At 39.9% G+C, this 71,478-nt stretch overlaps 5 protein-coding genes across 5 annotated transcripts in view; 1 reads left to right on the forward strand and 4 right to left on the reverse strand.

Annotated features, from left to right (window-relative positions):
• The first annotated feature begins 897 nt into the window (after positions 1 to 897).
• Positions 898 to 18,464, forward strand: eif3d (eukaryotic translation initiation factor 3, subunit D). Its single transcript, XM_033970698.2, has 16 exons — positions 898 to 1,007; positions 1,801 to 1,926; positions 2,642 to 2,687; positions 2,835 to 2,971; positions 3,228 to 3,313; positions 3,395 to 3,467; positions 5,570 to 5,691; positions 6,425 to 6,557; positions 7,215 to 7,362; positions 8,710 to 8,840; positions 9,163 to 9,248; positions 11,384 to 11,513; positions 12,142 to 12,284; positions 15,196 to 15,388; positions 17,030 to 17,123; positions 18,365 to 18,464. Exons 2-16 carry the CDS (start codon positions 1,804 to 1,806, stop codon positions 18,376 to 18,378), a joined length of 1,659 nt encoding a protein of 552 aa, XP_033826589.1. The 5' UTR covers positions 898 to 1,007; positions 1,801 to 1,803; the 3' UTR covers positions 18,379 to 18,464.
• Positions 18,465 to 21,236: 2,772 nt separating this feature from the next.
• LOC117374335 (amine sulfotransferase-like) lies at positions 21,237 to 27,955 on the reverse strand. The gene is made up of 6 exons (XM_033970418.2): positions 27,812 to 27,955; positions 24,355 to 24,560; positions 24,186 to 24,294; positions 23,672 to 23,766; positions 21,628 to 21,808; positions 21,237 to 21,505 (listed from the first exon to the last, which is right to left on the reverse strand). Exons 1-6 carry the CDS (start codon positions 27,948 to 27,950, stop codon positions 21,396 to 21,398), a joined length of 840 nt encoding a protein of 279 aa, XP_033826309.1. The 5' UTR covers positions 27,951 to 27,955; the 3' UTR covers positions 21,237 to 21,395.
• Positions 27,956 to 42,931: 14,976 nt separating this feature from the next.
• On the reverse strand, positions 42,932 to 48,494 carry LOC117374721 (amine sulfotransferase-like). The gene is made up of 6 exons (XM_033970910.2): positions 48,351 to 48,494; positions 45,316 to 45,521; positions 45,147 to 45,255; positions 44,633 to 44,727; positions 43,266 to 43,446; positions 42,932 to 43,143 (listed from the first exon to the last, which is right to left on the reverse strand). Exons 1-6 carry the CDS (start codon positions 48,487 to 48,489, stop codon positions 43,034 to 43,036), a joined length of 840 nt encoding a protein of 279 aa, XP_033826801.1. The 5' UTR covers positions 48,490 to 48,494; the 3' UTR covers positions 42,932 to 43,033.
• Positions 48,495 to 59,787: 11,293 nt separating this feature from the next.
• LOC117375216 (uncharacterized) lies at positions 59,788 to 67,751 on the reverse strand. Its single transcript, XM_033971488.2, has 6 exons — positions 67,610 to 67,751; positions 65,313 to 65,502; positions 63,945 to 64,345; positions 63,341 to 63,451; positions 62,667 to 63,157; positions 59,788 to 61,244 (listed from the first exon to the last, which is right to left on the reverse strand). The coding sequence occupies exons 1-6, from the start codon at positions 67,645 to 67,647 to the stop codon at positions 60,757 to 60,759; spliced, it is 1,719 nt and encodes a 572-aa protein (XP_033827379.1). The 5' UTR covers positions 67,648 to 67,751; the 3' UTR covers positions 59,788 to 60,756.
• A 2,826-nt stretch (positions 67,752 to 70,577) lies between these two features.
• Positions 70,578 to 71,478, reverse strand: part of LOC117375083 (apolipoprotein L3-like) — a 9,796-nt gene continuing 8,895 nt past the window's right edge. Inside the window, exon 4 of the mRNA XM_033971336.2 lies at positions 70,578 to 71,478. This exon is cut by the window's right edge and continues 72 nt beyond it. Coding sequence (XP_033827227.1) covers positions 70,704 to 71,478 — 775 coding nt within the window. The 3' untranslated portion in view covers positions 70,578 to 70,703.

The raw sequence follows: 71,478 nt of genomic DNA on the forward strand, positions 1-71,478 counted from the left end.
AAGATGTTTCGCTGCTCATCCAAGCCCCTTCTTCAGTTAAGGCTGAATGCAGGCGCATTTAGGCTGAAACTATAAACAATAGCTGTTTCCAGGTTCAGTGTAGTTAGCTCCTCTATTCAGACAGATATAAGGCAGTGCCCACCAGCAATCTGACCAGAACGGAAGAAGCAGCTTGGATAAGCAGTGAAACGTATTCACTTCTACAACTTTTTGTCCAGTTGACAGATTTAACTTTGTCTTTTACTATGGATCAGACCTGGATGACTAAGGGATTACACTGATATCGTTATTTATGTGTTGCTGTTCAATTTCTGCACAAAGAAGACAGTTTAAACACTGATTTCACAAAATAAAGATGTAATTTATTTTTATTTGTCTAAGTATAAAGTTTTGGACCTTGTTTACATCATGGTTGCTAGGTAACAGTTATGGAATTACCTCTATGCATTTCATGTCTGCTGCGTACGACAGAGTATAAGGGTAACTTAAATTAAAAAAAAAAAAATGCAGGCGCTACGAGAAAAAAGTCGTAATAACCAGGAAGTAAAATTATAAATTTCACAAAAATTGCAAAACTAGAAAAGACGAGGCAAGATTTTTAGTCTTTAGTCAGTTTTTTAGTCCTAATAGTTTTTATTTATTTATTTTACTTTTTTTGAATTAAGTTTTTGTTTTATTTTATTTGTATTTATTTATTTTATTGTGCGTGTACATTTTCATTAAAACACATATAAATTCAAGTATTTTTTAACAGACTTAGTACTGGATAAACAAAACGTATACTCTTGACAAAAATAATAATACAATATAGATACTGAAGGGAAATAAATAATAGTAAACAGGAAAAATAATTAAAAAACGTAATACATGTAAATACAATGAAGCGGAAGTACGTGTGGCTTAGCGGCATTACGTCACTTCCTTTCACACCGGCTCTCTGTCCGGGTTTTGCGCCGTGTCTGGACCACAGGAATAAAAACTCTTAAAAAGGCTTCACACAATTCAGGGTAAGACTCTACATCCTGTGCGATGAAAGAATAGATTGTACCCTCCTTTTATCCCGTATAAAACTGAAAGATCGCACGTTTGTTGTGGAAATATTCTCTCTGCCGCCCTGTTAGCTTAGCATCGTTAGCACGGCCACCTGGCAGCATGACTAGCATTGAGTCTTAGCCACTTTGCTAACAGCTGGATAAAATCATCAGAACAGTTACATTCTTTAGGCCACATCTTTATTCAGAGAAACTAATGGAGCAATAGTGATTAGGTTAGTTATAGTTAGCGTTTACTAACTATTAACGGTAACTATAACTAACTGCTAGTTTTCCTTTGGGTTTTACCATTTCCCTAAATTGCAGCCATTCATCAGGATTCAATTCATTCAAACGTGTTTCTTCATGCTATTGATGGCATCATATTGTGGTAGTGTTGAAGATTATGACAGATTATTATGCCACAATTTTTTTGCAGCTTTTGTTTGTGCCAAATGTTACAAATCCTGTTTCACGCAAAAATGATCTTATGAACTTTAAGTCATGTTATAATTTCGTCTCCTCAAAAACATACTTTACATCTCTACTTCACTGTAGTGATGTTTTTTTGGTTAGTGACAAAATTGTAAGCTTTTCTCTTACATAAACATTTAGGTCTGTGATGACTAGCTGATCATTGCATGTTACTGTAATGTGCTGCTGCTGAAGAGATCAGTGCTGCTTTTAGGCTGAGACTCTGTGCTGTATTCAAATCTATTTAACTTTCATTCATCTGTAGAGTTTCTTAACTTCCTTTGTAAATGTGCAGGCCATGGCGAAGTTCCACGCCCCTGTCATCCAGGACAACCCGTCCGGATGGGGTCCCTGTGCCGTCCCAGAAAAGTTCAAGGACATGCCCTACCAGCCCTTCAGCAAAGGAGATCGTCTGGGCAAGGTTTGTATCAGTTGAATTTTGGCATGTAAATACTAGATTGAACTTACTGAACTTAACTTCGACGACAGTAGCTCAGTGGGGTGTTTGTCCACTGATCCAAAGGTTGAAGGTTTGAATCCCATTCTTGACATAAACATCATTGCTTGAGTGGTCAAATCCACTGACTCAAATGTTGGTGGTGCGATTCCGGCTCTGAGATGAATGCTATTGTTGTGTCAAGACACTTAACCTATCGTGGTCCAAGTGTCTGTGTACACTGCAGTATGAATGTGTGTGTTAATGGGTGAGTGGTTCCTTGATATAAAGTCCTTTGAGTGCCTTGAAAGTGGAAACACGCTATAAAAAATGTGACCATTTACCAACTAATACTTCAATATATGTTAGGTGGAACAATAATTTTGTAGATGGCATCAATATTTATTGTGGGTATGTTTTCATTGTACTGGTTGAACTTTTTTTTTTTTTGCAGTATGATCAGATTTGAGCTGTAGAAAACTAAAATTATACAAACAAATTACTGAAGTGTTTCTGCTTTTTATTTATTGAAGCTCAATAAAACATTTGTTTATACATTTTGAATACTTTTTTTGTTTGGTTTCAAAATGATTGTTTATCATCTACATTGACTTCAGCAATATATCGCATACATTGAATTATCTGTAGAGGAATCACAGAAATCTCCATCTTGTTTACACTGTTGCTCTGTGTTGTTCAGGTGGCTGATTGGACTGGAGCGACCTATCAGGACAAGAGATACACAAGTGAGACACATGCATTTGTTCATAATTGTCTTCTTTAGTTTCTTCTTGCAAATTGAAAGCCATAGTAGTACTACAGTTGAAAGAATTAATACAGGAGCTTTGTAGAGTTGATTCTAAGCTTACAGATGTTATTGCTGTTGTGTTCAGATAAGTACTCCTCTCAGTTTGGAGGTGGGAGCCAGTACGCTTATTTCCATGAGGAAGATGAGACGAGCTTCCAGCTGGTGGACACTGCAAAGACGCAGAAAACAGCCTACCAGAGGAACCGCATGAGATTTGCCCAGGTAAGTTTTGTTTATATTTCTCACCTGGCCTAAAAATATCAGCAGAACTAATCAGCCATCAGGTGCTCTGTATTCTGCATCGGTCATGAAAAAAAGAAAAAATCATTGGTGAAGCTCTACATTGTAGTGTTCTCAATGCTGTCCAAATAAATAAATGGGCTATAATGTTAAAACACTAGTATATGTCTTTACATTTGTCTTTCCTGAGTTGTTAATCTGTCATTAAGTTAAACTATATAATGATTCATTTTCACAGAGAAACCTGCGTCGAGACAAGGACCGGAGGAACCTCACTCAGTTCAACATGCAGACGCTGCCCAAGAGCGCCAAGCAGAAGGAGAGGTGGGTATATCTGGAACACAAGGAATAGTGAAGATTTTCTATTTGAAGGTGGAAAGAAAAACAAATGTTGTGTCTGTTCAGGGATCGGATGCGGCTGCAGAAGAAGTTTCAGAAGCAGTTTGGTGTTCGTCAGAAATGGGACCAGAAATCCCAGGTATGTTTTGTGTACAAGTATCGAAAATCAGATGCTAATCGATACTTAAACAGTATCAACCATAATTGACTCATGTGAACTTTAAGTCATGTCCATATAATGTTGTGCCTCATCAAAAACATACCCGGGGTGGGTTTTGTTTCATTTGCGCGTGTTTGATTAACCCTTTATTATCTGTCTGTCGACATCTCCAAAGCTCAAAATGCTCTGTTCCACCTTGTGATGTCATGAAGCGGTAGCTTTCAATTTAACAGCTTCCTTTTACCTTTAGTTAAGTAGATTTGCAAATCCAGGAATGAAATTATCCAAATGATTCTAGTGAAGCTGTATGGAGTTTCAAACATGGACGAGCACTTCCTCTATTACCACATGACATCATGAGGTGAAACAGGGTGTTTTCAGTTTGAGAGAAGAACTTTGCTTAAATTGCAGGGTGTGTGTGTTAAACATGTGTGAATTAAACAAAACACAACTCCAGGTCTGTTTGTGATGAGGAAACATAACAAGAAAATTGCATAATATGTGCCCTTTAATTTAAAATCCCATTAACAACAAGAATTTGACCTTTCTTGAACAGTTTGAGAGTGATCTTGAACTTAATCAGTATAGAACCACATGCTAACTTAAAGAAAACACTCATGTTTTGTGCTAAAAATTATATTCTATTGTACAAATTTATTTTATTTTCATTGTGGTATAAAAATTGATATAAAGTAAGTCAAGTTTGAAATTTTAGTGGCATTTATTTTTCTGGTCCTCAAAAATGCTAATGCCAGTATTGGGTCGGTGATGACTAGCCCACTGCGCAAGCTGATCAGTGCATGTTATTATAATGTGCTGCTGGAGACATCAGTGCTGCTTTTTAGGCTGAGACCCTCTTAATATTTAAAATGCAACCTTTACACTAGTCTAGTCTACTCGAATTTATTTATAAAGCACATTTTAAAACAACCACAGCTGCCCAAATGCTGTACAAAGGCGATATAAAGTGCAGTCTCATAAAACAGGACTTACAAAAACACGATAAAACAATAAGTGTTCTGCTCAGTCTGTGTTAAAAGCCAATGCAAACAAAGGAATTTTCAACAAAGATAAAAAAAAAAAAAAAACTACACTAGAAAAAGGTTTGCTAATATCGTGATCTTACCTGACACATCAAAAATACTGTGTAGTGTAGAGACAATAATGTAAAGCTCTCATGTGTCACATTCTGTTGTTGTGTCCTTGAGCCAAACACTGCACCCACTTTGATTCTGCATATTACTCAGTGGTAGTTTGAATGAAAGGACATCTGGTGCAAAACTAAACCTCTGCAACGGTTTAATACTACATTTGCTTTTCAGGGATTTGTGAAATTGAGGGATTGTAATAAAGTAATTTCCCTTATGGGCCAATTAAAGCGACTGAACCAGATGATTATAAATTTACTTAATTTATTTATTTATTTTGAAAAAGTAGCTTTTTGGGGTGAAATTGAGACAGTCTGTCTGCCTGTAGATAATTATAAAGTGGTTTTATTGACTGCTACTGTTTAAAATGAAATTATAATGTTTTTCACATTTTTATGACATTCAAATTTAAAGGCTCTGTAGCAGATTTTTGCCAAGATCTTTTATTGCTATTTACTTATTAAAAGGACTAATGACATGACAAAAATGAATATATGAACATGTTACTATAATTAAAGGTCTCATATTATACTAGTTCTTCTGTCGAACTGAGAACACTTTGTTCCACCTTGTGATGTCATGTGGTAATACAGGAAGTGCTCCTCTGTTTTTAAACTCCCCACACCTTCACTAGAATCATTTGGATGATTTCAGCCCTGAAATTGCCAATCTACCGAATTTAAACTACCACAACATGACATCACAAGGTGGAACAGAGCATGTTAAGCTTCAGATATGTGGACAGCCTAATAATAAGGGGTTACTCAAACATGTGTGAATGAAACAAAGTACAGATCCAGGTCTGTTTTTGATGAGGTCAGCTTTAAGCCACGTTATAATGTTGTTACAAGAGTAATTTTTGTGTAATATAGAACCTTTCAATAGTTTAGTGTTAGACTGGGCTCACCTGTGTTCTTTGCACCCTCTGCTTAGGCTCAACTGAAGCCGCGGGACTCCTCTGTGGAGGTGAGGAGCGACTGGGAGGTCAAAGAGGAGATGGACTTCCCCCGACTGATGAAGATGAGATACATGGAGGTGGCTGACCCGGTGGACATGTGAGTCTCACTCCAGTGCTGGGATGTGACACTTTATTTCTATAGCACAGAGGACGTTTACAGTGGAAAGGGTGAGATGTGGTTGAAATCCCACTTGATGATTTAAAATGCAAAACTGAATCAGTTTCAACGTTTCCCCGAACATTATATTAGCAGAGTGCCCCGCCAAAAGTGCTCCCGCCCTGTCAATCACATTATGTAGCACTAATCATCTATCATCAAAATGAGCATCTTTACCAAATCCAGCAACATGACAGACAGATTAAGTTGGACTAGAGTTTGTAGATGAAAATAAAATGTATACTAATGCTCAGTGGAACTTTGTAATTAAACAAAATGCAAAGGTACTAGTTTAAATGAGTCTGTTAAAATCATCTGTTTGTCAGTTAAATAGAGGAGTGCACTGGGTTTTGAAACAGTGAGAGGAAGTGCTCCACTGTGTTTTTAAACTCCATACTCCTTCACTAGAATCATTTTGATAATTTCAGACCGGGAATTGCCAATCTCTATTGAACTAAAGGTAAAAGGAGCAGTTAAGTTGAAAACTACCACTACATGACATCATAAAGTGGAACAGAACATTTTAAACTTTGGAGATGTAGACAGACTAATAATAAAGGATTACTCAAACATGTGAATGAAACAAAACACAAAGCCCACAAGAATTTTATGTAATATAGGACCTTTTAAGCTGAATGTGTGAAGATAATAATTTTAATGTGGTTTTCTTCAGTGAGTGCTGTGGAGCTCTGGAGTACTACGACAAGGCGTTCGACCGAATCACGACTCGAAACGAGAAGCAGCTCAAAAGCATCAAGAGGATTTTCCACACGGTCACCACCACCGACGACCCCGTCATCCGCAAGGTCAGCATTTTTCACAAAATTATTATTATTTTAAAAGAAAGTTGAATGAGAATAAATGTCTATAATAGCTGAATAAAACCATAAATAACCCTGGCCATTTTGAATTTGTGCTACAGTACATTATAATATTTAAATGTTGCCTCACTTCCAGTTAAACCTTAATTATTACAAAAAAGAGAGAAAATGTGAAATTTGTCTTCACAGAATGCTCTCGTCCTCCAGTGACTCACTTAAGTCTCCACTTTATAAATAACGATGGTGAATATTTTCATACATTTGATGGTTCATTATCAGTTGAAGTTGATGTAATACAAAATGCTCTGACTAAACCACTGCTGCTTCTCATTTTCTTTTCAATTAAGATTTTGAGATGGTACATATAGTGCTGGGCAACAACAAAATGAATCCTGTTTTTTTGATCAGTTAATTATGTTGTCTCATTAAAACAAATATTATAAAATCCCCATTTCTTGAACAAAAACAAACACACTTTGAATAATTACCTATAAAAATGGCACTAAAGTTGAGCTCTAGTCCAATCCGCTGTGGACCACTCCAAAAAAACAAACCCAAAAACACCCAGTGACGATTATAAATGACTATCTCAATTACGACTAAGTTAATTGCACAGCCCTAAAGTTGTTCTTTATTTTGCAGCTGGCTAAGACTCAGGGCAACGTGTTTGCCACTGACGCCATCTTGGCCACTCTGATGTGCTGCACACGCTCAGTCAACTCCTGGGACATCATCGTCCAGAGAGTCGGAAACAAGCTGTTCTTTGACAAGAGGGACAACTCCGACTTTGGTGAGACTTGGGTTTATTAGAATATTATTTAGTATTAAACAATAATGTGTGTATATCAGTATTTTACATTGTGTTCATAGTAAACCTCAATATTGATCAAAAAGCGCTTAAAGGGGAGGTATTACACAAAATAGATTTCTTTTGGGGAGCTTTCTACCATGTTATACCGTTGTTTCCGCTTTAAAAACATGCCTGAAGTGGTTATAGATGTGATCCATGCATGTTTGAGTAATTTTGTGGGGCCTATTCTAATCCTCTTTAAGGTTAAGGGTGACATAGACTTAATGCTCAAAATGATACACTACAACTTCACAAACCTGACGTGATGTGCAGTAGTTTCATTAGTGGCATTCACGTGGATTAAATAGGAGTGTAACTGCATCACGAGTCTAAAATATGACCATATGTGTTGTGTAAGAGCTATGGTTTGTTCAGTATAAAACGTATTTTTTATTTTTATATGTTCTGCGGCCCCATCAAAACCGCCATTTTCTTTTGCTTGACCCTTACCATTCGCCACAGCTGTTGTCATCAAGTATTCATGCAAAATAACTAGTAAAATGGACAAGTTTATTACCAAAGAGCAGTCTCCCTCTGTCTCTCGTTTGTGCGGTGCCGTCTACCTCCAGCGATTAAATGACTAGTGTGAACCCTGCATGAATCTTTGATATATTCACAAGCACAGAGCGTTTGGATATAGGGGTTAGGTGAAGACAGACATTTTCATAGTGCTCAAGCCTCGATGGCAAGGCACTGCAGGATTACTCAATCAAAATACAATGGTAATGATCTCTCAACTCAACAGCTGGTTGGAAAATTACAGCCTATGCTTTTGTAGGCCTGTCTAAGTGCTTTCATAATCCATACATTTACATAAAACATAAACCATAATTGATGTTTATGGACGCGTTTGTGTATCTTTTCCCCTGGTATGCTAACAGTCCGTAACTGTTTTATGTGAAATTACCCACACTGTTTACATTACATTTATTTATTTACCCGCAATTACTTTTAGTTTCATTCACACATGTTTGAATAATCCTTTATTAGTCAGTTACCTTTTACCTTTTAGCGAGGGTGTATGTAGTTTAAAAACATAGTGGAGCAATTTCTGTATTACCACATGACATCACAAGGTGTTTTCCCTTTGAGAAAACTCCTAAATATGCAGTGTTTGTGTGTTTAACATGTGTGAATGAAACAAAACACAACTCCAGGTCTGTTTGTGATGAGGAAACAACATTATAACATAGAATATATCAGAAAATGCCGTAATATGAGCATTTTAATTTTGTTTTTAAATTCTTTTCCTTGTTCTCTCCTCCTTATTTTGTCCTGTTGTTCCAGACTTGCTGACTGTGAGCGAGACCGCCAATGAGCCGCCACAGGACGAGGGAAACTCCTTCAACTCTCCCCGAAACCTGGCCATGGAAGCGACCTACATCAACCACAACTTCAGCCAACAGTGTCTACGCATGGTCAGGAAACGAGCGTTAAAGGCCCATGTTACACTGTATTTTGAGCTATGTTATAATGTTGTTTCTTCATCACAGACAGACCTGGAGTTGTGTTTTGTTTCATTCCCATGTTTAGCACACAGACCCTGCATATTTAAAAGGCTGAGTTCTTTTCTCAAACAGAAAGCACTCTGTTCCACCTTCTGTGATAGACTAATGATAAAGGGTTATTGAAACAAAACACAACTCCAGGTCTATTTTTGAGGAGATAACATTATAACATGACTTAAAGACCCTGATTTTGAACATGCACCTTTTGAATCTCTTACTGTTTTTCTTTTAGGGAGGAGAACGCTACAAGTTTCCAAATTCTAATCCTTTTGTAGAAGAGGATATGGACAAGAGTGAGGTGGCATCTGTCGCATACAGGTGAACATATAGTATATCTGTAATTGTTACAAAAAACATGGCATGGTAATAAACATATGGGTCAGATCTGTGGTACAGCTCAATCCCGCTGTACTAGAGTGAGAAGAAGGGGTCCGTCTCCGAGCACGTTGACACACACATGCACTCACACACACACCCCCACCCACACACACACAGACACACACAGACACACACACAGGAGACTGAGGAGAGATGAACATGAGATTAGTCTTACTTTAAATCACTGTTGCTCCATGTTTTGCTTTGCCGTGTTGTTTTTTAGCAGAGAAGAAAAGCTAATGCGCTCACTACAGCCAGAGCCAAATCATTGTGACAGGCCTAATAAATGTCACATCCCATTTACAATGACACATATTGAAGCACAATATGCAGAGAAATTTTATGATAAACGAAAATGTTGAAACTACTTTAAACCATTGAGTTTAAAATCAGACTGTTTCAAAAGACATGAGCTGCAACAAATAAACAGCAAAATGTACTTTTAATTAGCCAGAGAAGTGACTTATTCAACCTTTTACAGCTCAAATTGTTTCGTCTTAGAACAAAAATCTCACCGGTTTTGCAAAGAAAATATTGACTGACTCGTTATAGTAATTAAAGTGACCTGCCCACCCTCTCCCCCAGTGAGTCAGATATCAGCATCGACACACCAAGGTGCCACAGGAAACATTGTGCTGTTTTACAAATGCCACAAACAGAAGAAAAACATATATATATAATAAATAAATAGTTCTCATTATTTAACCTTAAACAAGTTCCCTGTGCATGTCTTACGTAAGAAGTACTTCTCTGTTCCTGAAAATTAACTTCATAATTAAAGCATTTAAATGTGGCCTAAGGATGTTAAGTACTAAGGAATAATTTCAAAAGGACAAAAAAGACACAAAAAATACATTATTGAACTTGCAAACAGAACCTCTTAGTGAACATGACCTGGCCTCTAACTCAAGTGTTTATATTTTATTGTGCTGCATCAGAGACTAAAATGGAGCTGAATGATTTGGCAAAAATATTGACATGCATTTTTTCTTTTTTCAACAGTGGTGAGATGCGATTTACATTTTAATGACTGCATTTAGAGATCGACCGATATGGGTTTTTTGTTTTGTTTTTTCTTTTCATGGCCGATGCGGATTATTTATAATCCAGAGCGACCGATGTCTGATAAGATCTGCTGATGTTTTTGGGATGATTTTGATTATTTTCCTCAAATTAAGCGGTTTAAATTTAGTACAAATTGACCCACATCCCTTTTTTTTTTTTAGCACAAACCTATAAGGGAGTGGTGTATTTAGTCCAGTCGTCTCTTCCTAAAATAATGTTTTGTGTGTATGTTCTAGGCAGCAAATCAACCAAAACAAAATATCGGCCTGTGCTGGAGATTTAAGGCCGATAGCCGCTACGCTAAAGTCCAAATATCGGCCCCATGTATCGAGCTACCTCTAATCGCATTCTGTTTAAAGTTCACTTTTTTAAATTTATATTCAGTTCAAAGTGGGGATGGGCTGATACAGATATTTGACCTGATGCTGAGGCCAATAACCCATATTTGCTGATACATTATTTAGCTTTTAAGATAGATTTAGATTATATTTAATCACAAAATTACTTTCCACATCTGTAAAAATACCAGAATGTTTTTTATCTGGGCTATAAAATGTGATGTTGCTTCTTTGTGTAACAGCTCTATGTAACGCTCTATATTTTCATTGTTACTCATGAGTCTGTACAAAAAGAATCGATACCGGAACAGATATGTCATCCTTAATTCAAAGTTCATTTTTAAATTCAAGAATCACATTTCAGAACATGTTTGTGTAGATCTAAACTACAGGATTATAAATTTTTAAAATTTTTATTGCAGAATAAGACCGGATGATTTGATGTATTGAGAAATGATGGTACTTAAAAATTGCACTCTTTGCTAATCGTGTCCATTCAAATTTTAATTCCATCGTGATTAATCTTTCAGCCCTAGATTGAAATATGAACTTTTTTTTTTTTACCTTATTGTAATGTAAAATAAACCTCTGAGCACCCCTGAATGTAATTATCTATATGTAGGTTGTGTAAAAGGTGGTTGTAACTTCGGGGCTTCTTTCTCTCTTGTTCAGATACCGTCATTGGAAGCTGGGAGAGGACATTGATCTGATTGTTCGTTGTGAACACGATGGAGTGATGACAGGAGCCAACGGAGAGGTGTCCTTCATCAACATCAAGACCCTGAACGAGTGGGACTCCAGGGTAAGAACAGGCTGCTAAACGTCCAGGACTGGAAAAATCTGGAAACTGGATTATGTTATGCTATTTAGGACTGCAACAACTAACCAGAATATTAACCAGGATGTTCACATGATTGAGTGATATCAATACTGCTGGGTTTCAGTCAGATGAGATCACTGCATCCTATTGGCCAATCATATTTAATACAGATGACATCACATGCATGTAGATTTGTGTTGTTTAGTCACTGATGGTAATAATAATTTATATATATATATATATATATATATATATATATATATATATATATATATGTATATATATATGTATGTGTGTGTGTAAATTATATTATTATATATAAGAAGCCATGTCCCTACCTTTTACTGATGTTGTTTTGGCTTAAAGGTGCTGTACCTGCTTTTTACTGTCTTAGAAATGTGAAAAACTGAGCTAGTTTTGCCGTTATTGTAATGTTTACAACTACAGCATCCTAACTGTGCACTTCCTGATGATGATCTTGTGCCGAATAATGCTTTATAATTAGACGACACACAGCTTAATTTGACCTCAAGCTGTGGAGGAAAAATCATGTTCTTTAATGTGTCTGTATTGTTTTTTCTTTTAACACAAACCTGTAATATGTTTGCAGCATTGTAACGGGGTGGACTGGCGTCAGAAGCTGGACTCTCAGAGAGGAGCTGTTTTAGCCACTGAGCTGAAGAACAACAGCTACAAACTGGCCAGATGGACCTGCTGCGCTATGCTCGCCGGGTCAGAGTACCTCAAACTGGGGTGAGCACCACTCCCTGTGAACCGGGTTTATACATTGATTGGGTTATTTGTGGATTGTCTGTTACTGGGGTGTAGTGCTGTGGTCGACTGAATGCGTTCTTGGTCGACTAAAGACTCTCCTGTTGATTGATTTAGGCCAAAAACTCTGAAAACTATTCTATGTTGCTCACTAAAATTGCTCTCACAAGGTTACACCTGCAGGGGGAGCTCATGCAAAAACTACTATTTATGCAGAAAAAAGTACTAGTAAACAATATATTGATATAAAGACAGATTAAAGTTCTGAATCATGAGTTTAATATGCCTTTTTACAGATGAATACCAAAAATGTAAACTCTTCAGATCACTCACTTCTCCTTTTTGCTGTTGTTCCATAGAAATCCTTATAATCTACATAAAATAGTGAGTTCACTAATATAAATTTTCATCAACTAAGACTCCTAAAGTCCAACTGCTGTGCGTATTTAACCAAAGTGAGGCACTTCCATGTGTGTTCATGCCATAACAAGGACCTGAACCCCGCTCCAGATGCTGTGGTGTCCAGGAAAAATTGACACTTTGAAGATTCTTTTCAGAGTCTTCCCCGAACCACCGTAACGACCTCAATGAACTGATTGCCTTATGTTGGCAGCCTATGGTCAGTGACAGCGGTGAGATTTTCAAAAGTGTTGAAAATCAGACACTAATGGATAGACCTGTCACAATGAGAAATTTTAGAGCTCGATAATGGCTACAGAGAAATACTGTGATAAACGATAATATTGAAACTATTTATGCTGCTGACACAAAACAAGATAATCCCAGCAAACCAGTTTTGAAATAAACAGTATCATTAAAAGGCTGTAGGCACAATGAACCAATAATCAGCTGCAGAAGTGACTTATTCAACTCTCTGCAGCTCAAATCTTCAGTTATTACATAAAAATCACAAAATTCTCCCCAGTGTTGCAAAGAAAAACTTGTATTGAAACTAAATAATAATTTCAGCAAGTATCAATACTAAAACTCAAGATGAAACTGTTCAAAAGGTCAAATCTGATAGTTATGTTATGTGATTTGTTTATTTTGATAATCACTTTATCGACGTATCGTTCTATATATGAAGTTGGAACAATATTTTTGGCCTCAGTATTTATCCTGTGTACTTTTTCTTTGCAGTACTGGGACATAGTTGGTTATATTTTGTCTAATATGATAAAATTTAAGCCGCAAAAGGTGAAATAACTTGTATGACTCATTCCAGATGCAAACTAACGACTCTAAGTGTTTCATTCTGCTGTTTATTTACTGCCACTCATGATTTTTAACAACATTGTAGATTTAGAATAGTTTTTTTGGTTTAAATCTGCTCTTGGGTTTTTGTGTCAGTGGCATAAATTAGTTTCAATATTCAGCGATATATCAAACGCCAAAATATGTTATCGAGACAGGCCTAATGGAGTCTATTTTTTAGTAATGGAGTTTGAAATGTTAGCGTCGTGACAGCAGTAGACGGCAGTAGCAGGTAATGACCACATCTTCTCTGAGGCCGTCCCGTGAATGCAGCCAGTGCCAGCCGCCTCTGTTTTGCCAACCCATCTTTATAACGGGTTTGCTGCCAGCCTGAAGCACTGACCAAAAACCTCTTGGCAAATCTCTCCCATTTCCTTCTCCAATCACACTGGCTCATTAATTCCTCGGTTGTGAGCTGAAGTGTTGCTCATCTGACAGTCGCACAGTGCAGTCAGTATAACAATTAGCCTGGCAGCCAGACTGGAGCTTTCTGTGTGTTCTCTGTAGAGGATTCTCGGTCTGGTCACCGCTCTATCGTCCGCCTGTCATCAATCAGTAAGAGAGGGAAAAATCATGAGTACACGTGGCTGTTGAGGCTGAACGGTTTGGGAAAAGTATAGAATTGTGATTTTTCTGACGAGCTTTGGGATTCAAGATATTTATTTTTTTAATGGTGGGATTGTGTTCAAAGTTCACATTTTAAACGCATCCATGAGAATTTACAAAAAGACTGAAATGGAAACTGACAAATTAATACAAGAATCACATTTTAGAACAGTTTGTACAGATACAAATTTTAAGGTTAGCTTTTTTCCCCCCAAAATATTTCAGGTGGATCAGAATATTCAGTATATTGTTTGTATAGATAATTATTGTACGGCATTTCAAATATTGCAGCCTTTTCTAATTGCTTTTGTTCAAATTGCAATTAATCTTTCCTAACAGCTATTTACCTTGAAATATAAATCAATAATAATAATAATAAATCTTTACAGAGCACTTTTTAAAATCAAGGTTTACAAAGCAGAACAATACAATAATAACAATAATACAAATAAAACATTGTCTACTGTGAAGAAACAGAAAGAAACAATAAAGCAGACAGAGCAATTAACAAGATCATTAAAATTCAATAGTTTGCAGCTGATGTCATCATTCCCTGGGGGTGTGATGCTAACTGGAGGCATTGCTCTGTCTATACTTTTTTTTCTTTACACAATCTGACTATAAAGAACTGACTTAGCTGGAACTACAACAGACAAGGTGATTTGTGTTGTTAAATAAGTCTCTCACACATAACAGTACAGTTACAAGCTAGCTAGCGTTAGCCAACAGTTTTTCAGTTTGTCGCTCTCACATTTTTGTTGAAAATCAAACTCCTAAACCGGACCATGAAAATGTGCTGTTTAAATCCATTTTGTTTGTTTGGTTTTTTGGGGAGTTTTCAGACAATCTTCTAACTGTTTTGGTTGTTTTGATTAGCGTGTGCATCGTGTCACTATGGTCACTGATGAACATTCCTCCATAGATATAAATGCAGAACCCCTCCATGGTGATGTCACTGCAAAGTACCAATAATGAAAAAAAAAAAAAGATGAAAATAACAATGTAATTAAAAACCATTCCTATATCTGTTCAGGTACGTGTCTCGTTACCACGTGAAGGATTCTGCGCGTCACGTGATCTTGGGCACGCAGCAGTTCAAACCCAACGAGTTCGCCAGCCAGATCAACCTGAGCATGGAGAACGCCTGGGGAATCCTCCGCTGCGTCATCGACATCTGCCGCAAACTGGACGAAGGAAAGTACCTCATCCTCAAGGACCCCAACAAGGTGAATCTACTTCTACATCTATTTTGGTAAATAAAGAGTTTTGGGCTTTGTTTAGGGGTGCTCAGACTTTTTCAGTGTGTGAGCTACTTTTAAAATGATCGTGTCTGAAAGATCTACCACCTAATACAAAAATGTTAAACATATATTTATTTGTAAATGTATTATGAATTCTTACATGTACAGTGCATTTTGATGTACCTTGCACAACGTAATGAGATAATACTGCACAACACAGTTTAACTTCTTACATGTTCATAATTACTTGAATGATAATTACTGCTCTGACTTGCACTGAATAGAATCAGTGAGGGATGCATAGTTCGGGCAGTAGCTTCTGACAGGAGCCAGGAGTAAAACTGCATTTTTCGGTTGAAAGTGATAACAGAGCTAATCATGTTGATCACGGTTTTGTCTTATTTTTATAGCCATAAAAATCATGTTAAACGAAGTATCAGAATTTATTGCATTTTTTCACACAACTACTTCTATTTTACACATCCATCCGTATTTTTTCTTTTACGCATCGAATAAATGAGTGAAAATCCCCGCAGCCCCGCGCTCTCATTCATCACCTTCAGGACAACAGAGGCAGATTACTGTGATGAGGGTAAAATATTTAGATAGCCCCATGTCTCCGCTTTGAGATGCCGTTTGAATTTACATGAGAGCACGACTGGGTGCGGAGTTACGCTGCTGGAAAGTCCGCACCGCGAGTCTATCTGCGACGATAGGATCCAACACTATAGGGTTAAGCTGACTAGCGCTTGTTTATGCGTGTGCAGCGCCCATGATGTGACCCAGGGTCAGGTGTAATCTGACTGGTTGTCCTGTATATTAGTCATGTGACTGGATGGATGACGGGACGTGATCTACACAAACGTCGATCGACTGGTAGATCACGATCGACGTAATGAACACCCCTGATTTACATTATGGTTGATGGGTAACTGTTATGGAATTACCTCGACGTATGTCGTATCTGCTGTCCATGTTCAACCAGGAAATAATAAAGCTCAGCAAAAAAAAAAAAAAAAGATTTTTTGTCAAATCTTAAATATAACAACTTAAATTCCATCCAAAATGCAAAAGACATTTTTCTGGCACTTTAAAACTTCATTTAACTAAAGATTTGTGGTTGGGGTTTGTCATTTATTTTATTAGTCTGATCATAACTATTGTGAGATTTAGACGACATGGGCACATAGCTGCGGGAATGTCATTTTGAAGGGGGATGAGATTTTTATTTATTTTCCCCCTGAGGAATGCAGATATACTGTTTATACTGTCTGCCTTTGCCCCCAACACAAACAGTTTCAGGTTATCATATGAGCGCACAGCATCACATTCAGATTTACTTTACCCACATTTTAACCTTCAGGCAAACTATAGAACTGTAAGTATTATTATCTATGTTTTTAAATGTAAATGTGTATCTTGTCTCTTTTAGAAATAGATCTAGTCCCTTTGCTCAGGTCAGATCCTGCAATATGGCCATCCAGAAGGGGGTGCTGTTCCCGTTGTTATGTACGGGCAGCAGATATGACCTGCATAGAAGCATTTCATAACCATGTGGTCATATGCACTTTATTATTTCCTTTTTTCGTTTTTACACCTCCTTTGTCCACTATTGTTTGATTACAGCAAGTGATCCGAGTCTACAGCCTTCCCGATGGCACCTTCAGCTCCGACGAAGAAGAGGAAGAAGAAGAGGACGAGGAGGATGAGGAGGAAGAAGGTCTGTGTTGAAATAACATAATACTCAGAAGAACCATATGCATGTAGCTTTTATTTATAACAACTGTAATTCTGATTTATTATTAATTACAAAAACATTGGACATGATAAGAGTCTCGTCACCTGAACAGCTCTGCTCTGAATGGTCACTCTGCAGCTCAGTGAGTGAATTCTGGAGGTTCGGAGCTTTCACATGAGGCCTGTCCATAAACTGAGAATGACAAACTTGTATGTTAAGGTGTAATACATTTAAAGCAGTAAGAGCTCAGGCTACGTACAGTTCCTTTAGCAGAGATATGAGTGTAAGAGACTGTGATTGTGGGCATTCAGGGAAAATATTTAAAATAAAAAAAGTACTGGAACAATTACTGGTGTAAAGATTACTGGTGGACACTGCCTTATATCCACCAATAATCTGACCAGAACTGAAGAAGCGGCTTGGATGAGCAGCGAAACATCTTCACTTTTGTCCGGTTGACAGAATTTTTCTTTTTCTATGGATCATACCTGGACGACTGAGGGATTACACAGACATCTTTTCTGGGACAATTTAACTTTTCCCACCTGTCTGATATGCAAAACTAGTTTATGTTGAAGTATATTTATCAATGGTGCACTGTCTAAGTGTCACACGTCCTGTAAAAGCCTCTAGAGGGAGTAGATAAGGCAAAAACATTTAAATATCGTGGCAAAGCTACTATTTAGCCTTTAAGTAACCCTAACCCTGTTTCATCATTTTAATTTGGCATTACTTGAGAACTTTAGGTAATGGACAATTTTCCAAGTCAGATAAATGCATCGTTGCTCAGTCTAGATGCAAATTTTTTAATAAAGGGAAAACTGATGGACAAAGTAAGGGTTGTATATCTGGATATCTTCCAATTGACCCTAAAAATACTACAGAAACTAGATAAGTTACATTTGAGACATTGGCCCTTTCCCTGAATAGTTTTAGAATTATCTTGGTGTGTATTAGAAGTAATAAAAGACCACATGGCAATATTAAAAAAATATTTTGTGTTGAAATGCACAGTTATATATAAAAGGGGATCTTCTAACTAGAAAATACTAGAGGACAGTACTGGGTTATTTGAAAGTTTAGCCCCGGTTTCTAGGAAAGGCTGAACATTTCACTGTAGTGCAAATACGCCCCCCACAGGACACACCATGGAAATGCACCCATTTTTGAATATATCTGTAGTTCAGTTACTAATGTTGCATTGTTGTGTTGTCTCGTTTCAGATGAAGAAAACTGAAGAGGAAATACTCCTGTAACCAAATAAGTGGCCTGTCACTGTCATTGAATACATTTTGGCATAAATAAAGCAATGGCCTAAATCTTGTTTTGTGTATTTTTTATTATCACTCTATTCAGTGGCACCTTGGTCTTTCACACTTATTCAGTTAAATAAATGTGTAAAAACTCCTTGGCACATGTACGAGAACTATAAATGCTTACTGCTACCACCAAAAATAACACCTTCAAATGTTAACCAAGGTCAAAAACTGAGTAACACTTGATTATTAGTCTGTATCTCTAAAGCTCAAAATGCTCTGTTCCACCTTGTGATGTCATGAAGTGGTAGTTTTCAAGTTAACAGCGACCTTGTGCATTTTGTTGAGTAGAGATGGGCAACTTCAGGACTGAAATTATCCAAATAATTCTAGTGACGGAGTATGGAGCATGGAGAAAAACACAGTGGAGGTGGAACAGAGTGTTCTCTGTTTGAGAGAAGCCTAAATCTGCAGAGTTTGTGCTTTAAACATGTGTGAATGAAACAAAACACAACTGCAGGTCTGTTTGTGATGAGAAAACAGCATTAGAACAGATCAGAAAATAGAATAATATGGGCGTTTTAATGCTGACAACAGAATAGAACAAAACATCTGATTCTAGACATCAAGCACTAAAAATGCATCATTATCTAAAGTAACTTTGGCTCATAACTTTTCAGACACTGATGAATACACACGCAGAAAACGATTACTTTCACCATGAAGCCTTGGTACTTGTAGACGTCTGAGGACGACACCCACCTCTACGACCAGGACTTCAGCCTGGAGGCTCTGCCCCACACCAACAGGGGGCGATAAAGAACCAGAGGAGACCCAACTGGAGTCTGCCCAGGTACCCCTGGACGAGGTACCCATGGATGAGAGCGCTCTGGTCAAAGAGTTGGAGCAAATGATCAGGTCCAAATGAACCAATCACTGGACCTCAGGCTCAAGACTCAGGAGAAGACTGACCAAGAGAAAGAGGAGATCCAAAACCTCACTGGTGCTCTCCAAAAGGAAGACAAAGAACTGCAACATCTGACGAAGGTCCATGGTGAGAGCAGATACCTGTACCTCAAGACAATGCAGGAACTGGTGGGGGTGAAACAGGAGCTTCACAGAATCAAAAATGTTACAACAAAAACAAATGTGGCAGACTAGAACTTGCAAAAAGTCACTGCTTTGCTCCAAGAGAAAGAGAAGGAGATGGTTTCCCACACCAGTGCCCATAAACAGCTGAGAAAACTGTACATCAGTGCATGACACAAGAACATGCAGCTGAAACTGGAGCTTACTGCAAAAACGGAGTTGGGGCTGTAAAAAGTCAAGGACAAGCTCCAGAAGAAAGAGAAAGAGCTGGATAGAGTCACCAGTGTACATAACAATATCAGACAGCATTTTCACACTGCACTGAGGGACATGGAAGCAATGACCAGTACACTTAAAGAACAGGACACTGCTATCACTGCCCTGAAACACCAAGACTGGTCTGATCCAGAGGCCTGCAGCCGTGAAGGGACAAGCGGCAAAACCAGGGCCAACGAGCAGAGGGACGACAAAACAACACCAACGATGCACAACAAAACAAGCATCAACGTTAGCAGAGATGCTACTAAAGACGAGATGTCCAGAAAAGTGCTACCTTCAAAGCTACAGTCGTCCATGAAGGAGGTGTGCTTCCTAAAAATGGAGAATCTCAAATGTGCTTTTAAAAAAGAAACAAAGAGCACAGCAACCCACTCAACTGAAAAGATGAGTGGAAGAGCAGAGGAAGCGGCTCGGGCGTTACCAGCACTAAGGCAGCTCCAAACATGACCTTTGATCTTTGCATTAAGACAAAATAAAACTCAGACATTTTAAATATCTGTTATTTGTGTCTCCAAAACTGACTTACATGTATATACAATGGTGTAACTGGTCACTATTATGAAGGATATTGGCGAATTCTGAAGTAGAAGTAAAATTCCCAAAAATACTCAAGTAAAAGTATTAAAGTACCTGTTTAAAAGTGTATTTAAAGAGTAAAAAGTAAAAGTTTTTAGCAGTTTTAAGATTTTGAGATCTTATAAAGCAGGGGTGCTCAAACTCTTCACCGAGGGCCATATCTTGAAAAATATTTGACACGGAGGGCCACAGACCAGTGATGATTACAGTCAATAATTCAGATGGTGCATTTAACATAGTTTTGGCTTCATACTTTAAATAAAGCTTGAACTATTAATATCAGGTCTGTATGACAATGCAGTGTGATGTTATTTAGGTTTTATTAGTAGGATTACTCAAATTTGCCATAAAAAATACTGATTATGATCAATTGGACCAATTCAACTGAAGGCCTGAGGGCCAATAAAAATTGGTCTCAGGGCCGCATTTGGCCCCCGGGCCATAGTTTGGACACCCCTGCTCTAATGTAATCCCTGTTGTACTGTCATAAAAGAATAGGATTCATATGGGACAAGTTGGTGGGTGAGTGCATTAGCTGAAGATTTGGTGCCTCCTTCAGAGTAAGTTCATGATGAGGTAAAACCAGAGTAAAATGATCAGGACTAGTTGAATTTGGCCCATTATAAATATGCTTTGTGAAATTGAACTTTGACCTGTTTGACTAATGTATTATGTACTTAACTAGAGTACAATTTGTGACAGTTGTATCCACTTCAGGGACTTAAGTGTAACAACTTCATAATATTTCTCAGTATAAAGTTGTGGTCAAACTCAAGTACAAGTACTGTATTAAACATATTTGGAAAAGCTACTGCTTGAGTTGAGTTGTTATAAGAGTAAAAGTGTCTGAGTTGAAGTCATAGTGCCTAAAACTCAGAAAAAGGATTGAGAAACTCCATGTTCAAACCATTTAATACTGACAACAGAAGGCTTTTATAACACCAGTTAAATCAACAGTGGATTAAGCCATGGATTCATTTCACTATTGGCATGTGTTTGTTCTGTTGTTCACTTTAAATCATATAATAGTCTTCACATTGCTCTGAATCTTCTTTTATTCCCAGATAAACTTTAGATTCATGTCTCCAAGTCTCTCCTCCAGGATTCGGTCCACTCTTTCACTCTGCGCAACAGTGAATGTGTTCTTCCAGTCTCCAATGCGCCCTGTCGAACAATAACATTAGGTTTACCTCAACATTCGTATTCTGCTGAATTTACTTTAGTTTGAACCATGTAATACCAAAGTTTGAAGCATTTTAACATTAATCATGTGGGTCATGTATTACCTTTGCGCAGGAAGACTCCAAAGTTTAAACTTTTTGGCAAAAATGGTATCAATGTGTAGTTGGCTTTGGGATTGTCCTTCATCGATTCAAATGTTGATTTTTCCACAACTTTGTCAATGTCTGCATCACTGAGATTTTTACACAAGAACTGGCAGATTTTCACCACGGCTCCTCTTAGGTCCTAAAAAACAAAATATAATAGATTGTGATCATGTGGCATCGTACGACGGAGTGTAAGAGTCAAACTGAAAAAAATATATTATTATGCAGGCACTACAAGTATAAAGTTGTTACATTTCAGCATAAATGGCGTAATTTGATGAGAATAAAGTTGTAATATTTTGAGAATAAAGTCTTAGCAAAAAGAATATTTTATTTTACCCCCAAAAAAGTTGATATTTATTGAGTTAGGGTCAACACTGTCTGCAACAGATTGTCACCACAGCAAAGTGCAGTACTAGGAACAGCAAAGATACTGTGCAGAACCCTCAAGCTCCCAGGCCTCTGGTAGAGGTCCTGAGCGTGGAAAAGAGGGGATGAGACCACCCACGGAGGGTGAGAAGGAGATTATTTTATATATTTATATAAGGCTCATTACAAGACTCATTGTACAAATTGTTTTTCAAATGCATTAATTAAATGAATAATTAATGTATTAAATTTCAGTTAAATAAACACAGCAGAAAAATTCATATTCAGTTTTATCAAGTGCCAAAAGATCAACAACTTGTTGAAAATGTGACGCACACAAAATGTGCAGTCACATTTTATGTTATTAATTATTGGATTATTTACAAAGAGACTTACTTGAGGCTCCCGTTGCTTTAAAATATACTAAATCCTTCAATTATTATAAATTTTTAATGTGATTTGTTTTATTTGAGATTTTTTCATGTTTTGGGAGAGTGCCACAAGGGGGCGGTGAAATGTAGCGGGTCTTCCGGTCCGACCCTACCTGGAGCGTCTTGTCCAACCCTCTTTCATAATATGAAGCGAGGCTGCACAGAACCGAGCTCACTGCCTGTCGTCTCATTATTTTTCCTGGTTTTTCAGGGATTTTCTTCTATTCGGGTCTGCCCCCTAGACCGGACCCGTAACAAAAAGGTAAATTGAACAAGGTTTAACCTATTTTAATATAATTTGGTCACGTTCGGCCGGCGGGGTTAATAAGGCAAAGGGCCGTGTTCGCCCATGTCTGTCCTACAGGGTTCACTTCTGCGGGAGCACGACCAGGGACTCTGCCCTTTCACCTTTTGCTCGAGAACAGTCAGAGACTGACCGCAGGCACATAGCAAAGAAATGTCTGGCCAGTGAGTGAGCATGCAGGCTTTTTGGGAGATATCTGCAGGGCATGGACAGATTTGTATTGCAAACTGATCATAAGCCTCTTGTTGCTGAGATAAACAAGTATGACCAGGACAAAACACCTGTCAGGTGTCAGAAACATTTGATGTGTTTAATGAAGTTTAATTCAGAGGCTGTTCATGTCCCAGGAAAGCAGACACACTGTCTCGAGACCCTCTGCAGAACTGTACAGTGTCAGACACAGCATGAGGTGAAAGTTTATGTGCAGGCAGTGATTGAAACAAGACAAACACTAAAAACAGATTAACCGCCAGAAGAGACGCCATAAGAGACGACGACTTTCTCCAAACTGTTTCATTACACAAAGGCTGACCCTCAGATTTGTCAGACTTGCCACACAACCTGCTGAAACACCACACAGTCAGAGCTCACCTGTCAGAGGTCAGTGGACTGTTAATGCACGATGACCTCACTGTCATTCTGGCTTCAATGCAAAACACTCTACTGTCACAAATACATGTGGGTCATCAGGGACTCACACAGTGCCACAAAAGACCAAACATGTCAGTATGTTGGTCAGGTGTCGGGAGAGACATCACTGAGCTCGTCAACACGTGTGAGATTTGCATTAAGAACAAGCCATAAATACATGGCCCTGTCCTCCATGCTCAATCTGACATGATCAGATCAAACTGTAAAATGTGAACACATCCTACTGAAATTCTGCAAGATTTCTTACCATTATCATGTCCTCATAGGTCAGATAGAGGATGTTGAACTGGTCAAAGGCTGAACGCCACTCTCGGATGTGAACAAACCAGGATGAAACAAGGACTATGAAGAACAAAAACAATATTTACACATAAATAAAATAAATAATAGGCTATAATGTCTGTGTCATCCCTCATTTGTACAGGTAGGGTCCATCACTAAAAGGTTGGGTTCTGTCACCTGGACAACACTTTTAGAGTGAAAACATGTCACCACTCATCTAAGTTCTTCAGTTGTGATGCAGCTCTGGTGTGGGACTGTTTTAAATATCTCTCTGAAGGGAAGAGCTGCATACACTGAAACTAACACACCGCTGTCATGAGCTGATTGTCTAAGCAGAGTTAAAACGAGGGCTGTGCCATTTTGTGCTGTGTTTTCAGCCCTTCTCCTTCCTCTTCAAAGAGCTAAGGGGAAGGGCAAGGGCTAAAGGGAAGGAGTAGGGGCACAAAAGAGAAATAATATTGGGCCTAAATGTCACTCACCATCTCCTGCCAAGTACTTCTCCAAAAACTCCTCAAAGCTGATGTTGGCATATCTGAATTTATAGTAGGAGACCATGTTGTCTTTTGGATTCCGCATCACATATATAATCTAGGAAATGAGTAGTTGATTACTTACACGCCATGAACTATTTTATGTGTAACATTTTACCTTTGCTCTTTTGTCCTTTAACCCTGGAGGCATGAGGCCAGGTGAGAGATGGCTGGTGAACAGACGAGGAGATGGTCTTTTTGAATAGTTCTCCTTCATCGGGTTTATCTCCAGCCATGGCATCTGCATTGAGTTAAATGGAGCTTCCTTCACTTCTCCAGTGAGCTCATAGATGGAGATGATGATCTGCTGGGTCCAGACAGTCCCTGTGAGGAGATAACTGTGGATATGTGTTTGTTTACAGTTGAAAACAGAAGTTTACATACACTATATAAAAAAACATATATGCTTTTTTCCTCACTGTCTGACATGAAATCAGACTAAACCTTTCCTGTTTTAGGTCAATTAGGATTACCAAAATTATTTCTATTTGCTAAATGCCAGAATAATGAGAGAAAAAATGTTTAGACTAGTTTTCATTACTTTCTTCAAAGTCAAAAGTTTACATACAGTAAGATTACTATGCATTTAAACAATTTGGAGAAAAAAAAACAGATGATGATGCCATGCCATTGAAAGCTTCTGATTGGTTTATTGACAACATTTGGGCTAATAAGAGGCACATATGTGGATATATTTGAAGGGACACCTGAAACACTCTGCTTCTTTGTGTAACATCATGCGAAAGTCAAAAAAATCAGTCAAAATATCAGGAAAAGAATTGTGGACTTGCACGAGTCTGGCTCATCATTGGGTGCAATTTCCAGATGCCTGAAGGTGCCACGTTCATCTGTTCAAACAATTATACACAAGTGTAAACATTATGGGTCTGAGGAAGGAGACGGGTTCTGTGTCCCAGAGATGAACGTGCTTTGGTCCAAAATGTGCAGATCAACCCAAGAACAAAAGCAAAAGACCTTGTGAAGATGCTGCTGATGCTGGTAAGAGTGTGTCATTATCCACAATGAAACATGTACTGTAGGACATGGGCTCAAAGGCCACTCTGCAGGAAGAAGCTGTTACTCCAAAAGAAACAGAAAAACATCAGATTACAGTTTGCAAATGCACACAGGGAGTGGAGACATGTCCTGTGGTCTGATGAAACTAAAATTGAACTGTTTGTCCATAATGAACATTGTGACATTTGGCAGAAAAAGGGGGAAGAAGAAATAATAATTAACCAGAAATAATTCACTTCTTGCCATGAAACTAAATAAATGCTCAAAGCACAATAATATAACCACTGTCAAAGTGAATAATGAAATATTAACAGATCCTAAAGATATAAACAATGAATTTTGCTCTTTTTATCAAACATTATATTCATCCTTCATTGAGTTAAACAAAGCAGGATGCAAACATTTTCTACATGACTTAACTTTGACCTCCTTATCTCAAGAACAAAGTTCAAACCTTAACAGTAATGGAAATGCTTAGAAGAACATCTAGTTCATCCTCATAGATAAAGAGACTTGATTTACTCTGCTGTTCCACTTAAACAAGCAAAGACTCATTTTTGGCCCAATAATTACTAAACTTTTGTCAGTCTGGCAAAATGTGGAAAAAGAATTTATTTTTTAAATTACACAAATGGCATAAGAACAGTCCACTTTTCCATAACTGTTCATTACTTTCTTGGGCTAAACCATTTGCATTTTCACAATGGGAAAAGAAAAGGATTCATGTATTAGGAGACATGTTTGGCGACTCTGGGCTTCTCCCATTTAATGATTTACGTGCCTTTAATCTGTCACCATCTTCTTTTTTCTTGTAAAACTGATGGCCCTTCACTGGAAAATATTCTACAACTTGACTCCTCACTGGATCAATACCTTTTGTTTTATCATTAACATGGAATTATCAGTAGCTAAAATGCATGGAGCCATAAGAAAGATTTATTATGGAGTAAAACCTTTTTAGAACTGGATAATCTCAAAGTATAGAGGCTGGAAAAATGCCAAGTATAAATACAAAATTTTTACTTTGTTATTTTAGTATTTTTTCATTGAACAATTCATGTCATTATCTCTTTTGGGTTAAAGTGCATTTCCTTCACTGGCCAGTAGATGGCGAATGTCGCTCAGTGTTGGTAGAGAGTAGACTGAGCGCTGCAGAGGAAGAATCAATCCTCCATCTGAAGTAAAGCGGCTCAACATGTGCTCTGTTTATTCTTCTATTAACAGGTTGGTAACACTAAAATCACAAGTTTTACGTAAAGAGTCAAAGTTATAAGATGTCAAAGGTCAAATGGAGAACTGTAGGAAAAAGTGTAACAAAAGTTCCTAAAGGGTTTTTGTGCACATTGTGATCGTATTGTATGCTAACCTGCTAAGCTAGTGGTCAAGTGTAAAGAGAGTACAACGTGTAAAACTAATCCAAACCAGTCTAAGGTGCAAGGAACCACTTGAGTCATATTATTTATGGACATTTATGAAACGTTTTCATACACGATTGCATTTACTGGGTTTTATGATACATTAAATGTGTACATTTTGAGTTTATTACCAAGTACCAGAAATGCTATTGTAACGGTGTTATAAACACACGGCAGTGTTAAGTTTAGAGGGACTAGCGCCATCTCATGGACACTTGCTGAATTATTTTATTTTATTTTTTTAAATTTTTATTTATTTATTTTTTTACATAGTGAATAAATTAATATGTCATGGCTTATTGTTAAAAATCTAAATATTGATCCAAGTTCAGATGAGCTAAAGATAAAAAGGGATAAAAACAGTAATTAATTTTATGTAAGATTCTTATTAAAAAGAAATGTATTTACAGTTTTTATGTTGTTAATATGTATAGATGTCAATTAATATGTTAAATATATGGATTCATGTTACTTGTTTTGTAATGTAATGTGCATAAGAGGAAGAATCAATCCTCCGTCTGAAGTAAAGCAGCTCAGCACATGTGCTCTGTTTATTCTTCTATTAACAGGTTTACTTCAGCAACACAGATGCTCCTCTGAACCACTGGTCAGAGGAGCAACATAAGCAAAGTTCAACAACTTACAATTAGTGGAAGAGATTTTTATAATGTAAATATACTGTAAATTAAGGAGTAGCTGTATGGAGCCCTTAAAAAAAAAAAAATGTGTATTTGAATACATATATAACGTAATTTGAATACATATATAACGTTATATATATATATATATATATATATATATATATATATATATATATATATATATATGTTTTATGTTATAGGTGTGAGTATATGTTTGTGTGCATATACGTTTATCTCTGTCTTGGTTAAACCAAGATTCCGTAACAGTGATGATGCTGAAAGGGCGAATGAATTGTTAAAGATAGTCTTTGATAGAATTAAAATTGCTATACATGCTCTTGCTATTAAAATGCATTATTGACAGGTTCTCCTTAAAGTAATTCTACACAGTACTTTGAATTACTTTGTGTATGAATTGTGCTGTTTAAATAAACATGTCTTGCCTAGTATCATGTTAAGATGTGATGCTGCTGATTTTAAGGACAGAACTGTGTTCACTTACCTGATTTGGGATAAGTGACCAAAAACACATCATCCTCTCGTATGTCAAAGCTCTGCAGTGATTCGATGTACTCAGCAGAGGTCAAACGGTCATCATAGTTATGGCCTTTATATTCTTTATATTCTTTGAAGGTTTCCATTGTGACACAGAAGTGTAAAGTTACCCCAGCTGAAAAGAGAGATGTGTGGCCGGTAGATTTATAGTGGGACTAAACACATAAACTCCACCAACCCTAAACTCCACCCACTACCACATTTGGGGGGGAGGACTTGAGGGTTACTGTCTTAAGAAGAAACAAAAGTCAAAAAGAACAAAAACGTGATAGAGGCTTAAGGACGCACCTGCAGCCCATCAGCGCATTTACCTCCACCTGCTGCTGGGTATAAGATGGACCAGCTCAAGACATTCGGTGCCAGATCGTCCGAGTCTCTAACGTGAATGTTCCAGCTCTGTTTTTGTATTTCTTGTTGCCTACTTTTGGATGCTGACTGGAGTTTTGCTGCCCCTCAGATCCCTGCTCCCTCGCTCGTCCCAGCTCCTGGCCTCTGGTTCAGCTCCTGACCCCGCGCTTTGGCTCCGGTACAGTCTACTCCTTGTCTTCACCTCCTTGTCTCGTCCTGGACTCCGGCTTGCTCCACATCTCCAGCCCCGGCTCCCGTTCTTCGGACTGCTCCTGCTCGGTCTTCTCTGGCTCCGTCCCCGATCCTGTCCTTGCTCCAGTCCTGGTTGTTCCCTGTTCCCGTCTCCGCTCTTCACAACGCATCTTCGGACTCTGACTCGCACCCCGCTCCCCGTCTCTTGCTGGTTTAATGAACTTTTGTTATTTATTGCACAAACTGTAAATAAACACTGTAAATCTGCCCCGAGTTCTGCACTCTTTGGTCCGCCCTACACCAGCCATTACGACACTTCATGAATGTACATTTTGGGAAATATTTACAAATGTTTGCGTACATTGTAAAGGAGGTGCTGGGAAAGAAACCCAAAGTTGTGACCTCAGAAAAGGACTGTATTTAGGACTAGTCTAGTATCCATAATCGAACAACCTGGGGTTAATCTGGTTAGACGCCAGTTTACACTCTACCACTCTTTATTGAAGTTGTTTAGGTTCATGGTTTTTAAAAGCAGAAATAATACTATGAATGTAATGAATAATATAGCAAATAAAATATATAATATATAGTAATAATAAACATTAATGTAACAAACAGCTAAGTTTGTTACTAGATGAATAGCACCTTTCACTATATGCACTGTAAATTGCACGTACACTTTAATAGCACACAGCACTTTAAACATTATTTGCACGGTAAAAAAAAAGAATTGCACAAAAGGATTTAAAAATGTTTATTTAATGTGTCTGCTTTTACCCAGTTTTAGATCTGGTGGCACAGTGGCACTTTAATTGAAGCTCCGTGTCCTGGAGGGGAAAGAGGACAAAATTAAACAGCTAATTAATACATTGGATATGTGTAATATTAGTGCAGTGTTTGTTTGAGAATGTTTTTAAGTGTTTGTGTGTTCTGTAATTTGTAGTGTTTTTAGTGAAAGTGTTTTAAAAATGTTTTAACTTACCACCTCCTTGTCCTTGTGTCCAGGTGTCAAAGAGGTCCCAGGGGAAACGAGCTCCCTTAAAAAGGTTCCGGGGCGGGACCAAGGCGGGGAAGGTGTAGGGGAGACATGTTGGGCAGTTTTAAATGGTTTATGGGGTTTTATGGAGGTTTGAGTTTTAAAGAGCTAAGGCTATTTTTTAAATACCCCTATTAATTAATAGTAGTTTAGTCCAGTTAGAGGAACAGGATAAAAGGCACCTGCAACCATCAAACCATGTTCTGCTGCTGGAGATGATGCTGCTCCTCTGACCTCCATTTGCACAAGGCACCTTGCACTTTGATAATTGATGGGAGAAAGAAATAAAAATTGTGGACCACACCCGTGCTGCTGTCTTCTGTTGCACATCCTGCCACTAACGGCCAGCCTACGTTACATTTGGTGTTGGAAGTTTGTCCTCGCCGCTGTGAGACGAAGAAAATGCCAACACGGGGGAAAAGAAATCATGAAGACGAGAATAGAGTGGAGTCTACTCACCACCAGGAAGCTCAGGCAAGTGGCTCCAAAGACAGTTTGGAGAAACTGGCGGGCATGGTGAAATGGCTAATGGACTCCCAGGTCGCACGGGACAAAAAAGGGGACAAAGAGCGCATGGTACAGGAGCAGCACTGGGAGGCCATGCAGAAGGAAGTAAGCAAGATCCAACAGCAGGTATTGAGGATGCAGTCAGAGCGATATGAGCATCAAAATGACGTTGAAGAACCAACGGCGGCACCAACAGATGATGAGTACAATTACACTTATAGGCCTCAGCGGGAACCAAAGCTGTTGCCATTGACCGCAGAGGATAACATTGAGCATTTCCTCATCACCTTCGAGAGAATGGCCCGAGTGTCACGTTGGCCATCTGAGGAGTGGGCTGTCCATCTAGTTCCTCTTCTCACAGGCAAAGCCAGGAAGGCCTATGTTTTAATTGACTTTGCAGACACCGAAGACTACCACAAGGTGAAAGAAGCCATCTTGGTAAAGTATGAGATCATGGCTGAGACTTAATGGCGCTGTTTCAGATCTCTGAAGATTGAACCAGATGAGACACCTTGAGAACTGTATGTGCGGCTGAAGGAACTTTTCTATAGATGGATACAGCCGGAGAAGTCAGACATTCGAATCATTGCAGAGACACTTATCCTGGAGCAGTTCCTTCGGATGGTTAATCCTGAGCTGGAGGTTTGGATTCGGGAGCGCAACATGACCACCTCTGAGGAAGCTGCTTGTCTAGCCGAGGCCTTTACAGCAGCTCGGAAAGGGACCAGATCCATGCATTTTGACCGAGAATCTCCCCAAGGCCAGTCAAGTAAGTCCTTTGGGGGTGATAGGAGGTTGGGTCCTGCTCAGGGTAATATCAGTGGTAGGCCATCTCCATTCAATCAACAGTCCCGTCCAGCTAAAAAGCCGTTCTCCAAAACGCTAGCACAGGAAATAAGGTGTTATAATTGCAATGAGCTAGGTCATACACAGCACTTCTGTCCGGCACTTAAAGCCAAGCCATCTTTGCTATGTTCCGTACCTAGACCAGTAGTAGTGCAGACAGGGGAGCGGAAGGGGTGTTTAACACCAGTCCTTGTTAATGGCCACCGGCATGAAGCTCTGTTAGATTCGGGCTGTTTTCAGACAGTAGTTTTGTCTAGTTTGGTTCCAGTTGAACGTCAGTCTCCAGACAAGACCCCTCTAATTTGCATACATGGAGATGGGCACTGGTACTCTACATCTGAGGTGTTTTTGACTGTTGGAGGACAAACTTACCTGGTCACTGTAGCCCTGTCCAAAAACCTGCCTTATGGGGTTATTCTAGGGAATGACATTCCAACCCTCCCTGATCTAATTGCTCAGTCTGACAGTAGCCAGGATGCAAATGTTTCATCGCCAGAGATTATGTGCAACCCAAGCCCAATGACAGAATCCAGTCCAGCTAATTATTGTAATATTCTCACCAGAGCCCAGTCAGCTAGGGAAGTCTTAGAAGAGCTGCCTTTTTGTGATGAGGAGCTCGAGGTGCAACCAGGAAAGATGAGAAAGTCAAAGTCCCAAAAGAGAAGGGATGAGTTTGCAGGCTCACAGAGAGAAGAAAATGAACTTGCCAAACCCCTCAGTCCAGTTGAGTTCAGTATTCCCTCAGACATAGGTGCCCTTCAGGAAGAAGACCCCACTCTAAAGCCCTGGTTTGAAAAGGTCACAGAGCGGGAGGGGGTCAGCCTAGGGAAGGTCAGCTACCTGGATGAAGTGGGTTATATCATTAAAAATGGTCTCCTTTACCAGAGAAAGGACAAGGTTGAAGCCGTAGCCTTGCCACAGCAGTTCAGAGAGAGGGTAATGGAAGTGGGACACTCCATTCCCTGGACAGGTCACATGGCACTCCAGAAAACTCTGAGAAGAATTGGTAGCCGTTTTGCTTGGCCAGGAATGCATGCTGAGCTGCCAAAGTTTTGTACATCCTGTAAAACATGCCAGTTAACCTCAGGCAAACGAGTGACACAAGCCCAACTACAGCCACTACCCATTATTGGCACCCTATTTGAAAGAATTGGCATGGACATTGTGGGCCCCCTGGAGAGAAGCTCTGCAGGAAACAAATACATTTTGGTGTTGTGTGCCTACGCTACACGTTATCCTGAGCACTTTCCCCTCAGGTGTATCAAAGCCAAACAAGTGGCCAATTGTTTACTGCAGCTTTTCTCTAGGGTTGGGGTCGCCAAAGAAATTCTCATAGATTGTGGTACCAATTTTTTGTCCAAACTCCTCCAACAAGTCTACCAGCTGTTAGGGGTCAAGGGTATCAGGACAACTCCTTATCACCCCCAAACGGACGGATTGGTGGAGAGGTATAATCAAACACTGAAAACCATGCTGCGGAAGTTTGTCTCTACCACAGGGGCAGATTGGGACCAGTGGCTACCGTACCTCCTGTTTGCCTACAGGGAGGTCCCGCAGGCATCAACTGGCTTCTCACCTTTTGACCTGTTATATGGACGCCAGGTGAGGGGCCCACTAGACCTGCTAAAGGAATATTGGGAGGGTACAGAGCCAGAAAGAGACAACATTGTCGCCTACGTCCTGAAGATGAGAGAGAGACTTGAGGCAATGGCAGTTCTGGCTCAGGAGAACTTAAAGGGAGCACAGGAACGACAAAAGACCTGGTACGATTGTAAGGCAAAGGACAGAAGGTACTGTTGCTATTACCCACTAGTGAGAACAAGTTGCTAGCTAAATGGCACGGACCTTACGACATCACAAGACAAATTAGCAAAGTTAACTATGAACTGTACATGCCTGAAAGACAGAAAAAGCACCAGGTTTTCCATGTAAATCTTTTGAAAGAATTCCTCACTCGGCAAGAGCCTTCACAGCAACTTCTGGTGCGTGCTGTGAAGGATGAGGAAGTGACTGACTGTTTCTTTCCTACTTCTGCCACAGAGCCAGCCGCTGTTGACCTCTCTCACCTCTCTCCCTCGCAGCAGGAGGAAATCAAACACCTGCTCAATCCCACTCTATTTCAGGAGACCCCTGGCTTCACGTCACTGGTGCAGCACAAAATCAGACTAAGAAAAGATGCTCCGGTGAGGCAGTGGAGTTACAGGATACCTGAACGGTTGGTACCAGTGCTGCAAAAAGAAATTAAACTGATGCTGGAGCTTAATATTATTGAAGTGTCTAACAGTGAATGGTGTAGCCCGGTTGTTCTTGTGCCAAAAAAGGATGGTTCACTTCGATTCTGTATTGATTTTAGATATGTGAATGCAATCTCAAACTTTGACCCCTACCCAATGCCACGCATTGATGACCTGTTGGAGCGTGTGGGAGGTGCTTCATACATCACAACACTGGATTTGTCAAGGGGCTATTGGCAGTTGGCTCTGGCACCTGAAGCTCGAGAACTGACTGTCTTCTGGATGCCATTTGGTTTGTACCAGTTTCGGGTGATGCCATTTGGTCTGCAGGGGGCACCAGCCACTTGGACAGCACAAAGGCTCATGGACTTTGCGCTGAAGGATGTCTCAGAGTTTTCTGCTGCCTACTTGGATGATGTTGTGATTTTCAGCAGCTCCTGGGAGGAACATCTCCACCACCTCCAGGAAGTCCTGCAGAAATCCAAGCAGCAGGACTTACAATCAACCCTCGCAAGTGTGCGGTGGCCCATCGTGAAGTAGAGCACTTGGGCTATATCATTGGCTATGGGAGGATCAGGCCACAGGTACAGAAGATGGAGGCCATACGCTCATTCCCTGTGCCCACTACCAAGAGGAGGGTTCGTGGATTCCTTGGTTTGGTAGGGTGGAACAGGAAGTTTGTTCCACAGTTTGCCGAGAGGTCAGCTGTCCTAAACAACCTCACCAAGAACTCTGCCCCCAAGAAGGTGAGATGGTCAGCAGAATTTTTTCAAAAAATAAACTCATGAAACAGGCCTGGACAAAAATGATGGTACCCCTAGAAAAGACTGAAAATAATATGACCAAAGGGACATGTTAATCCAAGGCGTGTCCACTAATTAGCATCACAGGTGTGTACAATCTTGTACTGAGTCAGTGGGTCTATATACAGGGCTACAGGTCGTCACTGTGCTGTTTGGTGACATGATGTGTACCACACTCAACATGGACCAGAGGAAGCAAAGGAAAGAGTTGTCTCAGGAGATTAGAAAGAAAATTATAGACAAGCATGTTAAAGGTAAAGGCTATAAAACGATCTCCAAGCAGCTTGAGTTCCTGTGACTACAGTTGCACATATTATTCAGAAATTTAAGATCCATGGGACTGTAGCCAAACTCCCTGAACGTGGCCACAGAAGGAAAATTGATGACAAATCAAAGAGACGGATAATACAAATGGTAACAAAAGAATCCAGAAAAAACTTCTAAAGAGATTAAAGGTGAACTTCAAGGCTCAAGGAACATCAGTGTCAGATCGCACTATCTGTCATTGTATGAGCCAAAATGGACTTAATCGGAGACGACCAAGGAGGACACCATTGTTGAAGACAAATCATAAAAAAGCCAGATTGGAATTTTCCAAACTACATGTTGACAAGCCACAAAGCTTCTGGGAGAATGTTCTGTGGACAGATGAGACAAGAATGGAACTTTTTGCCAAAGCACATTAGCTCTGTGTTCACAGACGGAAAAATGAAGCATATCAAGAAAAGAACACTGTCCCGACTGTGAAACATGGAGGAGGCTCTGTTATGTTCTGGGGCTGCTTTGCTGCGTCTGGCACAGGGTGTCTTGAATCTGTGCAGGGTACAATGAACCCTAACCCTGTTTCATGAGTTTATTTTTTTAAATAATTGTGTTGAAGCATGGTTGAAAAGCAATGTCTGACTTTCATTGGTTAAATTTCATAGAATTTGTATTCATTATTACTTTTGTCAGATTCAAGTTATTTCTGTGACCATTGTGAGTTTTCTTTCGTTAACCGACAGGTACCAACAATTTTGTCCACATGTGTAAACACAATCTGAAAAGGCATACAGAAAAATCAATATGCATCTATTTTTTTGTACAATACGATTTATGGCTACAAGAGAAACCAACAACCCACAGTTTTACCACTTGGCGTTCCGACGGCCCGCCCGCCTTTACGTTACAACTTTACAGCAATGTACGTGTATTTCTGCGTCACCCACACCAACAATCTACACATCAAATGAAAGCTACGGCATTCATCTTTCTGAATATGTAAACCATTTACACCTGTAATCACCACAGTGCTGACAGGAAAGACGTTTTTACAGAGAAGTCAGAAATGTGGATTTAGACTTCACTTACCATTGAGCGCTCTGGTTCCATCAAACATCAACATATTCACACAAAGTTGGTCTCATTCGTTCCATAAAGGTCCAGGGGCGGTTCGTGGAACCGAGTGAATATCTCATGGTGGACTGAGGAGTAGAGGGACCTTATGTTTTGTTGGACTGGATGCTGTTCCTGATCGGTAAGCGTGGTTTATGCTATTGACTTAATTGTGGGTCAAATTTGTATCATGTGTAATCATTAGCATTAGCTAATGCCAATCTGCTCCCCCGACCACCACCAATAATCAGGCACACACCATTTGGGCGAAGTGTTTTGCCTAAGGACATAAAGACAGAAGTTGGTCTGGACGCGGGACTCGATCCTCCAACCTTCGGGTTGGGGGACCAAAGCTCTAAGCACTGAGCCACTGTTGCAGAATGACTGTCACACTGTACATGATTGTACAGTGTGTTCTTAGTTTCCACTGTGTGTGTGTTTACATTTTGAAGTGTGTGTTTGTTCTCTGTTTGCAGTGTGTGGTTTGTAAATATATATTTATTTTGACCCATACCACTTGTTTTGACTATATTTTATATACAAATATACATTTTATATTGTTTTGATATGATATATAAATGTACAGTAATAGAGCAGCTGGGTGTGCAAATACAGATTCCTCTCAGTGTGAGTTTTCAGTAGAGGCCTCCTTGATGTCTGTGGGTTGAAACATTCAAAAGTTATTGCAGTTTTTCCAAACGTTCTCCAAATGTCTTCATTTGGGGAGGTTTGGAGAGGCCTAGACTTACTCATGATAAAATGATTGTAAAACTCTCATTTTTATAGGTATTGACCTCAAATTTGAAATGTAAGTGGTCAACAATCTTGTCAGTTGAGATATAGTGTATTATTATATATTTGGCCCCAGCCCCCCACTGCAGCTTTCTACACCATCATTTTCACAAAAAAAGTTAGGCGAGGATGAGAAAAAATGTTTTTTTAATGTGTGTTCCAAAGTTTATAAATGCTCAGCAGACAAACTTACAGTGATTCTGACACCTGTGGGTAAAACTATAGGGTGTACCTTTACAAAGACCCCAAATTTGTGTATTTACTACTGAAGGTTCAATAATGGTGATTATTTTAATTTGGAGAGGTCAGAACAAAGGCAGTTTCACCAAAATGACCTGGAATGCTAAGGGGTTAAAGGATATTTACCTGCGCTGATGAGTTAAAACAAATGATGTGCTCTTATTTTAACAAGATCAGTTCCTTCAAATTACTAATGCCATTGGGTATGCAAAGCCTGTGTTGGAATATGGCCTATTTAATTATTAAACATGTTATGGTTGCCATTTGTTTTATTTAATTAATTTGCATAATGTTTAGTGATTTAGTTATTATTTTGATTATCTTGCATGTTTTGATTTTGATTGGATATTGCTTGATTGGATAATGAGTTTTGAGCGTGGCCATTACCTAATCCAGAGCAAAGGACATTGGCTGGACTCACCTGTCTGCAATTAACAGCAGGTGCAGAGATCAGTGAGGGACTCATAAATGGACCAGAGAGGCACACAAGAAGGAACAAACAAGAAAGGGCAAGGGCAGGAGAGACCCGAGGACACGGACAGAAAGACAGGGTCACGGCAGGAAGGACCGGCACAGACGAGGGCAGCATGAGCACAAGGTCGGAGCTACAGATGCAGGCTGGGACGCGGCGAGACGGCATCAGAGTGAGCAGGCGGAGTGCACAATCAGGGCAGAGGTGGAAGAGAGGCGCAGACACAGATGATGGGACCAGAGGAAAGACTGGTTGTTACTACGGGCACATACTACTACTACTGGACGACTCTCAACAGCCGTCCAGCTAGGTGAGTCACAGCTAGGCTTTAGACTTTAGACAGAATTGTGACTTTCTGTGGGTGCCATGACCTTGTTTGACTGCTCTTGTGGGTTAATTTTCAATTTAACATATTCTGCAACTTGTGCAATTCAAGTGATGCAAGTTAAGGACTATTGTATGAATTGAGTAGTTTCCAAAATTCTGCAAATAAATAAATAAAATTAAATAGAAACATAAAATTAGATCAAAAGTATCAATACTTGAAAGGGTAAAACCATAAAAAAAATAAAGACACAGAGGAAAACACAACTCACTTTTGTATCAACATGCACTGAAGAGATGTTTGAGAAGCAGATGCTCCATTTCCTCTAAGAAAGGTTTGGGGCATTGTCCCTGTACAACCACTGTGAGTTAATTCACAATACACACATACACAAATGTGTTGAATGAATATGAAAGGAATCAACAGCCCCATCAATCAATAACATCAGCAGCTTTTGACCATCTTAAAACATCACCAGAATCAAACGTATACAGTCTAAACCAGACTTAGAGAGATGCACATGTTTGTCTCCAGTAGGTTAGACCACTGTAACTGCAATCACCCATTCACAAACACAGCAGTCATTTACAGCTTGTGTGGAAGGTCAGTTGCTTTACATTATACTCTTCTTCATGCAAATTTTAGTTATATTTTATATCATATTTTATTAATTTGTTAATTGAAAACAATGTATTTTTTTTACAGTTCCTAAAATCTACTAACCAATGTTTAGAAACTAAACCAGCTGTGTCCAGCTGTAACTGCTCTGAACCATTCACTCCCAATAAATCCCATTAAAGATCATATTGTCTGCCACCACTACAAAGATTCACTGTTATCTCATCATTTATGAATACAATGTTTAAAATGTTCAACAATTTCATAACCATGTAGTCATATGCACTTTATTATTTCCTTTTTTCTTTTTTACATCTCCTTTGTCCACTATTGTTTGATTACAGCAAGTGATCCGAGTCTACAAACTTCCCGATGGCACCTTCAGCTCCGACGAAGAAGAGGAAGAAGAAGAGGACGAGGAAGAAGAAGGTTTGTGTTGAAATAACAACTCAGAAGAACCATATGCATGTAGCTTTTATTTATAACAACTGTAATTCTGATTTATTATTAATTACAAAAACACTGGACATGACAAGAGTCTCGTCACCTGAACAGCTCTGCTCTGAATGGTCACTCTGCAGCTCAGTGAGTGAATTCTGGAGGTTCGGAGCTTTCACATGAGGCCTGTCCATAAACTGAGAATGACAAACTTGTATGTTAAGGCGTAATACATTTAAAGCAGTAAGAGCTCAGGCTACGTACAGTTCCTTTAGCAGAGATATGAGTGTAAGAGACCGTGATTGTGGGCGTTCAGGCAAAATATTTAAAATTTTAAAAAGTACTGGAACAATTACTGGTGTAAAGATTACTGGTGGACACTGCCTTATATCCACCAATAATCTGACCAGAACTGAAGAAGCGGCTTGGATGAGCAGCAAAACATCTTCACTTTTGTCCGGTTGACAGAATTTTTCTTTTTCTATGAATCATACCTGGACGACTGAGGGATTACACAGACATCTTTTCTGGGACAATTTAACTTTTCCCACCTGTCTGATATGCAAAACTAGTTTATGTTGAAGTATATTTATCAACGGTGCACTGTCTAAGTGTCACACGTCCTGTAAAAGCCTCTAGAGCACATGTGTCAAAGTCAAGGCCCGCGGGCCAAATGCGGCCCTCCACATCATTTTATGTGGCCCTTGACAGTGTAAATTAAAAGGCATGATGGTCTTAAAATCTCAATTTATCAGGAGATACGCAGTTACACAGTCATATTTTTACATCTAGGCAAAGGCATGTGCAATATTTGTAACTTGAATAAGTAATAAATACAGAAACAGTGAATTAACAAGTTGAAAAATTAGGTAGATTTATTTTACATCTGGTCCTTAGAGAGCAGACATTTTGCCGATGTGGCCCTCGGTGAAAATGTGTTTGACACCCCTGCTCTAGAGGGAGTAGATAAGGCAAAAACATTTAAATATCGTGGCAATGCTACTATTTAGCCTTTAAGTAACCCTAACCCTGTTTCATCATTTTGGCATTACTTGTGAACTTTAGGTAATGGACATTTTTCCAAGTCAGATAAATGCATCGTTGCTCAGTCTAGATGCAAATTTTTTAATATAGGGAAAACAGATGGACAAAGTAAGGGTTGTATATCTGGACACTATCCTCTACTTTGCCCTATTTTCTCATCAGCAATGCTATTCACATGTTGTCCCCTGTCCCACTCCCCCTGTGGAGTGTATCTCTTTCAGATGCCCCGATGACAGTTGGACCTCCTCCTTGCCTGGCTCTCCTCCTCCTCGCCCGGCTCTCCTCCTCCTCGTCTGGTCTCCTGGCCGATTTCTTATGTTGTCTGATTTTTCCTGTTGTGTCTGATTTTTCCTGTTGTGTCTGATTTTTCTTGTTGTGTCTGATTCTTCCTGTTGTTTTGTTTTTTGTGTCTTGGCGGCACGGTGACTGAGTGCCATCACTCATGTCTCACAGCAAGAAGGTTGGTTCGATCCCCGGGTCACCAGGCCTTTCTGTGTGGAGTTTTTCATGTTTCTCCCCGTGTCTGGATGGGTTTCCTCCGGGTACTCCGGTTTCCCCCATCAACCAAAACATGAACGCCCTTCGAGACAACTGTTGTTGTGATTTTGGGCGTTACAAAAATAAATGAATTGAATTGAATTGAATATCTTCCAATTGACCCTAAAAATACTACAGAAACTAGATAAGTTACATTTGAGACATTGGCCCTTTCCCTGAATAGTTTTAGAATTATCTTGGTGTGTATTAGAAGTAATAAAAGACCACATGGCAATATTAAAAAAATATTTTGTGTTGAAATGCACAGTTATATATAAAAGGGGATCTTCTAACTAGAAAATACTAGAGGACAGTACTGGGTTATTTGAAAGTTTAGCCCCGGTTTCTAGAAAAGGCTGAACATTTCACTGTAGTGCAAATACACCCCCCACAGGACACACCATGGAAATGCACCCATTTTTGAATATATCTGTAGTTCAGTTACTAATGTTGCATTGTTGTGTTGTCTCGTTTCAGATGAAGAAAACTGAAGAGGTTTACTTTAAAGGTCCAATTTTATGTAAAACTGGCTCTTGTCTCTTAAGTCATGTCATAATACTGTTACCTCCTCAAAAACAGACCTGGAGTTGTGTTTTGTTTCATTCAAACATGTTTGAGTAACACTTGATTATTAGGCTGTCTGTATCTCTAAAGCTCAAAATGCTCTGTTCCACCTTGTGATGTCATGAAGTGGTAGTTTTCAAGTTAACAGCGACCTTGTGCATTTTGTTGAGTAGAGATGGGCAACTACAGGACTGAAATTATCCAAATAATTCTAGTGACGGAGCATGGAGAAAAATGCAGTGGAGGTGGAACAGAGTGTTCTCTGTTTGAGAGAAGCCTAAATCTGCAGAGTTTGTGCGTTAAACATGTGTGAATGAAACAAAACACAACTCCAGGTCTGTTTGTGATGAGAAAACAGCATTAGAACAGATCAGGAAATAGAGTTATATGGGCATTTTAATGCTGACAACAGAATAGAACAAAACATCTGATTCTAGACATCAAGCACTAAAAATGCATCATTATCTAAAGTAACTTTGGCTCATAACTTTTCAGACACTGATGGATACACACGCAGAAAACGATTACTTTCACCATGAAGCCTTGGTACTTGTACACGTCTGAGGACGACACCCACCTCTACGACCAGGACTTCAGCCTGGAGGCTCTGCCCCACACCAACAGGGGGCGATAAAGAACCAGAGGAGACCCAACTGGAGTCTCCTACCATCCAGGACTCCTCAAACCGAGAGGAAAGAGGTCCTGCCCAGGTACCTGTGGATGAGGTACCCGTGGATGAGAGCGCTCTGGTCAAAGAGTTGGAGCAAACGATCAGGCCCAAATGAACCAATCACTGGACCTCAGGCTCAAGACTCAGGAGAAGACTGACCAAGAGAAAGAGGAGATCCAAAACCTCACTGGTGCTCTCCAAAAGGAAGACAAAGAACTGCAACATCTGACGAAGGTCCATGGTGAGAGCAGATACCTGTACCTCAAGACAATGCAGGAGCTGGTGGGGGTGAAAAAGGAGCTACACAGAATCAAAAATGTCACAACAAAAACAAATGTGGCAGACTAGAACTTGCAAAAAGTCACTGCTTTGCTCCAAGAGAAAGAGAAGGAAATGGTTTCCCACATCAGTGCCCATAAACAGCTGAGAAACCTGTACATCAGCGCATGACACAAGAACATGCAGCTGAAACTGGAGCTTACTGCAAAAACAGAGTTGGAGCTGCAAAATGTCAAGGACAAGCTCCAGAAGAAAGAGAAAGAGCTGGATAGAGTCACCAGTGTACATAACAATATCAGACAGCATTTTCACACTGCACTGAGGGACATGGAAGCAATGACCAGTACACTTAAAGAACAGGACACTGCTATCACTGCCCTGAAACACCAAGACTGGTCTGATCCAGAGGCCTGCAGCCGTGAAGGGACGAGCGGCAAAACCAGGGCCAACGAGCAGAGGGACGACAAAACAACACCAACGATGCACAACAAAACAAGCATCAACGTTAGCAGAGATGCTACTAAAGACGAGATGTCCAGAAAAGCGCTACCTTCAAAGCTACAGTCGTCCAAGAAGGAGGTGTGCTTCCTAAAAATGGAGAATCTCAAATGTGCTCAGCAACCCGCTCAACTGAAAAGACGAGTGGAAGAGCAGAGGAAGCGGCCCGGGCGTTACCAGCGCTAAGGCAGCTCCAAACATGACCTTTGATCTCTGCATTAAGACAAAATAAAACTCAGACATTTTAAATATCTGTTATTTGTGTCTCCAAAACTGACTTACATGTATATACAATGGTGTAACTGGTCACTATTATGAAGGATATTGGCGAATTCTGAAGTAGAAGTAAAATTCCCAAAAATACTCAAGTAAAAGTATTAAAGTACCTGTTTAAAAGTGTATTTAAAGAGTAAAAAGTAAAAGTTTTTAGCAGTTTTAAGATTTTGAGATCTTATAAAGCAGGGGTGCTCAAACTCTTCACCGAGGGCCATATCTTGAAAAATATTCGACACGGAGGGCCACAGACCAGTGATGATTACAGTCAATAATTCAGATGGTGCATTTAACATAGTTTTGGCTTCATACTTAAAAATAAAGCTTGAACTATTAATATCAGGTCTGTATGACAATGCAGTGTGATGTTATTTAGGTTTTATTAGTAGGATTACTCTAATTTGCCATAAAAAATACTGATTATGATCAATTGGGCCAATTCAACTGAAGGCCTGAGGGCCAATAAAAATTGGTCTCAGGGCCGCATTTGGCCCCCGGGCCATAGTTTGGACACCCCTGCTCTAATGTAATCCCTGTTGTACTGTCATAAAAGAATAGGATTCATATGGGACAAGTTGGAGGGTGAGTGCATTAGCTGAAGATTTGGTGCCTCCTTCAGAGTAAGTTCATGATGAGGTAAAACCAGAGTAAAATGATCAGGACTAGTTGAATTTGGCCCATTATAAATATGCTTTGTGAAATTGAACTTTGACCTGTTTGACTAATGTATTATGTACTTAACTAGAGTACAATTTGTGACAGTTGTATCCACTTCAGTATAAAGTTGTGGTCAAACTCAAGTACAAGTACTGTATTAAAAATATTTGGAAAAGCTACTGCTTGAGTTGAGTTGTTATAAGAGTAAAAGTGTCTGAGTTGAAGTCATAGTGCCTAAAAGTCAGAAAAAGGATTGAGAAACTCCATGTTCAAACCATTTAATACTGACAACAGAAGGCTTTTATAACACCAGTTAAATCAACAGTGGATTAAGCCATGGATTCATTTCACTATTGGCATGTGTTTGTTCTGTTGTTCACTTTAAATCATATAATAGTCTTCACATTGCTCTGAATCTTCTTTTATTCCCAGATAAACTTTAGATTCATGTCTCCAAGTCTCTCCTCCAGGATTCGGTCCACTCTTTCACTCTGCGCAACAGTGAATGTGTTCTTCCAGTCTCCAATGCGCCCTGTCGAACAATAACATTAGGTTTACCTCAACATTCGTATTCTGCTGAATTGACTTTAGTTTGAACCATGTAATACCAAAGTTTGAAGCATTTTAACATTAATCATGTGGGTCATGTATTACCTTTGCGCAGGAAGACTCCAAAGTTTACATTTTTTGGCAAAGATGGTATCAATGTGTAGTTGGCTTTGGGATTGTCCTTCATCGATTCAAATGTTGATTTTTCCACAACTTTGTCAATGTCTGCATCACTGAGATTTTTACACAAGAACTGGCAGATTTTCACCACGGCTCCTCTTAGGTCCTAAAAAACAAAATATAATAGATTGTGATCATGTGGCATCGTACGACGGAGTGTAAGAGTCACACTGAAAAAAATATATTATTATGCAGGCACTACAAGTATAAAGTTATTACATTTCAGCATAAATGGCGTAATTTAATGAGAATAAAGTTGCAATATTTTGAGAATAAAGTCTTAGCAAAAAGAATATTTAATATTTATTTTTCTATCAAGTGCCAAAAGATCAACAACTTGTTGAAAAGGTAAACTGAACAAGGTTTAACCTATTTTAATATAATTTGGTCACGTTCGGCCGGCGGGGTTAATAAGGCAAAGGGCCGTGTTCGCCCATGTCTGTCCTACGGGGTTCACTTCTGCGGGAGCACGACAAGGGACTCTGCCCTTTCACCTTTTGCTCGAGAACAGTCAGAGACTGACCGCAGGCACATAGCAAAGAAATGTCTGGCCAGTGAGTGAGCATGCAGGCTTTTCGGGAGATATCTGCAGGGCATGGACAGATTTGTATTGCAAACTGATCATAAGCCTCTTGTTGCTGAGATAAACAAGTATGACCAGGACAAAACACCTGTCAGGTGTCAGAAACATTTGATGTGTTTAATGAAGTTTAATTCAGAGGCTGTTCATGTCCCAGGAAAGCAGACACACTGTCTCGAGACCCTCTGCAGAACTGTACAGTGTCAGACACAGCATGAGGTGAAAGTTTATGTGCAGGCAGTGATTGAAACAAGACAAACACTAAAAAGAGATTAACCGCCATAAGAGACGCCACAAGCAACGACGACTTTCTCCAAACTGTTTCATTACACAAATAAAGGCTGACCCTCAGATTTGTCAGACTTGCCACACAACCTGCTGAAATACCACACAGTCAGAGCTCACCTGTCAGAGGTCAGTGGACTGTTAATGCACGATGACCTCACTGTCATTCTGGCTTCAATGCAAAACACTCTACTGTCACAAATACATGTGGGTCATCAGGGACTCACACAGTGCCACAAAAGACCAAACATGTCAGTATGTTGGTCAGGTGTCGGGAGAGACATCACTGAGCTCGTCAACACGTGTGAGATTTGCATTAAGAACAAGACATAAATACATGGCCCTGTCCTCCATGCTCAATCTGACATGATCAGATCAAACTGTAAAATGTGAACACATCCTACTGAAATTCTGCAAGATTTCTTACCATTATCATGTCCTCATAGGTCAGATAGAGGATGTTGAACTGGTCAAAGGCTGAACACCACTCTCGGATGTGATCAAACCAGGATGAAAAAAGGACTATGAAGAACAAAAACAATATTTACACATAAATAAAATAAATAATAGGCTATAATGTCTGTGTCATCCCTCATTTGTACAGGTAGGGTCCATCACTAAAAGGTTGGGTTCTGTCACCTGGACAACACTTTTAGAGTGAAAACATGTCACCACTCATCTAAGTTCTTCAGTTGTGATGCAGCTCTGGTGTGGGACTGTTTTAAATATCTCTCTGAAGGGAAGAGCTGCATACACTGAAACTAACACACCGCTGTCATGAGCTGATTCTCTAAGCAGAGTTAAAACGAGGGCTGTGCCATTTTGTGCTGTGTTTTCAGCCCTTCTCCTTCCTCTTCAAAGAGCTAAGGGGAAGGGCAAGGGCTAAAGGGAAGGAGTAGGGGCACAAAAGAGAAATGATATTGTGCCTAAATGTCACTCACCATCTCCTGCCAAGTACTTCTCCAAAAACTCCTCAAAGCTGATGTTGGCATAACTGAATTTATAGTAGGAGACCATGTTGTCTTTTGGATTCCGCATCACATATATAATCTAGGAAATGAGTAGTTGATTACTTACACGCCATGAACTATTTCATGTGTAACATTTTACCTTTGCTCTTTTGTCCTTTAACCCTGGAGGGATGAGGCGAGGTGGGAGGTGGCTCATAAACAGACGAGGAGATGGTCTTTTTGAACGGTCCTGCTTCTTCAAGTTTATCTCCAGCCATGGCATCTGCATTACGTTAATTGGAGCTTCCTTCACTTCTCCAGTGAGCTCATAGATGGAGATGATGATCTGCTGGGTCCAGACAGTCCCTGTGAGGAGATAACTGTGGATATGTGTTTGTTTACAGTTGAAAACAGAAGTTTACATACACTATATAAAAAAACATATATGCTTTTTTCCTCACTGTCTGACATGAAATCAGACTAAACCTTTCCTGATTTAGGTCAATTACGATTACCAAAATTATTTCCTATTATTATTTACTAAATACCAGAATAATGAGAGAAAAAATGTTCAGACTAGTTTTCATTACTTTCTTCAAAGTCAAAAGTTTACATACAGTAAGATTACTATGCATTTAAACAATTTGGAGAAAAAAACCCAGATGATGATGCCATGCCATTGAAAGCTTCTGACTGTTTTATTGACAACATTTGTTTTAGTAAGAGGCACATATGTGGATATATTTGAAGGGACACCTGAAACACTCTGCTTCTTTGTGTAACATCATGGGAAAGTCAAAAGAAATCAGTCAAAATATCAGGAAGAGAATTGTGGACTCCTGATCAACATTTTAAGACCAGTTGAAAAATTGCAACAACAAAAATTGAAGAATTCACATTTTGCACTGTTGGGTCTTAAGAAGGTTTTAAATAGTACTTGACTTGACTCTCTATGATTAAAACAGATATATTGCCACGTATAAATGTTTACTTTGCAATGCTTCCCCTCTCTCTGTGTCTCTTTAGTTTCTTTGCATTGTCCTAAATGTTCAGGAGGCCTTTCAGTGCCCAATTTCAAATACTACTATTGATCTTTTGTTTTACGTCCTCTCTCTTCATGGATTTGCCCCACAAGTGACTCTTCATGGAAATGCTTGGAAGAAAATCTAGTACATCCTCATAGATGAAGAGACTTGATTTACTCTGCTATTCCACTTAAACAAGCAAAGACTCATTTTTGGCCCAATAATTACTAAACTTTTGTCAGTCTGGCAAAATGTGGAAAAAAGATTTTATTTAATTTTTTTAAATTACACAAATGGCATAAGAACAGTCCACTTTTCCATAACTGTTCATTACTTTCTTGGGCTAAACCATTTGCATTTTCACAATGGGAAAAGAAAAGGATTCATGTATTAGGAGACATGTTTGGCGACTCTGGGCTTCTCCCATTTAATGATTTACGTGCCTTTAATCTGTCACCATCTTCTTTTTTCTTGTAAAACTGATGGCCCTTCACTGGAAAATATTCTTCAACTTGACTCCTCACTGGATCAATACCTTTTGTTTTATCATTAACATGGAATTATCAGTAGCTAAAATGCATGGAGCCATAAGAAAGATTTATTATGGAGTAAAACCTTTTTAGAACTGGATAATCTCAAAGTATAGAGGCTGGAAAAATGTCGAGTATAAATAGAAAATATTATTTTTTTTACTTTGTTATTTTAGTATTTTTTCATTGAACAATTCATGTGGTTCCATTATCTCTTTTGGGTTAAAGTGCATTTCCTTCACTGGCCAGTAGATGGCGAATGTCGCTCAGTGTTGGTAGAGAGTAGACTGAGCGCTGCAGAGGAAGAATCAATCCTCCATCTGAAGTAAAGCGGCTCAACATGTGCTCTGTTTATTCTTCTATTAACAGGTTGGTAACACTAAAATCACAAGTTTTACGTAAAGAGTCAAAGTTATAAGATGTCAAAGGTCAAATGGAGTACTGTAGGAAAAAGTGTAACAAAAGTTCCTAAAGGGTTTTTGTGCACATTGTGATCGTATTGTATGCTAACCTGCTAAGCTAGTGGTCAAGTGTAAAGAGAGTACAACGTGTAAAACTAATCCAAACCAGTCTAAGGTGCAAGGAACCACTTGAGTCATATTATTTATGGACATTTTTGAAACGTTTTCATACACGATTGCATTTACTGGGTTTTATGATACATTAAATGTGTACATTTTGAGTTTATTACCAAGTACCAGAAATGCTATTGTAACGGTGTTATAAACACACGGCAGTGTTAAGTTTAGAGGGACTAGCGCCATCTCATGGACACTTGCTGATTTTTTTTTTTTTTTTTTGAACATAGTAAATAAATTAATATGTCATGGCTTATTGTTAAAAATCTAAATATTGATCCAAGTTCAAATGAGTTAAAGCTAAAAAGGGATAAAAACAGTAATTAATTTTATGTAAGATTTGTATTAAAAATAAATGTATTTACAGTTTTTATGTTGTTAATATGTATAGATGTCAATTAATATGTTAAATATATGGATTCATGTTACTTGTTTTGTAATGTAATGTGCATAAGAGGAAGAATCAATCCTCCGTCTGAAGTAAAGCAGCTCAGCACATGTGCTCTGTTTATTCTTCTATTAACAGGTTTACTTCAGCAACACAGATGCTCCTCTGAACCACTGGTCAGAGGAGCAACATAAGCAAAGTTCAACAACTTACAATTAGTGGAAGAGATTTTTATAATGTAAATATACTGTAAACTAAGGAGTAGCTGTATGGGACCCTTAAATAAAAAAAAATAAATAAAAAAATGAATGTGTATTTGAATACATATCTAACGTTATCTATCTATATATATATGTATGTATGTTTTATGTTATAGGTGTGAGTATATGTGTGCATATACGTTTATCTCTGTCTTGGTTAAACCAAGATTCCGTAACAGTGATGATGCTGAAAGGGCGAATGAATTGTTAAAGATAGTCTTTGATAGAATTAAAATTACTATACATGCTCTTGCTATTAAAATGCATTATTGACAGTCTCTCCTTAAAGTAATTCTACACAGTACTTTGAATTACTTTGTGTATGAATTGTGCTGTTTAAATAAACATGTCTTGCCTAGTATCATGTTAAGATGTGATGCTGCTGATTTTAAGGACAGAACTGTGTTCACTTACCTGATTTGGGATAAGTGACCAAAAACACATCATCCTCTCGTATGTCAAAGCTCTGCAGTGATTCGATGTACTCAGCAGAGGTCAAACGGTCATCATATTTATAGCCTTTATATTCTTTATATTCTTTGAAGGTTTCCATTGTGACACAGAAGTGTAAAGTTACCCCAGCTGAAAAGAGAGATGTGTGGCCGGTAGATTTATAGTGGGACTAAACACATAAACTCCACCCACCCTAAACTCCACCCACTACCACATTTGGGGGGGAGGACTTGAGGGTTACTGTCTCAAGAAGAAACAAAAGTCAAAAAGAACAAAAACGTGATAGAGGGTTAAGGGGACGTTTTGACACATGAGTTTGTGTTATAATTGCACCTGTCTGACCCATTCACTGTATAAAGAAGATCTATACAATCTGACCAGCAGCACACTGTTGTTGTTAGTATGTCTTCATGAATGTGCATTTTGGGGAATATTTACAAAGTGTTTGCGTACATTGTAAAGGAGGTGCTGGGAAAGAAACCCAAACTTGTGACCTCAGAAAAGGACTGTGTTTAGGACTAGTCTAGTATCCACAATCTCCCCAAGTTGTTCAGCCAGAACAACCTGGGGAGTGTAAACTGGCGTCGAACCAAACGCCAGTTCAACCCCTTTTTTTTCAAGCTGTTCGAGATAGTTTTCTGTCTCATCAATTTTTCCTTCTGTCTAATGCAGCCTCTTTTTCATGTGTTTTGTTTCACTAGAAAGAACCTCAAATGAGGATTTCAAGTCTTCTATTGATTTCTCAATTGAGGACCCTCCCTTCTGAATAGTGAGCGTTCTATCTATGGTACTGCAGTCTGATATTGAGCCAGCTTTGGTCTGACAGAAGAAGACCAGAGAGCACAGATGAGCCTGAATAAAGGTGAGAGGAAAGGGGAACAGGTTAAACTTTCAGATGGTAGCTTTAACACTCATTACGTTTTAGTAATTGTAAAGTGCTACCAATTGATGATCTGGAATAAATATACGCACACACACACGGACAAAATTGTTGGTATCCTTCAGTTAATAAAAGAAACACTCACAATGGTTACAGAAATAAGTTGAATATGACAAAAGTAATAATAAATAAAAATTCTATAAAATTTAATCAATAAAAGTCAGACATTGCTTTTCAACCATAATTCAACAGAATTATTTAAAAAAATAAACTCATGAAACAGGCCTGGACAAAAATGATGGTACCCCTAGAAAAGACTGAAAATAATATGACCAAAGGGACATGTTAATCCAAGGCGTGTCCACTAATTAGCATCGCATCAACTTGTTAAATAACTCTTTCTGTATTTATTACTTATTCAAGTTGCAAATATTACATGTCAGTTTATCAGGGGACACAGTTACAAAGACATTTTTAAAAGTGTGTATCAGGGCACACCTGCTCACCGACCTTCAGCACTGCTTCAAAAACAGCCTTTTAATTATTGTACAGTTTGTTGTTTTTCTTAAAGGCTAATATTTGCATATTTGATCTTTCACAACCGACCCCGCCTCATAACACAAAAAACATACAGGTTTTTCTCCTTGAAGCACAAACTTGTATTCACCTTCACCTTTCTTGAAACTGCCTTAAATTCCTACAATTTTCCTCTTCCTGAACATTTTGGCATCATTATTTGCAAATATTTCTCATTTCCACTTGTTGGGAAAATCTAATGTACACATTAAAGCAGCATAGATTTATTTTAAAATGACAGATTTGCCTTTTAATTTACCTTCTCGCGGGCCACATAAAATGACGTGGCGTGCCGCATTTGGCCCCTGGGCCTTGAGTTTGACACACATGATTTATTTGCTAGTCTTTGACTTAAAATATGATCTCATCATTTTATTATTTCATTTGCTCCATTTGTTTGCCGAGTTGTTTATGAGAAGAGTTTAAAATTTGCTTAAAACCTTGTTTGTGTAAATGATAGAATGAGTTGGTATTTAAAATATAGCAGTAAATATAATAAATATAGTAGTAAATTTGTCAGTTAAAGATTCAGAATTTAAATATTTAACTTATGTATGGGTTTTTGTTAACTTAAGTGTTGAACCACATGAAATAACACACTAAAATGGATTCATTCATATATTTTCATTGACGAACAAAAGGTTTTGTAGTGTCTTTGCTCCAAGGTGATTTCTCATCTTAGACACCAGTTCCTCTGCCTTAGAAAAACTCTTTCACAGGGAACAGATGAAGAAGGTGTGCATAAAAAATGTCAGTGCGAGTTGATAAAGGTGTGGATATGTTTTCTGGTTATTTTCCCAATATTGTAACGGGTTTTGTGTTCTGGGTGTGTTGCTTTCAGCCAGGTAGTGTTGGACTTCAACTATGGAATTGGCTGTCGTATTTGAGGTCATCTTGTTCTGCTAGATCTAGAGGTTTTCAGAGATTGTACCCTGACAAATATTTTAGAAATAATTCTTTGTCATGTGATAATAAACTAACAACTAACAAACTGCCACAGGAATATACATAAACACAAAAAAACTGAACTGGGTTCTGTTCCATGTGCAGAGCTAGGCTCTTCTCCTGGGTCAGGCTCTTGGCTCCTCATTTCAGCAGAACACTCCAACTTCAGTCTCTTGACAGCGTCAGTTGCTTTTAGTGGACTAAAGAAGCCAACTGTTTTAAACCTTGGGTCCAACAGAGTGATTCCATGTTGCTGATAGACTTTCTCAAATTTTCAGCCAGCTCTTGAGCAGCTGTTTTGTGACTGTTGAGGCTTGATGTTGAAGCTCAATGTGGATCATTCTCATCAATGGAATAACCTTTGACCCTGAGACTTTTTTCCTCAGAGAGTTCTCTGAGTGAGCTTTTCTTTGGCCGTGGTGCTTGATCGAAAGTATGTCACCATTTGTCATGTTTTGTTGCCGTTAGTGTCGTGATTTGATCACGTCAGTTTTTTACAATTAAATTAATGGAATGGGCAATACAAATGGTTTGCCGTATTTGCAGCATTCGAGCACATGAAATCATGTTTACTGCTGCATCAGTGACAAGACACCTCACCTTGCCTGCTCCATGAGGCTCCTTTTAACCGCGTTTCAGTCATGGCCATGACTGGTGACGATCTCTATTTTTGTGAGTTACAGGTGCAAAGTGAGTCAGCTCTAAGTGTCTAGGTGGCTGCTGAGGTGTTATTTGCGTCGTGGAATTGATTGCATTTTTAATGCCCTGAACCTTGTCATTAAAGAATACTGCAAACTCATTGCACTTAGATGTGTAAATCAGTTTTAACGGCAGTGGAGCTGAGGGTTTGTTAATCTGTTTAGTGTTGCGAGAGTTGTTACTACAACTTCCAGTAATGTCAGAAAAATACCTCTCCCTTGTTTTACATAAACTGTGGTTGTACATTTGCATCTTTTCTCTGTAAATCTCATAATGAACCTGGAGCTTTGACTTGCACCATTCCCGCTCGGCCCTCCGGCCCTCCCTTTTCTGTGCCCTGACCGAGTCATCATTCCTCCATGGTGCTTTCTTCTTATCTTTAACTATATTAACCTTTATCGGGGCAATGGTGTCCAGAACATCAAAACACAGAGTTCAACTAAGCATCAACATTGGAACATGAGGTATTTTCAAAGTGTATCATTTACAGGAACAGTGCACCTGTGTTACCATTTATGTGTCTCCTTCAAACAACTGCAGGACCAGCCGCTGGTTTGGGAATAACAGGTCAAAGAAGACACAGAAATGATGAGACAGAGCAACATCCACCACATTTACATTTGAAATATTTACTCCTTTTGTGATGAGCAGGTCCAGAGTGTGTCCTCTGTTGTGGGTGGGCTCGCTGACATGCTGAGTCAGACCAAAGGTTTTAAGGACAGAACTGAGCTCTTTAGTGTTTCTGTCAAACACATTATCCACATGTACATTAAAATCACCTGTAATGACTAAACCATCAAAGTCAGTGCATACGACTGAAAGCATCACAGTAAAATCATCAATAAAACTCAAACAGTGCTGGGGAGGTTTGTATATGACTAAGTAGAGTATGGAGGGGGATTGTTTTAGCTCAAAAAAACGAACACACATCTCCACCTTTTAAAAAAAAAAAATGTTTTAAAATCTAAATTAAAATAAGAGATAAAATCATTCATTAAAATGACTTGTTACAGAAAGATCTGACATTGGGGGGTGGGTGGAGCACAAGAGAGTTTTGTTGAGGACCAGGAGGACCAGGTGCGGGGCCAAAGAGGTGGAGCAGGGGGGAGTTTGACGAGGGCACATAGGTGGGTACGGGGAAGAGTTCAGCATAGTTAACGCCAGAACTCTTGATTGCACTATATTAGGTGTGAGGTGCCATCTTAATTCCTGATCTGATGAGGCTTTCTAGATGGTCGGGAAGGGCCATAGGTGAAGGTGGGGAGGAAAAGGAGAGTGAGGAGTCCCTAGAGGGAGCAGATGTAGCAAAGGGGACTTGTCTGTGGGCAGGGGAGGTGATGAGGCTGCTGCTGGGACTGAAACCTCTGCTGGGGCTGTCACAGACAAGGCCTGTGACGAGGGACCTGGGGGAAGTGATGCGAGAGATGCATCCTTCACTTGGAGAGGTGGTGCTGCTGCTGACTTCTTTCTCCTTGGGAGATGGTGGTACTGCTGAATCCCTTGCTGGGCGAGATGATTGTGTTGCTGGTGATGACTCCTTCGCTGGGCGAGATGATTGTGTTGCTGGTGATGACTCCTTCGCTGGGGGAGGTGGTTGTGGTAGTTGTGGTCTCTGGTTGGCGCAGCTTCTCTCATTCCTCTTTTCTCTCACTGGGCCAAGACCCAGAGGAGGAGGTTATCCGTCAACCCTCTCACTCCACCTCTGCTCAGGTGTGGGCCATTTCCCTTGAACAGATCCTCTCGTTTCCAGAATAGATCAAAGTTCTCAATGTAGTGCAGTCCTCTGGCGACACATTCTCTGAACAGCCATTTGTTCAGCTGAAACAGCCGGGTAAATTTGTTCATCTTCCTTCTGTCTATGCTAGGGAGAGGTCCACTGATGAAAGTCTTAACCTCCACTTTATCAAGCTCCTTAAATAATATAATAAAATTATTTTTCAAGATTTCAGTCTGATTAATTCCGGTGTCAACTGCACCCACGTGCACAATCAGCTGTTTAGCTCCTTGGTATGTTGACAAAACATTTGGCAGGAGTTTTGTAATCTCAGAAACAGTGTGACTAGGGTAAGAGCAAGTTTGGATTCCTCTGTGGCTCACATCTCTGATAGCACCATCTCCTAGCAGCAGTGGTAAAAATCTGTTTGCAAGCTGTATTTTGGGTGATGTAAGTATATTAGCATTGTCTTTTATCACTTGTTGCGTTCGCTTGCCATTCTTGTCTTTACAAAGTTTTGGAAAAGACACAAGCTGAAAGTAGCGTTTTTTTCACCCTCTTCTCTGAAAGTAACTGAATTACTTACCACTGGAAGTCACAGGGAGCGTGCCGTGAAGTCCTTTTTCAGATTCTAAAACAAATATCCGTGCTTGTAGCTCAATCTGTTGTTGATAGTACCAACTGTCTTGGTTTACTTAAAAGAAAATCATAACTAAACAAATCTTTCAGCACTGGAAGAGGTAAAATGATTAAAAATTATTAAAAAAGAAAGTAAAGAAGGAAGCAGCAGGAGCAAGCAACGTTTGCGTCTGCAGTCTTCAGAAGCAGGAAATGCTAAATGAACCCTTTCTCGAACAAACTCAAGTGGTTCAATGCATCATGAGGCTTCATCTCACCATCACTAATGAATATAACTGGTTTATTTGAAATACAGGGCATGTGTGTCTTCTAGATGAACAAATGAAATGAACAAATGACCAAATGACAATCCAGCAACCCAAACTGAACAGAGCAAGACATAAAGGCCATATACCCCCCGATTAGTAATGAACGGCAGGTGTGGGGAAAAAAGGGAGGCAGCAAACCAAGGACCGGAACAGGCTGGGAAACGAAACTGGACTGAGGATAAACAAGAAAACAGGCAGAACTATGACAATAACAAACAAATTTTGTAATATCTCCCCTCTGACACATTTACAGTATTGTTCAAAATAATAGCAGTACAATGTGAATAATCAGAATAATCCAGGATTCTATATGGCAAGTTAACAAGTTACCAGTAGGTGCAGTAGATCCTCAGAAATCTGTCTGCCGTTGACTGTACAATCTCAAAATTATTTTGTAGAAACATTTTTGTTTGTAGGATTTAGCAATCCCTGTTAATCACTAAACTAATATTTAGTTGTATGACCACAGTTTTTTATAACTGCTTCACATCTGTGTGAGTCAACCAACTTGTGGCACCTTTCAGCTGTTATTCCACTCCCTGATTCTTTAACAATGTTCCACAATTCACTTACATTTCTTGGTTTTGCTTCATAAACAGCATTTTTCACATCACCCCACAAGTTCTTGATTGGGTTAAGGTCCGGGGATTGTGCTATAATGTCTGTGTCATCCCTTATTTGTACAAGTAGGGTCCATCACTAAAAGGTTGGGTTCTGTCACCTGGACAACACTTTTAGAGTGAAAACATGTCACCACTCATCTAAGTTCTTCAGTTGTGATGCAGCTCTGGTGCGGGACTGTTTTAAATATCTCTCTGAAGGGAAGAGCTGAAACTAACACACCGCTGTCTGGAGCTGATTCTCGGAGGTCAAAGCACCACAGCACGGGGACTGCCTCTGGCCGCTGTTAGTGGGGCGAGAGAGGACTGCACGAGGACACTCACTCTCTCTGAGCGAGAGGGCTTCATGGGGGTAGACACTCTCTTTCCCCAATGTCGGATGCGTCCGGCCACCCTGGAAAGGAGGAAACCCATTTCAGCCGCTTGTATCTGCGACCTTGTTCTTTCGGTCATTACCCAGAGCTCATGACCATAGGTGAGGGTAGGAACGTAGATTGACCGGTAAATCGAGAGCTTTGCCTTCCGGCTCAGCTCCTTCTTCACCACAACGGACCGATACAGCGACCGCATCACTGCAGACACTGCACCGATCCGCCTGTCAATCTCACGCTCCATCCTTCCCTCACTCGTGAACAAGACCCCGAGATACTTGAACTCCTCCACTTGAGGCAGAGACTCACCACCCACCCGGAGAGGGCAAACCACCTTTTTCCGGTCGAGAACCATGGCCTCGGATTTGGAGGAGCTGATTCTCATCCCAGCTGCTTCACACTCGGCTGCAAACCGCCCCAGTGCTGCAGGTCCTGGCTCGAAGAAGCCATCAGGACAACATCATCTGCAAACAGCAGAGATGAAATCCTGCGGTTCCCAAGCCAGACCCCCTCCGGCCCCTGGCTGCGCCTAGAAATTCTGTCCATAAATAAATATATATGAACAGAACCGGTGACCGGAGCACCCCCCAAAGGACACCGCGAGGGACACGGTCAAATGCCTTCTCCAGATCCACAAAACACATGTGGACTGTTTGGGCAAACTCCCATAAACCCCGAGGACCCGATGGAGAGTATAGAGCTGGTCCAGTGTTCCGCGACCAGGACGAAAACCACACTGCTCCTCCTGAATCCGAGGTTCGACTATCGGTTGGATTCTCCTCTCCAGTACCCAGGAATAGACCTTACCAGGAAGGCTGAGGAGTGTGATTCCCCTGTAATTGGAACACACCCTCCGGTCCCCCTTCTTATACAGAGGGACCACCACCCTGGTCTGCCATTCCACAGGTACTGTCCCCGACCGCCACGCGATGTTGCAGAGACGTGTCAGCCAAGACAGCCCCACAACATCCAGAGGCTTGAGGTACTCAGGACGGATCTCATCCACCCCCGGAGCCTTGCCACCAAGGAGCTTGCCAACCACCTCAGTGACGTCAGCCAGGGTGATGGACGAGTCCGCCTCTGGGTCCCCAGTTTCTGCTTCCTCCTCGGAAGACGTGACAGTGGGATTGAGGAGATCCTCAAAGTATTCCTTCCACCGCCCGACAACATCCCCAGTCGAGGTCAGCAGCTCTCCACCCGCACTGTAAACAGTGTTGGTGAAGCACTGTTTCCCCCTCCTGAGGCGTCGGACGGTTTGCCAGAATTTCTTTTAGGCCGTCCGATAATCCTCCTCCATGGTCTCCCCGAACTCTTCCCAACCCTGAGTTTTTGCCTCTGTGACTGCGCGAGTCGTGGCATGCTTGGGCCTGGCCAGGCACTGCACAGTTTAACTTTCGTGCTGACTCTCCTCATTGCGAAACCAACAACTTCCTTCAATTCTGTATTTCTTACTTGTTAAATAAACATTTTATTTACATTTTTATTTACATTAAAGACATATTTGGTATGTACGGCTAACACATATTCCCTTCCCTTTGCTCTCTGCATTAGTCACTTAACCCACCTCACTCCCAGTGTGTGTGACCAATGTGACCAATACCATTTACAGTTTTGAATCATGTTTTTGTATATTCATGGAGAATCACCCTGTGACAGTGTGTGGGCAGAGCCTTGTACAGAATCTTAGAGCTAACCATAAGGAGGGTTTGAATAGGGTGGTAGAGACTTGGTTTGGTCCTGTTCTAGTCCTGGTTTACTTCCAGGTAGGGCTGTAACGATGATGATGTCACCCATACATGTTTCAGTATTTTAACGATCTCTCCCAGGCCTTATTCAAATCCTCCTTATGGTTAACTAAGATTCCTGTTACCCATGCTCCAGCACAACAGCTCTACATAAATATAAAAAAACATGATATAAAACAGTGCACAGCAGCTTGACAAACCTGATGCTGATTTTGTTGTGATAGCGCTCTGAAGACGGAGTGACTTATGAAGTTATTACTTTGTTTTTGGCAAATATAGCACTTTCAAAACAATAAAAGCCAACATGGTACATATAAATATATTATTTAGAAGGTGCCACAGGGTGATACTAGATCGACTGACAGTCAGAAAATGGTACTAGGAACTGGGAAACTTACAACATGCGAAGCGGAAGTGGTAAATGACTGCAAAGGATGAACTAGCCGTTATTACCTCGTGGACGTCAAAGGTGGTTGAGCTTAACAAACACAGGACAGGCAAAAAGGAGCTAAACCTAAGAAATGCTCACGAGAAGAAATGAGCAGAAAGCTTGAGGCTTACTCAACTGGGAAAGGGGAGCAGCAGATGAGCAGAATGAGAAGAATGGAGTGACTAAAAACAGACAAAGATGAGCATGTTTGGCACAGCACCAAAACGACTAAATTCAGACAGAGAATTTATAAAGAAATACAGAACTTACACAGAGAGATGAGATACATGACAGGCAGAAGCAGAGAACATGAGACAGCAGCAAATGCCGGCAGGACGTGAGGCAGCGATTGCCCGAAAAACACACGATAGATTTAAATATGGATCACAGACCACCTCCAGTATTTGACATTAGACTTACTGGGGATGCGATGGGCAGCGATGATGAAATTATGGATGGTGGCTGATCATGTAATTCCATGCGTGAAAGGCATGATGCTTTAGATGTGGATCAACCGTTATTGATAACCTCTACCACTGCCATGTTATTGCTCAGAACAATTGTGCAATTTGTTTCCTCCGTAGGTGGCAAGCTACAGCGATGTGCATTATTTCAGATAGAGCAGAGAATTTGGGGACTGAAGAGGAGTAACAACCACAGAAAAAAACAGAAGTGCAGTGTGCATATAGGCCTACTTTGAAATAAATGACACAATGAACTATGCAGGCCTATTTGAGTCCTTCCTATATTTGTGTAAAATTTGTATTAAAAACTAGCCCACTTTGTTATAAATAAAACATTTAGCTGCAGCTTAGTAGCTTTAAAAAAGTAAATATAAAATTAGGAACATTTGTGACAAGTCCATTTCAGTGTGCTCCCATCCTCTTTGGTTTTTGTTTTTTTTTTTTTCTCAGCCAGCAATTAACTGAATTAACATTAGAAAATCTACATCAGCTCTGGGTTTGTAATAAATGTTTATTTGTTTTTTGTTTTTCTGAAAAATAATAACCTATTAAATTCCATTGTTCTCACCTGTTTAATATGACTTTTGTTTCTGAAGTTCGCTGCAGATCTTCTGTATGTTGGGGCAGTAAGATGTGACTTTGATCTTCACACAGGACTGTAGGCTCTCATCTGTGAGGCAGGAGTGGCCTTTGGATTTTATGAAGTTCATGCTTGAGAAAACTTGCTCACATAAGTATGTTGAGCCAAAGATCAACAGCTCCAAATTCATACTTTTCCATGTTCACATATGTGTCAGGAATGGCACTCTATGTTTCAGAAGCCAGTCTGTCGGGTTTGGGGGGGTCGAGAGTAGTCTTCTGACGGGCGACTTCTTCAAGATTCGATGTCAGGCATTTGAACTTAGACCCCCATAAATCTTTATTGGCTGTTGGCCAGTTCAGTTTCTTGATTGGGCTTACTTACTCCCGTGACTGCAGATGTGTTCAGCAGAGATGGGTCAGTGTCCAGTGATGAGACAGGGAAGGAGAGGGTATTTTTTATTTTATTTTTTTCTCAAATGCAGCTTACATTGTCTTCATACCGAGGTTCACAGTGTCATCAGCTCTTGATCCAGTGACTTTTGAAGTAAATTCACAAAGCCCTTCTATGCTCCTCTCATTCTGGGTTCCCCATACGTTGACACTGACAAAAAATGAGTGCTCTTTATTCCTTTGTTTTTTAAACACACAATAGCCTCACAAATGTCCTGACCCTGTGTTTGGCCCTGTAGCAGTATCGGTTCAATCAGATCTTCCTGCGGCCCATTAGAGTTCACATATCTGCATAACAGTGCTCTCTGCTCAATATCATTTACACTTATTAACAATTGTCTTATCACAGACAAGTGAAAATGCTTGAGCTGTCATCAATTTACTTACAGGTGATGTTTATTGCCATTTTCACGGTCCTGTCCTTGACGGTCTTTGCAGAGAGAGGCATTTCTCTAATTCCTCTTTTCGTAAGAAGAGGCTGAGCTGTTACAAAACTAGCAGCTGTAGTTGACTGTGGAGAGGTGATCCACTTCTTAAAAGTCTGTTTGCTCTGCTCAACTCTCTGTTGCATTTGCGAAATTGCTCTTTTGCTCATATTCAGTTGGACATTTTTCAACAAATACTGACAATTTTGAAAATGTATTTCAGTGTTGCATTTTTTTGTTGTTTGATAATTTCTTCACCTATATCAAGCACACAGATAAGCCCGAGCACATAGTAAGCCAGTGTTGTTGGCAGTGAAGGTAAATGAATCTGTCCACGCAGAATTTAACGCTTGATTTTCTTTTGAGACATTTTTTTTTTACGTTGATGTGATGCACATTTTAGTTGACAAATTATTTAAAAAAAACAAAAAACTTTGCTGCACAGTTATCTTTGAAATCAAGGTCAAAGTAAGCAAAAATATATATTTTGATATATGTAAATAAAAATTGTATTAAGAAATAACTGTTATAATTTATTTATTTTTGTCAAGGGCAAAGGAATCCACTACAAAGAGGAGCCGCAGGTTGCCCACTCCTGCTCTAAATTGTACCTTCCTTAAAGAAGGGGTGATACAATTCAATGGGGTATTAACTGCTAACATGTTATTTTCATTCTGCATTTTAATTGCTGAAAAGTATACATATTCAAAATGTTTAAAAATGAAACAAAAGAAAATGTTTTACATTTTCAACACATACATGTTCAAGCCCTCAGATTTGCAGCAAATATGCAAAATGCGAAGGCATAAGCAATCAACCGTAAGTGAGTCAATCCAACTTAGTAACAACCAGAGAATGCTGTAGGGGACTTCTTTTTTCAGAAGCTAGAACAACAATAACATTTTTAAAGTGAAAACAGATCAATCTGTATTGTGCATCTGTAAGAGCCAATATATAAGTATACAGGTCAGAACCATAGACATCAAAACAGGAAGTCTTAACAATGAACACAGTTAAATTCATGTAGTTCTAAACAAGAGGAAACTTCAAAACGAGCTCCTAAAGTTTTTCTTATGTTTCTAAATAAAATATGCTTTTGTACTGCTGTAATTATGTAATAACTTACTGTGTGTACAGTAGGCTTTGACCACAACTTATTTGGGGAATCCAAAATCTTGAAACATTTTACATAATAATGCAATGTTGAACCAAAGATTATGCAAAATACAAAAAAAGTCAAAACAATTCAAAATTTTGAATGAATAAGAAGGCAACTGTTCCCTGCAAACATACATCATTACATCGTGCATGTGATTCTAACATTAATTTACTGGAGTCTTTTTTATCACATGTATTTTTTTAATGAAAATGCAAAGTTAAAATCAGTCTCTTGTCTGTCTCTATGGTTTTAGCATATTAAGCCTATAGTCCATGTAAAACAAAGTGCTATTGTACCACACAGCGCTGCTCTGTCTCTGTCTGTTGGTCGCCCACTGCTTCAGACGGAGCCTCATTGTCCTCAGTCTGTCTCCCATATGGTCTGCCCCTCTCTTTGGATTTCCTCCTCGAGGTAAAACTCAGACATAAGAATGGCTTGTTTTCTCTTGAAGGACGGTTTCCCGTTCTCCAGGAGCTTGTGGATCTTCTGCCATGATGTCATCTCCGAGTGCCACAGAGCGGATCGGGCGCGGATGAACTTGGACAGCTCTGTCTCACTGCCTCGGGCCAAACTCATGCTGTCTTTGACGATGAAGAAAACATCCATTCCCAGAAAGAGAGCATTGAGAGCAATGAAGCCTCCTCTGGCTCCGCGGGACAGGGCCAGGGGTCCTCGCGCCGCAGCCTGCCCCACGTCTGGCAGCTCGGAGGCCACTCGTGGGACATTACGCAGAGCTGCACCCTCTTCAGCTAAAACTTTACCTGCACCAGCCACCGCCTCCTCAGCCCCCCGCACCACCACACCAGAGGCCAAGTCCACCATGGCATCAATGCCTTTTCCCACTGCACCTAAAAAGTCAAGGAGCAAGTGGAAAAAAAAACGAATAACATAGTTACAAAAGGGTTCAACAAAACACAATAATCGTACATTGCAAAAAAACAAAACAAAAAAAAAACCCAAAAAAAACAAGTATCCAACAAGGTTAAGTAATATTACCGGTAATCCCACCAGTAAACCTGATTTTTAAAACATTTCTACCTAAAACTAAATGGCATTTATGGCATCCATCATAGATTCAGGCAAGGCAAGTTTGTTTGTATAGCACAACTGGTACACAAAGTAATTCGAAGGGCTTTAGAGAATAAGACATTAAATCAAAACGTAAATAATCATTATAAAATTAATATTAAAAGAAAAGAGTGCAGAATAAAACCTTACAGTCATATACACTGCTAAACAGAACCATTTTGAGCCTTGATTTAGACATTGTCAAACATGTTGGAGATGTACTTTGATGCTGGTCCATGGAGACACTTGTTCACAAGCAGAGCTGCTTTAAAGTCTATTCTCTGAGCCACAGGAGTCAGTGCAGAGACCTGAGCACAGGACTTGAAGCATGTGTGTGTTATCCTGTGTCTGTTTGTCCTTACTGTTTGTATCTATGTGATTTTGCTGGGCAGTGTCTGTGAAAAAGAATTTCCCCTTGGGGATAATAAAGATCTGTCTGTCTGTCTTATGTGCTCACACTTATTGATTCTGGTCAGGACCCGAGTAGCAGTGTTCTGGATGTACTGCAGCTGTGTTAAGGCTCGTTTGGAGAGGCCAGTGAGCAGGACGTTACAGTAGTCTAACCTACTGGAGACAAATGCGCAGATAAGTCTCTCTAAGTCTGATTTTGACAGTATACCTTTCATTTTTGCAATGTTTTTTTTTTATGGTAATAAAATGGATGTTATTGATTTGATGCGGCTGTTAAAGTTCAAGTCTGAGTCCATTATTACCCCTAGATTTCTAGCCTGATTTGAAGGTTTTAGAGAGAGAGACTGGAGGCTACCACTGGCAGTTTCTCTATGTTTCTGGTGAAAAAAGACAGCATGCAGAGATTGATCAAAACAGGTCACAGGATTGACCCCTGGGGCACCGCACAGTTCAGGGCCATGTCATCTGAGACATAGTTTCCAAGAGGTAAAGTTAAATAAAAAGGTAAAGTAAAGAAGGAAGCAGCAGGAGTATGCAAGGATAGCTTCTGCAGTCTTCAGAAGCAGGAAGCATTTTAATAGAAGAGTCCTAGATAAAATATTTCAGCTCCTCTTGTGAATTGAACAATGCTGCAGATTTAAGAGAAAGCTCTAAAATGGAGTATGTGTGTATCTGCTCCTATGGTTAGATGGCTTTAGTTCTCCAACAAAGTCCAACAGAAGATTGTATTTAAGTGCATTCATGTTTTAATTAATCTCTGAATAATAATCTATAAAACAAAAATCCCTTACCTGCTTTGCCCAGTATCTTTCCAACACCCACAGCTATATCCACAGCATCCAGAGGAGAATCTTCAGAGGTGACGTCATCCAGACAGTCCTGGATCTTCTTCACATCCTCCATGAATTTCTGGAAGGTCTCGCTGGCCCTCTTCTGCTGGGTGTGGTTGACCCCGATCTCGGTTGCCGTGGTGACTGCACTGTTGACTCCGCTGGTGATGCCTAGTCCCACCCCTGTCATGGTGAGGGCCAAAGAGGCTCCTGCAGTCACAGGGATCAGAGCCAGCCCAATGATGGACAGTATCCCTCCCACAGCCCCGACAGAGCTGCCCGTCACACTGGAGATACGTGCGCCCATGTTCATGCGGTCCAACTGAACAGCAGTCTCCTCCAGCTCCTTCAGAAACTGCTGCATTCTGGGCTCAGACTCACTGAAGAGCTGCATGAAGCTGCTGCAGTACTCCTCTTGGAACAGGAACACCATCCTGAAGGCCTCATCCTGCCTGAGAACAATAACATAAACACACACTGACTTAGAACATATTAGTCAGGTTTATTTAATGCCATATTACAAGTAATGCAGAGAACTTCAGACAGGTGGCTGATGTACAGTATAATGTGAGTGGAGTGGGTGTGTGGGCCTATTATTTGTTCAGTATTATTCTTTTAATCAAAACTTGTCTTACCTGAGTTCCTGAAGCAGAGTAATGATGTCCAGCATCTTTTGAACATTGTCTTCTGAGATTTCTTCATCGATGTTCACCACAGGACTGAAAAAGCTGAAGTCGCTCAAAGGCCTGTAAAGTAAACATTACCCTTACTCTACTGGCAAAATGTATATATATATATATATATATATATATATATATATATATATATATATATATATATATATATATATATATATATATATATATATATATATATATATATATATTATGCCTACTCAAATAAACAATAATAATAAACAATAAACTCTGTAATGGCCATTTTGACACACAAAGTAACTTCACAGTTTGGTTTACTGTTAATGTTTATCTACACTATTGGCTGTTTCTAAAATGTTCTTACATTTGTACAACTGGACTATTCAAACAATATTGACTTCTCAGTCACTCTCTGGTTATTCAAACTTCTTCTGTAACCACAACTGCACTTTGGCAGATTGAAGAAGCTCTGGCTTTTATACCTATGAGCCCTCCAAAAACCACAAAGTTACACTTAAACACATACAGACGAGGGTGACACTATACACATTTCCAGTAGCTCTGAGAACATGTGTCTCTTTACCCTTTCTTGATGGTGGCGCAGATCCTCTGCACAGCCTGGATGTACTGGTCCAGCTGATAGGCCAGAACCTCCACATTCTGCAGTTTGGGGCTGAAGAATTCTTTGTTGTCTCGTTTGAACTCCACCAGCAGGGGGCAGATGTTCTTAGCTGCAGTGATGATGTCCTGCACTGTGCCCAGATCACCCCCTTCAGGCAGCAGTAGCACTGGGTTCTCCTCCTGAAACACCTGCACAGAAGTGACAGCCAGTCTCTCCACAGCGTCCAGGAACACGTCCAGAGTCTGCAGCCCCATCAGGGAGGTCTTCAGAGAGGCACTCAGCTCCTCCTGCAGCTGCGTCTTCTGCTGGTCTGCTGAGAACAGCTTACTCCTCATGAACTCCATGAAAGCATTTCCTTTGTCCTGGAAGCAATTAGCAAATAATGTCAAAATGTATGTGTTTGAAAGAAGATTATATTATAACAATTCACCTTTTTTTCTCTTCCTGAAAAAGAGAAAAAGCTACAACACTACATTAAGGTCACCCAAAGTCTGACCCTCACCTGGTCCTTCACCCAATCTCCCCCCTGCTTGCCCTCCCCTGCTTTTCGCCAGAGCTGTTATCACCAAGAGCAAGGACACACCAGGCCTTTGCTGTCCCAGGACGTACAGTCATGATAAAGGTAATATCAGGCTGAGGCCCTGTGATGGAGCTATATCTACAATTACACCACATAGACTGGTTCACAGAAGGACAGTCCAATCACAGCAATTTAAGAAAATAACATCCAGTCGTTCTGAAACTAATCTGAAACTTGCTGTGCTTAATGTCAAATCTCTATGTAACGAATAATCTTCAATGAATCATTATATTTCTTTTTTTTATCTGGACTTCATCTTTTTAACCAAAACATGACTTACTCACATGTTAGCAGTGTTTTTTTTATCATTTGGTTATGTTTTCTTTAAAATGGAGCAAAAACAATCACCTTCCATTCTCTACTTAGTCTTTGCTGTTGAGGTTTGTATATGACTAAGTTTTATTGACAATTTTACTGAGATGCTTTCAGTCATGTGCACAAACTTGGTTTAGTCATTACAGGTGATTTTAATTTACATGTGAATTATATATTTGATGCTAAACAGCTCAGCTCTGTCCTTAAAACCTTTGGTCTGACTCAGCATGTCAGAGCCCACCCACAACAGAGGACACACTCTGGACCTGCTCATCACAAAAGGAGTAAATATTTCAAATGTAAATGTGGTGGATGTTGCTCTGTCTCATCATTTCCGTGTCTTCTTTGACCTGTTATTCCCAAACCAGCGGCTGGTCCTGCAGTCGTTTGAAGGAGACAAATAAATTATAAAAAAAACATACATTCTACAATACCTGGGACTCAGTCACATGTCTCAAGCCCAGGTTGATTCTGGCTGCTCTCTCTTTTATGTCGAGCAGGAGGTTTAACTCTGTCTCTCTCGTCAGCATCCATGTGGACAGTCCATCCATGAAGTCCCTCAGTGTCTCTATGTAGGAGAAGGTTTCCAAGGTGTAAACGTACAGCGCCTCCGTCAGGTCTGCCCTTTTCAACATAAATGATAAAAAGAAAAGTGTTTATAATTGACAGATTTGAAATTTTCTTTTGTTATGGATCATACCTGAATGACTGAGTGATAACCCAACCATAAACGAAAGAGAACGATTTTTTTCTCAATAAAAATTGGTACGGGACACATTTTTGAAAGGAAAGTAAACCATAAGATTAATATGACAGGTTTGTAGAGCAAATCGTGATAAGGGTCAACATTTGTGGATTTTCTGTTTGGATACATTTTAATATTGTGACAACATTAGCTCTGGCAGTAAGACAAATGAGAGTCAAATATAAAAATCACTAGTGTTTTGAGTTCATTGTTGTCTTCTTACGTATTCAGCAGATGTCGCCAGAGAGGCAAGTGAAACAGGACAAAGTAACTGCACAGGAGACGTTGGAGATGTTTTCTGCATTTAAATGGCATGCTCCAGAAAGATCACTATGATTTATTTATGATTACAACTTTTCCACTCCTGACTTTACAAAGGCCTTATGCAGATATAAGACAAAATACCACATATACACCAAAGAATCATAAAGTAAGCAGAAACTGGGGTCAAGGGTGAAGTGTCCTATTTGTGGATACAACGACACAACATGCTGAGCTACTGTTGCCCTCACAGAAGAAGGTAAACAGCATGAATCATTAACTTTGTGATGTGTTTGTTTTGTATCTTGGCCCTTGCTTATCTCTTACAGACTGTGGTGACAGCTGTTTAAATTCAACTATTCTGGACAATATGTTTAACTCACAATCCTGTACTTGTCATTTTTGTATCAATGCTGTCTATTTGGGTTTGGATTAAGTTAAGAAAGACAGTGTTTCCCAATCAGGAGGACAGGGACCCTTAAATTTAAGGCATACAAGTACTTATTAGATGGTATTTGGGATTATCATACTCAGAATAATCCTGACTCTCATGACAATAGTACTTTGATGTCAAGATCTTGTGAGAATTAAGTCATGTTATAATGTTCTTACCACATCAAAAACATCGCCAAGGCTCAAAAATGCTCTGTTCCACCTTGTGATGTCATAAAGTGGTAGTTTTTAAGTTACAGCTACAGTTTACATTTTGTTTTTGCATTGACTGGCAAATCCAGGGCTGAAATTATCCAAATAATTCTAGTGAAGGCGTATAGAGTTCACAAACACAGTGGAGCACTTCCTGTATTACCTCATGACATCACAAGGTGGAACAGAGTGTTTTCAGTTTGAGAGAAGTACTCAGCCTAAATATGCAGGATTTGTCTGTTAAACATGTGAATCCAGGTATGTTTGTGATGAGGAAATAACTTTATAACATGGATCAGAAAGCGAAATATCATCAATAATAATCGTTTTTTGTGTAAATATTTTATATCTACTACTACTACTACAAAAATAATTAACTGCAGTTGTACCTGGAATGGATTTGAAGAGGTAAAATTGCTTAGTATTTGAACATAAAATATCTTTACATCCTTATGAACGTTTTTGTTGGTCAAATTTGAATATCAAGATGATTAAAACAAGAAAAAAATAGATAAACTTGACTAAACATGTTTTTTTATATACTAAACATTTACTAGTACACAAGTTAGGGGAAAAGCTTTGGGTAGATTGGAGACCACTGATGGTATTTGGAAATAAAACGACAAAACACACAATTTTTCCAAAAACTAAACACATCTTTGCATTAAGTCTGAAGCACATGTAAGGTGTGATATGTCTGTTTGTTTGTTTTTTTTATGTGAAATGTGAGTAATATCTTCTAAAATGTTTTAAAATACATACATAAAATCATCAGTATTTTAACTAGACTTGTTGCTTTCATAGGTATCCAGCAGATGTCACCAGAGAGGCACAAGTATTGAGATTTTTGAACCTTTATTTGTAGTTTTTGTTACATAAGTAGGCCTACTTGTAAGTAAGTTCTAAATGTAGCCTCCATCTACTCTTCAAATACATTCAGTCATATCCATCTATAGAAAAACCGCTGCCTTTGCCTGGTTTTTAGCTTATCGGAAAGTTGAGATCCACCTCAAAGGCAATACAAAATGTAATAGTATAAAAGTACAGGAATATAGACGTATAGTAGCTGCCTTTGTTTACCTTGTGGATAGTTCCTCTTCTTGTGATACTTCTTCCATTGTGGACTAACGAGGCCTGATGAGCAGATTGTGAAAACACATTTGTGGAGAGAAATATATACAGCGAAGTGCACGTGACTAATGCGTCTATAGTTTCATTTTCTTCTCTCAACAACTGGTTCAGCAACTTCTGACACACCCAGAAGTAGCCACAGTCTGCCTCTTCCAGTGTTATGAAGCAGCTTTAAAGGTGCGCTATGTAACTTTTCTGGTGGAGGGTCTGCCACCTGTGTGTTTCCATGGAGATCTTGGTATTAAAATTGTCTACCTGGCTTTTTAAAATGATTATTACAGGTGTTTTAATAGGTTCCTTTTCCAGACCAAGGTTTAGTTTGTTTTTGGTGCTGTTTTCCTACTAGCAGAGGCAGGACGACAGCGCCACCTGCAGTCTGACTTCTTCAGGACAGTATCCCAGGTGTGTGAAGGTAAAAAAAAAAAGCCCCCTCATCCCAGTCCAAAATCCTCATACTGTTAATTCAACAAAAGAAAAATGCCCTTTGTGTTGCAAACATGTAAATTGGTACTTGAAAATATTTACACCGGTTATTGTCTGTGTTACATGAGCTTCTGTATGTTTAGGACGTCATAAAAAATAAGATAAAAGAAGATTCATTGTCAATTCATGTCTTCATTTTACCATTTAAACAGGGATAATTATGCAAAATGGATTATGGATTTATTTTTGCTTTCTACCATGTTTAAAAGTTGTTTCTTCACCAAAAACATGCCTGAAGAGGTTTTAGATGTCATCCATGCATGTTTGAGTATTTCAGCAACCTCTTCTTGACCCTATTCAAACCCTCCTTACGGTTAGCTGTAAGATTCTGTACAAAGCTCCGCCCACAAGCCTACATCACCCATGCCCACGACAGTTCTCCATAAATATACAAAAACATGATACAAAACTGTACACAGCAACTTGACAAACCTGATGTGATGTGCAGTAGTTTCATTAGCGGGATGCAGCTGATTGTGTTGTAATGGCGCTCTGCAGGGGGAGTGACTTAGGGCAAGGAGCAAAGGGAAGGGAGAGTCAAGCATGTCAAAAATTAAAATGAAACTTATTAAACATGTTAATACATTGTTTTGGGTGAATATAGCATTTTCAAAACAATACAAGGCAACATGGGGATCTAAATATGTTCAGTGTTAGCAGTTAATGCCACATAGATGTAAAATACCCGTCCTTGGGAGAATTATCGTGCACAAGACCCCGAGATACTTGAACTCCTCCACTTGAGGCAGAGACTCACCACCCACCCGGAGAGGGCAAACCACCTTTTTCCAGTCGAGAACCATGGCCTCGGATTTGGAGGAGCTGATTCTCATCCCAGCGGCTTCACACTCGGCTGCAAACCGCCCCAGTTCCTACTGCAGGTCCTGGCTCAAAGAAGCCATCAGGACAACATCATCTGCAAACAGCAGAGATGAAATCCTGTAGTTCCCAAACCAGGCCCCCTCCAGCCCCTGGCTGCGCCTAGAAATTCTGTCCATAAATATAATGAACAGAACCGGTGACAAAGGGCAGCCCTGGCGGAGTCCAACATGCACCGGGAACAGGTCTGACTTACTGCCGGCAATGTAAACACAGCTCCTGCTCTGGTCATACAGGGACCGGACAGCCCTTAGCAAAGAGCCCCGGACCCCATACTCCCAGAGCACCCCCCAAAGGACACCATGAGGGACACGGTCGAATGCCTTCTCCAGATACACAAAACACATGTGGACTGGTTGGGCATACTCCCATGAGCCCTCGAGGACACGATGGAGAGTATAGAGCTGGTCCAGTGTTCCACGACCAGGACTTAAACCGCACTGCTCCTCTGGAATCCGAGGTTCGACTATCGGTCAGATTCTCCTCTCCAGTACCCAGGAATAGACCTTACCGGGAAGGCTGAGGAGTGTGATTCCCCTGTAATTGGAACACACCCTCCAGTCCCCCTTCTTATACAGAGGGACCACCACCCCGGTCTGCCATTCCACAGGTACTGTCCCCGACCGCCACGCGATGTTGCAGAGACGTGTCAGCCAAGGCAGCCCAACAACATCCAGAGACTTGAAGTACTCAGGACAGATCTCGTCCACCCCTGGAGCCTTGGCACCGAGGAGCTTGTCAACCACCTCGGTGACTTCAGCCAGGGTGATGGACGAGTCCACCTCCGGGTCCCCAGTTTCTGCTTCCTCCTCGGAAGACGTGACAATGGGATTGAGATATCTTCACCTGCTCTACACAAAGCAAAGGATAAGTTTCTTCCCTGTTTATGGTTACTGTTACTATTATGACAGTAACCATGAACAGGGACTTTATGAGGATACTTGTGAGACTTCCGGTCTTAGGTTGCCAGGGATCCAGAACACACACTTCTCCCAAACTTTATGAATATGTGAGTCTGGACATCATTCAATCTCCATGAGTTCAGTGGTGCATGACTGACAGGTGGATTAGACAATAAGGAACACATATGATCCGACAGATTCAAAACAAATATGGTTGCCTATGAGGAAAACAGAAAGGAAAAAAAGATCACAGGGGACTGAAAAAATGTTGAATTTCTGGAGAATCAATGAGTGAAGCACTAAAGTCTGTTAATCTGAGGGAGAAGGTAAGAGAAATATAATTGTTTGTCCTTGGTTTCACATGTGTCACTCGAACAAATGATCATGTTTGGTTCTGACTTGAGACGCGACAGAGAATGTGGTGACCAGACTGATATTCCTCCGTGTAAAGTATAAAGAGAGATATCAGTCTGGATTTACCAGGAAACCGCTTAGGTGGACTTGGAGAGTAGGTTATGGTTGGAATACAAAAACAACTTGGCTACAAAAACAGAACATGAATTTTTTTACTTGTTTTACTTTCTATAGGCTATACCTGTGTACAGAGATTAAAAAAAAAAAAAAAAACATGTTCAGAACTCACTGTTTGGCGCACAAAGATTTTATTCATCAGTGAACTTTGGTCTGCATTAAAAAGACAAGCACTGAATCACAATGTAAAAATGAAAAAATACAAATGTTTACATAATAAATTATATTCTGTCATATTGACCATGTTTTTATTCTTCCTCCTCAGTGTAAAACTCAGTCACAAGAATGGCTTGTTTTCTCTTGAAGGACGGTTTCCCTTTCTCCAGGAGCTTGTAGATCTTCTGCCATGATGTCATCTCCGAGCACCACAGAGCTAATCGGGCACGGATGAACTTGGACGCCTTCGTCTCACTGCCTCGGGCCAAACTCATGCTGTCTTTGACGATGAAGAAAACATCCATTCCGAGAAAGAGAGCATTGAGAGCGATAAAGCCTCCTCTGGCTCCACGGGCTAGGGCCAGGGGTACTTTGGCTGCAGCCTGCCCCACGTCTGGCAGCTCAGCGGCCACTCGTGGCAGAGCCGCAACAGCTTTAGCAGCTGCGGCGGCCACACCTGCGCACATGGCGACTCCAGCAGTTGGATGAATTATTGGCCCATCTACTGTTTGTTGTATCATTTCTAGGAGACAGTCCTGGAGGTTGGACACATCCTCCATGAACTTCTGGAAAGTCTCGCTGGCCCTCTTCTGCTGGGTACGGTTGACCCCGATCTCGGTTGCCGTGGTGACTGCACTGTTGACTCCGCTGGTGATGCCTAGTCCCACCCCGGTCAAGGTGAGGGCCAAAGAGGCTCCTGCAGTCACAGGGATCAGAGCCAGCCCGATGATGGACAGTATCCCTCCCACAGCCCCGACGGAGCTGCCCGTCACACTGGAGATACGTGCGCCCTTGTTCATGCGGTCCAACTGAACAGCAGTCTCCTCCAGCTCCTTCAGAAACTGCAGCATTCTAGGCTCAGACTCA

Source organism: Periophthalmus magnuspinnatus, chromosome 8, assembly GCF_009829125.3.
Source record: "Periophthalmus magnuspinnatus isolate fPerMag1 chromosome 8, fPerMag1.2.pri, whole genome shotgun sequence".
Classification (NCBI taxonomy): domain Eukaryota; kingdom Metazoa; phylum Chordata; class Actinopteri; order Gobiiformes; family Gobiidae; genus Periophthalmus; species Periophthalmus magnuspinnatus.

What these genes read in the sequence shown, in the direction of transcription:
- eif3d (XM_033970698.2), top strand. Translation starts at nt 1,804, where the DNA reads ATGGCGAAGTTCCACGCCCCTGTCATCCAGGACAACCCGTCCGGATGG. An exon ending in ACGACCCCGTCATCCGCAAG is followed by an intron (nt 6,558 to 7,214) that starts GTCAGCATTTTT and finishes TTTATTTTGCAG; the next exon opens with CTGGCTAAGACTCAGGGCAA. An exon ending in TGAACGAGTGGGACTCCAGG is followed by an intron (nt 11,514 to 12,141) that starts GTAAGAACAGGC and finishes ATATGTTTGCAG; the next exon opens with CATTGTAACGGGGTGGACTG.
- LOC117374335 (XM_033970418.2), bottom strand. Translation starts at nt 27,950, where the DNA reads ATGGAAACCTTCAAAGAATATAAAGAATATAAAGGCCATAACTATGAT. An exon ending in GAAGTACTTGGCAGGAGATG is followed by an intron (nt 23,767 to 24,185) that starts GTGAGTGACATT and finishes TGTTCTTCATAG; the next exon opens with TCCTTGTTTCATCCTGGTTT. An exon ending in CCTATGAGGACATGATAATG is followed by an intron (nt 21,809 to 23,671) that starts GTAAGAAATCTT and finishes TTTGTTTTTTAG; the next exon opens with GACCTAAGAGGAGCCGTGGT.
- LOC117374721 (XM_033970910.2), bottom strand. Translation starts at nt 48,489, where the DNA reads ATGGAAACCTTCAAAGAATATAAAGAATATAAAGGCTATAAATATGAT. An exon ending in GGTCACTTATCCCAAATCAG is followed by an intron (nt 45,522 to 48,350) that starts GTAAGTGAACAC and finishes ATCTCCTCACAG; the next exon opens with GGACTGTCTGGACCCAGCAG. An exon ending in CCTATGAGGACATGATAATG is followed by an intron (nt 43,447 to 44,632) that starts GTAAGAAATCTT and finishes TTTGTTTTTTAG; the next exon opens with GACCTAAGAGGAGCCGTGGT.
- LOC117375216 (XM_033971488.2), bottom strand. Translation starts at nt 67,647, where the DNA reads ATGGAAGAAGTATCACAAGAAGAGGAACTATCCACAAG. An exon ending in GACATGTGACTGAGTCCCAG is followed by an intron (nt 64,346 to 65,312) that starts GTATTGTAGAAT and finishes AATTGCTTCCAG; the next exon opens with GACAAAGGAAATGCTTTCAT. An exon ending in AAAGATACTGGGCAAAGCAG is followed by an intron (nt 61,245 to 62,666) that starts GTAAGGGATTTT and finishes TTGACTTTTTAG; the next exon opens with GTGCAGTGGGAAAAGGCATT.